Consider the following 72,089-nt stretch of genomic DNA (forward strand, 5'->3'; position numbering starts at 1 on the left):
AACGTGACCAGAGCTTTGCTTTCAAGAATTTGGGGTGCAGTTCTCCCCAACCCCTGCACTGAGCTTCTTGAAACTTGGCACACTTCATGCTCTCTGCAGAGTCTACTGCCCCTAAAAATTTCATCCAAATTGAACAAAAAACAACAAAGTTATAGATATTTTATTGTTCCCCCATTATACCCTATGGCTGGATCTCCGAGGCATCTCCAAGGTAGCTCCGAAGCGCTTCACAAGCTCCAAACCACTTTGGGAAGCGTAACGAGGCCAGCACTTTGACATAGACATGCTGCTTTGGACCCCAAAGCATCTGAAGCTTCTCCGGATCGAAAGCTCTGTCTGAAGCCTCGCACAGCCCTAATATTAACACCTGACACTAGTTTTAAGCTCTCATTAGGTAGCTCAAAGTTATGCCACTCCAGGGCAGGATTATCTCTGATCCATATTACCCAACCAAGGTATCACATTTAACCCTCATCCATTCTCATGAACCATAACCGTTGTTGTTCTCACAGGGTAACTTGTTACCCCCACCCTCATGAACAAAATGGAACTAGTGACATTAGTATAAATGTATCAAAAACTATTTATTAAACATACAGGTTGTTTAAAAAAGTATTTATGATGATTTGAACCCAAAATATTATTTAACTAGAACTATGAACAAAATGTAAACTTTTTTTACAGTTTCAAAATGTGAATGAACAATTTGCTAAGTCTGCAGTTCACACTGTTTTCAAACTAACAATTACTTCCAAAAACATTTCCTGTTTTAACTAAGTATTGCATTCCTCACAAACCAGCAGTGATGTACTGTGGTGCACACAAGCAAATTGCTTACTATCTTTGCATCATTTGTGGGTTTTGAGGTCATCTGTCCTTGGACGAAAAGCACAACGTCCACTCATGCTTGTAGAAGGTTCTACTGGGGTGTGTTGTGGCAATTTGTAATTTAGGGCAGTCATACCAGACTTGACACATTTAGACAGATTGTGTGTCCATCCTTCTTTGTTTTATTTGTCCATTGATCAACTGTTCTCCAAGCTCCTGCAAAAGCACTGTCTTTTTAAATGTGATCTTTGCTTCCAGTTTGTGTTGTGGCCTAGCCAAATGATGAGGATAGCAATGGCAGCCATATCCAGCATATTGAAAAACAGTGTCATTGGCCACCTGTTGATTTTCTGTCTGCAGGTGGTCATACGGACAAAGTGGTCAAGGTTATTTACCCCACCCTTGTTTTTATTGTAGTCATTAATGATGTCCGGCTTTCTTTGCTCTCCACCCACTGACAGGTCATGGTGCATGTTTGACAGCAACAGCACAACTTTGGACTTCTTTGGAACATAGGAAAGTAGGCTGAGTTCCCCAACAAAAGCAAAAATGGATGAAAAAGTTTCCCTTCTTCGATCTGCTTGCATTTCATTTGGGATATCAGCCTTGTGTTTCCAAATCATACCCACACAGATTAAGTCCTGCTGCAGCAATCTTTCTGCCAGGTCAGTACTTGTGAGGAAATTGTCACCCAAAACATTCCTTCCTGTCTCGTACTGGGGATGAACCAGTTTTTCTATAACCTGGGTACCAAGATTACCTTGGCATGAAGCTTCTGGTTGCTTGCCCAGATAGATGTCTGCAGACAGGGGGAATGATGTTGCTGCATCACAGCACCACCAAGTTTTCAAGCCACATTTGGCAGGTTTGCTGGCCTTATACTTTCTGAAGGGACAGAGACTCCTGAATGTAATGAGCTGCACATCAACCATCAGGTGTATTCCTGGAATATATCATTTCCTGAGCAGCTCCACAAATTGTGTCCGAATATGTCTGAAGGCAGCAAGCTTGTCCACAGCTCTCCTTTCCTCACATGTCAATTTGTTGTTATATCTCAGGTAGTTGGTGATTTGACAGAATAGTTTTAAACTCATGGTGGTACTGAAGCAAGGACGCCTGGTACGTTGCTCCCACAGCTCCTCCAGTGCCTCATAACCATTGTGTTGTAGACCACTCAGCAGTAAGAGGCCAATATAGGCTTTCAGCTCTGTTTCATCCAAATTTTTCCACTCCTTTCTATTTTCAGGATGGCTATCATTCCACTCCCTGAATCTTCTTTCTGCCTCTCTGTTTATTTCTCTTATGATACCAGTCAGGACATCTTGTGAAAGAAACAGGTGGACTGTTTCCACTAATGTATCTTTATTACTTTCTCATTTGCCCAGCATGTTCTTGGACTATGTCCTTGACTGTTCTCCAATGATGCATTAGCTGTGGAGTTTTTTCCCCACACTCTGTCATTCCTTCCTCTAAAGGTGTCATCATCTGCAATGTTTTCTGGGGTGGTGGCAGAAGTTCTGCTCCATGTCCTGCTGTAACTCTCCTCGGTCTTCCACAGCAGCCCTGGGCTGGTCCTGTTCCCTTTCCTACTGGAAGTGTTGACATAACTTCTGCTTGAGGCACCAAATCCTCCTCATCTGAGCTTGATAAAGCTTCCATGGATGCATGGTCTTCTTGCTCTGAACAATCTCCCATGTCTGGAACAAAGCCAACATCCTCACTGCCTTGGGATAAGTTTTCATCAGTGAATGTGTCACTGTCATCCCCGGTTACCTGTGCAAGACAGGCTTCAGCACTGAATGTGTGCTGCCTTCTCATCCTGGACTGCAGAAAAAAAAAGACAAAAAAGATTACTTCTGAATGCATATAAATAACAATCAAAGGCAAACCTGTGCACCTATGCTGTCACAGAAGCAATTCTGCCCTGCCCTATAGCAGTGCATGTAGCACCCTTTCCTTCTGGGCACAGAAGCCATAGACCAGCATCCACCCTTTTCAAGCAAGCCAAATATGGGTGGATGCTGTTTGGAAACCACACATTTAGGTGCTTATTGAGAGCAGGTAAAAGGGGAATGGGGGGTGTCAAGCCCTCACCGTTGAAGGGGACTCCATAGTGTACACTGTATTTCAGTATGACGCTATTCTATTTCTTCTCTGCTGTCCCTTTGCTCCTTGTCCTCACTTCCAACAAAGGCAGGGCAAACTAGCTTGCATGTTAGGAAAGGGGCAGGTGAGGTGGAGTTTTGCCATGAAAAAAGAGAGCAGGGGTGGATTCAGTTGTGACAAAGGGTTTGTTTGGGGTTTTTTTTTTGGGGGGGGGGTTGGCAAAGGGCAGGGTGTTTGGATGACCTTGCAGCCTGCAAACAAAGTGGTTAGCAAAAGGGATTACCACATCTTCTGCAAAAGCAGAGTGGAGGATGGCCATCCATTAGTTATCATGGATACCTGAAGTGGACATGAATGAGGTATAAATGAATGCTAAGCTTTCAGATGCATCTGCCCAAGGGGCCAAACAAGTCTAGGCCTGTCATTTATACAGAAATTGAATTGGGGTAACAAGTTACCCTGGAAAAACACATTCACGCCTGGGGTAATGTTACCCTGAGCAGTTTTTCATCACAGAGAGAAAACCATTCATGTAAGCTGGCTGTTCTCTGGAGGTATTGTGCACTGTGACATTATGCCAGTAACAATGTCCTAAAAATATTTTTTTTAAGAATTAATTAACTTTAAGATCCTGTACAACATATGCATCCGGGGTACGAAATTACCCCATGGGAACATATGAAGGTTAAAGAAAGTGAATGTTGCCATGTAGAGCTGGATTTAATTCCTCTTTCTGACACAGAATTCCTATGTGATGCTGGGCAATTCACTTAAACCAAACTGTTTAGATGTCCATTATGTAGTCCTTATTTCCTAGGTGACTAGTATGAAACAGATGAAAACAGATTTGCCAAAATAGTAAGTGCTCAGAACAGCAACTGGAAATCAATTGGAGATGTGCTTCAAACTTATAATGCATAAAAAAAGTTAAATGCTCCTGAAAATAAGGGGACTGGCTCTCAAATTGGGAGCCAAAACTAGGAAACACTTTTAGGTATTTCAGCCAGGACACCATATAAATATCTATGAGGAAAATCATAATTTGATCTTCACTAGGTATATGTGTAAATTACATGAACTATTTGAGGCAGGAATCCTGTGAAGAAAAATATCATGTGATCATGTAATTAAAGACTTTATCATAAAGCATGCACACAAAAGTGGTGCATCTCAAATCTGTCATTTATGTTGCATAGTAGATACTCTTCAGGGTTTCAACCCGTAAATCATTATTCTAAAACATGACCTCTTTTAATTTATTGTAGACCTTAGGAACAAAGGATAACTTTAACCCATTCTCCCTTATATTAAAATGAGATCTAGAATAATTATATAGCTCTAAGAACTGAACTTCTACTTACACTGAGTAATATACTACTCCATGGGTATTCCTATTTGAATGAATCGGACTGTTTATTGAATAAAGAATCACTCAATGTAAATAATATTATAATTTGGTCCATAAAATATATCTTGTAATGCTAAGTATTTTATATAACACAATATTATCTTATACAATACCTGCACAATATATTTCTTAATATAGGTATAAAATGCTCCCAAACTAATTCTACATAGACATGTTCTAAAATTCTCTCTAGATGGGAATTTTTTTCCCCAAGTCCTTCTTAAATAGTAAGACTCAAACATATGCATATTGGAAAATGAGGTAAAAATACCTAAAGAAAATGCAGTTTGCCTTTATTTGTCTTAGTACAATTATACTGAACAACTGGGAACAACAGAATATTGTCCTTTCTGAAATCTGCGTCTGCACACCTAATGCTAGATGTTCCTCGTTCCACTTCTCCATCTCCCCTATCTTTTCTTTTGTGCATCTCCTCAGTCACACTTGGCAATCCACAATCATATTCAATGAAATGTATTTTACTATATGAACAAAAATAAAATCTTACTGGGTTCTTTGGTTTTATTATTAACATTATTATTGTTTTTCGTAGTGTCTAGAGGCTTCAAGTAAAACTAAGGCCCTATCGTCTCAGTCACTACACAAACACTTTGACCCAAAAAGACTGCAGTCCTTACAATCGAAATGGTCAAGTTGCGGGGAGGTGAGAACCCAACCTTTTTCTTTAAAAAAAAAGGAAATATTTGTAATTTATAATCCTCAGTTTACAGATCAGTAATTAAATGATGTGCTCAAGTATATGGTAGAGTCAAGCATTTTAAATCACCCCAGGAACCTGGTCTATTTAAGTTTGATTGGGACTCCTACTTGTGAGAGGAGTAGGAAGCCTTGGTTACCTTGGGAGAGGGTTTGAAAGTGCTGTTGAGTGGAAGACCTGCCTAGCTTGGGCTTGGTGGTGAAGGTTCCCTCCAGATGCCATTTTGCAGGGTTCACAAAAAAAAAAAAAGCCCAGCAGCTGACAGAAGTATAAATTAGGAGGCAGGGCTTGCCTAGTCTGAGAGTCAGAACTCAGTGACACAGGAGCCGAAGACACCAGGAGAAGTAAGCAAGCCACCAGAGAGGGGAGTTTTACTGGGAAGTTCACTGGGGGAGTTTACCTAGTCACTTCCTTACTCTTCCTTGAAGATAAGCTTGTAAAGTGGAAGACAATCCTGTGTGGGAGTGTTTGTAGTGTGAGAGGTGTCTACTGGTGGATTTTGTAAGAATCAGTAAGGGAGCTGCAGAAGGGTGGTGAGGCTCCTACTCTGAACCTGCATCTGTTCAGAAGCTGTGTACTTGTGAAGAATGGGTACAAAGTGGTAGCATTAAAAAAGAAGGAACTACTCCAGTGGCAAGAGAGACCAAGCCATATACCACAAGGGGTGGCAGATCAAGACTACTGCCACCAAGAGGAAGGGGTACATGGTGATGGTTGGCAACTCTCTCATGCAGGGCAGAGAGGCATCCATGTACCAGCCTGACTTGATGGCTCAGGAAGTCTGCTGCTTGCTAGAAGTTGACATCTGATCTGACACAACAGAAAAGTTGCTGAGACTCATCCAGCCCTCTGACTACTATTCTATGCTACTCATCCATGCAGACACTAATGATACTGCCAGGGGAAAACCTTGAGCAGAACAAAGTTGGCTATATAACTGATGCAATGGTGAAAGGGACAGGGTCCCAGGTAGTGTCCTCATTGATCCTTCCACTCAAAGGTAAAGACCTGGGTAGGAGCTGAGGCATCCTGAAGCTCAACATGTGGCTGCATAGATGGTGTTGCCAGCAGGACTATTGGGTAGTGTTCCAAGAAGTGGGACTCCTGGGAAGATATGGGGTTCATCTGACAAATAGGGGGAAGACAGTCTGTGTGTATAGTCTTGCAAATCTAGTGAGGAGGGCTTTAAACTAGGTTCACTGGGGGATGGACACAGAAACCCATGGATAAGTAAAGAGCCAAGGGACCTGGATAGAAGCCTAGTAAAGAGGAAACAGTGGAAGAAAGTAGGACAATCAATTTGTTACCTGAAATGTTTATATATTAATGGGAGAAGCAGGGGAATCTGCAGGGGAATTAAGAGGAAAAACTAGAGATTGTAGTACAATCACTGAATTATGATGCTATTATTAGATAATTTACATGACTGGGTAGTCATGGATGAGTATAACTTGTTCAGGAAGGACAAGCAAGGGAAAAAAGGAAGAGGTGTTGCCATACATACAAAAGGACGTACACATGCTCTGAGACACAGTACAAAGGGAGAAGTAGGTCTATTGAAAGCCTCTGGGTTAAAGGGCAGAGGGGAGAGCAGCAGGGGGGATATCACAGTGGTCACCTGCTATAGCCAACCAAACCAGGAGAAAGAGGTAGATGCAGCCTTCTTTAAACACAACTTTCCAAAAATGCAGGATCTTGTTCTCATAGGGGACTCTAATTACTATTATATCTGCTGGAAGGAAACTTGGCAGTCCAACAAATTTTTGGGGTGTGTTAGAGGTAAAATTTTGGTACAGGTGGTGGAAAAGCCAACTAGGGAAGAAGCTCACCTCAACTTGCTGCTCACAAACAGGAGGATATGCTTGAGCATAGAGGTAACTTTGATGATAGCGCCCATGAAATGACTGGGCTCAAGATCCTAAGGGAAATATGAAAGAAGAGCAGCAAAATAAAGAACCTAGACTTCATGAAAGTGGACTTTAACAAACCCAGGGGACTGGTGGGCAGGATCCCCTGAGAAGCAATTCTGAGAGGAAAAGGAGTCCAGAAGAACTGGCTTTGTTTGAAGCCAGGAGGTGAGATTAAGGACATGGGAACAAGTTATCCCAATGTATTGAAAGAATGTTTAGTGCAACAGGATACCAGCCTGGCAAAATAGAGATCTCTTCAATGAGACTAAACTCAGAAAGGAAATACCCACAAAATAATGCAAAGTTGAGTGAGAATTTCACAGGCATTCAGGGGAAAAAAATCAGGAAGTCCAGGATGTGATTTGAGATATGCCTGGCAAAGGTCATAAAAGGAAACAAAAATGGGATTCTACAAGTATGTCAGAAGTAAGGGAAACATCAAAGAAAGTGTAGGTCACTTACTGAATGAAGAAGGCAATCAAATTATAGATGATGCAGAGAAGGCTAAAGCATGAAATTACTTTTTACTTCCATCTTCATGAATCAAGTCAGCTATCAAATAAAGAGTGCAAAGATAAAGAAGATGACAAACAACCTAGCTTCTCTAAACTAGTGAGAGAAACTAGATGCTTTCAAGTTAACAGAGCTGAATGGTGGAAACCCTAGGGTACTGAAGGAACTGGCTCAGGTAATTTCAAAGCCATTGGCCAGCATCTTTGGAGACTTGTTGAGGTCAGTTATAAGCAGGGATCCTGGTTTTCCGTGACAAAAAAATCACAAATTCTTTGATAAAAATCTCAAAATCTGTGGTTAAAATTAAATGCCCCCCACAGCCCTGCTGGTGTCCCTCACTCTCTCTGCACATCCCCCCCCAGCCTTGCTTGTGCCCCTTGCCCCCCACCTATAGCCCCTGCCCCCCAGCTGCCAGAGCTATAGGGCCAGGGACCCAGGTCCACAGCCCCCTGCAACCAATGAAAGGCAGCGGCTGCTATAGCGGGAGCATGAGCCAGCTCCCTGCTGCAGGCTCAGGCAGAGCCATCTCCCAGTGGCAGCATGCACTCCTGGGGGTCAGGGGGGACCTGTGTCCCCCAGATCTGTGTGGAGGGTGGGGGAAGGGTGGGTGTCCTCGTGCTGCCCTCCCTCAGGCCACAGCATGTACAACCCAGTGCAGCAGCGCACGGGGACCATGCACGAAAGCTGCCTGCTGCTGCAAGCTCTGCGCTGCCCTGGCTATACTTCCTTTGCAGGCGGGGGCAGCTGTGAGGGGCACAACTCTGCACTGCCCCTGTGCACACAGAGGAATTGTGGCCAGGGCAGCGTGGAGCTTACAGTGGCAGGCAGCTTTTGTGTGTGACCCCAGTGTCCCCTGCCGCACTAGTCGTACACACTGCATGCCAGAGGATCCAGGGGAGGGCAGCAGAGCTGGGAGTGCAGCATCTGTGACCCAGGGTTTGCAGCTGGCTGGACGCTCTAGCCAGGGGAGGTGGGGTTTGCAGTCTCCCTGCTCCTGGCTGGAGTGCCTGGCCGGCTGCAAACCTCCCCCTCCCAGCCAGAGAGTGCCCAAGCTGGCTGGGGACTGAGGAAGCATGAGAGGCTGCAACCCCACTCCCCCATGCTTCCAGCTGGAGTGCCTAGCCTGCTGCAAACCTCACCACACCTCAGTCCCCAGCCAGCTTGGGCACTCCAGCCAGGAGCGGGGAGGCTGCAAATCCCCTCCTGGCCACAGTGCATGGCCAGCTGCAAACCTTCCTACTCCCTCAGCCCCTAGCCAGATTCCCCCCAGCCCTGCCCCACAACCCCCAAGCCCCATTTACCTCCAGCAAGAAGAGTGATCCTGAAGCAGCCTCTGGTAAGTGTGAGTGTCAGGCCTTGCCCTTCCCCCTTTCCCTTCCCCTCTGGGCAGGGTTGGGGGTTTCCCTGCCCCTTTTTCCAAACAGCTCTTGCAGGCTGGAACTCAGCCATCCTGCAGAGCACTTTGCAAAAGGGGGAAATCCACTGTTTTCTCTTCTAAAAGGGAAAGTCCACATTTTATCTGATAAAAATGGGAAATCCACAGTTTTCTCCGTTTTTCCGTGAGAAACGGAAAACACGGATCCCTGGTTAAAAGGTACTGAACAGGAATAGATTCAGTGGGGGTGCAGTTGTGTAGTCACACCCTGTTTTAGTTCCTGGTCCATTCAAAGTTTAAAACAAACCACAGCAGTGGCAGCAGGATTTTTATTAAGGCAGCACTTTATGGCTCATTATGATGTACCCAATTCCTTCTAAACTCTTTGTTCTACAGGTGTTAATGACCTTTTCTCCTTTTTAATGGTCTTAATTTTCCACTAATCAAGCTATTTTTTCTTTTGCAATTCTACTGCCTCATCACTGCTCCTGGTAATGTAGTTCCTATATCACAGCCCAGCAAATTGTTTTTAACTCTAATTAAAAACATTAGCTCAGGTGTGGCAATAACTTTGAGTGAAGCATTGGATGTACTGTCAAGATTCTCAAGAAGACTTGACTTTGTTTTATGAGTCTGAAAAAGATGTATATTTTAGGGCTGTGTGAAGCTTCAGGTGGTGATTCGATTCGGAGGAGATTTGGCCTGATTCGGTGGCCAAATCTCCAAATCTGAATCAAATTAGGGGGCCAATTTAAAGGCCCAAATCAATTCAAAGCTCTCCAAATCTTTGGAAAAGATTCAGAGAGCCACTAGAAGCTGGTAAGTACTAGGGGCAGGGAAGGTGTGGCTGGGGGAAGGGACCATGGGGGGACACCTGCCAGCCCCAGAGCCCCTCGCCATGGCTGCCCCACCAACCCCAACTCCATACTTTAAAAAAAAGCCCCAGTGCTCACTGGGTGCTGCTGGGCAGGGGAGAGGGGATCCTTCCTGCCCCTCACTGCCCCAAGCTGCATGGGGAGATCTTCATGAGCTCCCTGACAACACCTGGCTCCTCCAGCCCCTCCATGGGTGCCCTGCCCAGGCCAGATCCAGCCCTTTAAGAAAAAAAAAAAACAAGAAAAGCCCCAGGACTCACCACTCCTCCAGTGGCCTTGGGGCTTTGGGGGGGCTGTGGAAGAGCCCCCCCACATGGTGGGGGGGGGGCAGCAGGGATGGCCCCCACTGGCATGGGGTTTTTTAATTTTTTTTTTAAAGGGCTGGAGCTGGCCTGGGCAGGGCACCCATAGCGGGGCTGGGGAAGCAAGGGGTTGGTTGGGGGGCTCAGGCAGAGGATCGACCCCCCCCCAGCAGCATCCTTTGAGTCAGGGCTTTTTTTTTAACATGAACTGGGAGCTGGGGCGGGTGAGGCAGCAACTGCTGGACTGGGAGAGGGCAAGGGATGGGCCTGGCCTGGCTGATTCGGAGATTCGGCAGCAACTTCCACAGCCTATACACCTCTTTTTTTTTTGCCCCTAGGCTTTCCTGGATTTCCCTGTTTAGCCAAGAGGGTTTCCCTGTTCAGCCAAGAGTCCCCCAACTTTAACTCCTATCTATGGCTTCTCCTGGCTCCATAGCACTCTGCAGCTGACCCTTGTTCAGCTGCCTGCCTGATTGCAACTCTTTGATGCTGGCTTCCTATTTTCCAAGTAGAAGGGGTTAGGGGACCTTGCCACACTGCACCCCTACCCCCTGCCCTCCTTTCAAAATTCTAGATATGCCTATGGCACTGAATAACTGGAACTGAGAAAATATAGTGCATATCTGTAAGAGAGGGAAGACACGCTGCTGCCCATACCTCAGCAGGGGTGCCTATATGCACAAGTGGATGTTGCCATTGGTGCTGTCCATAAGCTCTTGGGGCTCCAGCCTTACTGTGTGTGGGCCCACCTGGCCAACCAGAACTGGTGGCTGCACATTGTCCAGCACACCTGGGATGATGAGCAGTGGCTGGAGTGATTTTGGATTACCTGAACCACCTTCCAGGAGCTCCTCGAGCAGCTCTGCCTGCGCCTGGAGTGAGAGGCCACTACCGTGCTCCTGGTGCATGACCCCCTGGAGGTGGTGGAGGGGTTCCACACCCTGGGCTGCCCCCAGTCCATCAGGGCCCTGGATGAGACTCATATCACCATGACCTGCCCACCCTGTGGTGACCACCCCTACTATAGCCAGTGGGGCTTTCACTCCATCATGCTGTAGGCCATGATTGACCACTGCAGCACCTTCATCAATGAGTCCTGGCTGGGTTGGCAGTGCCCATGATGCCAGCATCTTCTGGAGTTCCAACCTGCCAGCCCTGGTGGTGAGCAGGTCCTTGTGCTGGGGTGCCAGACCTCCAGCTGGGCTCACTGGTGGTCCCGCCCCTCCTCATCAGGGACCCTGACTACCCACTCCTCCCCTAGCTCATGTGGCCCTACACCAGCCAGCTGGATCCCTGCCAGGCATACTTTGACAGGTGCCTGCTGCCTGAAGGGATGCTGGTGCATCCCCACCACCTGCCTCAAGGTCACAGAGGCTAATATTCCCTGGGTTATCATCACAGCCTGTGTGCTGCATAACATCTGTGAGGCCTGGGGGGAGCTCTTGTATGAGGTCTGGGCAAAGGAAGAGCAGTGGGCGGAGAACACCTGGCACTAGGAGTGCCAGCTGCAGTAGGAGCAATGGCCCACCCCTCCACCAAGGCCCTGGGCAAGATGCACACCCACCAGTGGGAGCCAGGGCACTGGGTGTGAGAGGTGCTGTTGGACCACCACCGCCTGCACTCTCCACTGTAGGCCACCTGGACATCTGGCCTTGGGCTCCAGCCCCACTGTGCACCCCCATCACTGTGATCATTGTGGACAGTTTTCAGAAAATGACTTTATTCCTCTCCACAAACACAGACCCTCTCCCTACTCCCTCCCTGACAACAGAGCTCCTTCCTCCAGAACAACAGAGCCCTTCCCTTTTCCCTCCTCAAGAGCAGGCCCCATCTCTCACCCCCTCCTGAACTACAGAGCCACTCCCCTGTTCCCCCTGACCTACAGAGCCCATCCACCATCCACCCCACCCACCACCAATAAAGCACCCTCTTCACTGTTCAGTTTATGTACAGTGCGCTCTGTATGCCTCTTGGGATAGGGGACAGTGGGGTGAGGGCACTTAGGGGGCAGAGCCCGGGGACAGGGCTCTGCACGCCAGCCTCTGGCTGCACCACTGTGGGTGCACACTCCACAGTGAGACCAGTGGGTAAAGGGTGGCTCCCCCTCCTGCAGCCAGTGGGCTGGACCAGCAGGGCCCATACATGGTGCTGACCTGCTGCAGCCAGCTCCTGCTCCAGGCCTGCATGGAGCTGGGATGAGCAGCAGGGCAGGGCCCAGACAAGGGAACTGGCTGATGGAAGACCTGGGGTGGGTGCTCGAGCAGAGGGATGTGGCCAGTGGAAACACTGCTGCACCTCAGCCCAACCCCCCTGCTCACTCTTCAGGTTCGGCCACCGGGTTCGGCCACTAGGTGCTTGCCCCTTTCCCAAGCTGAGACAGGCCTGGCTCCTGTTAGCACCTGCTGCTGCCGTTCCAAACCCATTCCCACCATCATTCTCCTCCTGCAGGCTAGATGGTCTCCTCCATTGCTGCCAGGCCTATGGTGTCTAGGCTTAGGGAGCAAGGGGCTCCCAGCTGACTGGGACAGGGATCTGGACCCCCCAGGGGATCTCTCCAGAGAGGTGCCCTGAGGCCAGACTCCCCACCCCCGTGTCTGCCCCGCATTCCATGTGTGCCCCTTCTGAGAGTGTCCTGGGCATGCCTTGAGGACCTGTTTGTAGAGCTGTGAGAAGCTTCGGTCACTGATTCGATTCAGTGGAGATTTGGCCCAATTTGGTGGCCAAATCTCCGAATCCGAATCGAATCAGGAGACCCTTTAATGTCTCTGAATTGAATCAGAGAGATTCAGAAAGATTCAATGATTTGGACATAGACACAGCTTTAAATGTTTTTCTACATACTTCAAGGTACCAAGCTGCTCATGAATGCTGCGATGGTGTGGCAGATGGAGCGCCCATAGAAGCAAGGCAGGGGCCCACTGTGCACTCAGCGGCGGACTTGGAAATGAACCAGAAGTACTTCTGGTCCACTTCCAGGTTTGCCACTGAGCATGCGGGGGGCCCCCCTGCGCTCCTGTGGGACGCTCCATCCACCCCACCATCGCACAATTCACAAGCCATGCCTGGTACCTCAAGGTAAGTAGAAAAAAAATTTAAAGTTGTGTCTATGGCCAAATTGCTGATTCTCCAAATCAGCATCAAATCTTCAGATTCAGCTGAATCGAATTGGGACGGTGATCCGACTCAATGAATCAAATCACTGTCCTCAATTCAGGCCAAATCCGAATCAAAAGCAGCCCATTTCGCACACCCCTAGCTGTTTGCATGGGCTGAGGGTTGCCTGACCCACTCTCCAGAAGCCTCTGATCCCCCATGCCAGGCAGCCAAACTTGCTGTGGGGTACTAGGTTTAAAATCCCTGGTGAAGGAAGCTTTTTGAGTCCTCCCTCCAAGAGCATCATTCCCCATGCAGGGAAGTTTGGGTGCAGGGGGTTAAACTCCTCAGTTTAACTTGGTAGGGCAGGGCATCCACAGGTCCAGTTGGAGAGCCAGGGCTGCCCTGGGAGCTTGTGTCAACAATCAGCTGATTGTTGGCCCCAGCCCTGGGGCAGTCACAGATATACCACACCTGCAATTTAAGGTGCCATGCAACCCCACCATAACAATGTTCTACATTATATGTATAACACTTTTAATGGTTGGTTTACCATTTTATGGCACCTTAAATTGGGTACATATGTAACATCCGTGCCATTTATGCTGTGATTAACATGTTAATCTTGACATAAATGTAATGTGTAGAGACAGTGCTTGCAGGTGTACTGGTGACAGCTGATTTTCAGTAATGAGAATAATCTACTAGTAAGTAAACCACTCTTTGAAATACTTGAGGTCATAAGGAATATAAATTATTTTCCTGACTGTGATTCATTGGGCAAAAATTAGTTCTAAGCCCAGAGGAAGTAGCCTAGAGAACAGTGTCATTTCTATGCAGAGGGATCATTCCAGTGGGGTAGAGTTGCCACAGGGGCTCCTTCACAGTTGTCTCTCATTACTTCCAGCATTGGCAGCCTGACTTAGGATCTCTAAAGACCCAAAGATCCCTTGCTGTCAAAAACTCTCTTAGAGGTGTTGCAAGTGGTCTTCAGGCTGCCTTAACTTGCACTAAGGGGCACTATGATGAACAATGGCCACAAGGAGTAGGGAATATAAAGGACACCTATGAAACATCCTCCTCAGCCTTCCCTGCACATCCTAATTTCTTGGATGTAATACTGAATAATAAAAAATAGAGCAGAGGAAAGCATGGCTTCTAAATATGATGAATAATCAAACTATGTAAGCACATGAGACTTTGGGAAAATTACCAAGTTAAAACTTCTGTGTATATCTAAAGGCGTGCATGTTTTTCTTTCTAAAGCCTGGTGAGGGAAGTCAGGAGCTACAGAGACTATAAGCATAATTACAAGCTTGTTGGTGCATGTTAGGCTGTGATGTGTCAGCCTTTATGCATCTTCATATAGTGAGGGCTTTCCACATGTAATGAGCCGTACTTGAATGACTTGGAACAACTGAATTCCATTATTATTATCAGGAAGAGTCCAAGGCATTTAATGAATGTACAATTATTCTCGTTACCTGCAGCAATGGAACAGGGTCTTAGTGCTTCAGCGTGGAGAAACATAATGCAGAGTAAGTTCCTCTTTTCTTTGCTAGCTCTTCTGGAAACAGTGGTTTTATATATTTCTAAATTGGTACTGAATAATATTTTTTATCCTTTTATTTTCCTGAAGATTATCATCTCATAGTGGTTAGGGTGAAAAACACCCAAATTCTAGTATTTCATAAAGTCACATTGCAGTATTTTTTTGATGTTTTGCTGAACACATGGCTCTACCTTTTTGTCCTTTCATAAAAACGATTTCCTTAACTGCACCTGATTATGAAATGTTTTCACTGAGGTTATTTTCTTTCTTTGAATTTGTTATTATATAGAATGTGTAGCCTGATAATTCTAAAGCATAGAGGCTAGTGATATCTTACAATCAATTACTTTCTTGTTTGCCATATTTCTAATGACTCTTAATAAGCAGCTGCACTCCAGAAAGTGAACAACTATACATGTGCCAGTTCTCAGGGTACATACCAACTTACTTCATATCCACAGACTGGAAAGCTAGCTCAGAAAATGATATAAAGCAGTTATATTGCATATCAGTATTGCAAAATAATTTAAGAATTTAGGTTTTTATATCTTTATCAATTAATAGTAATAAAAGTCAACAGCAACTAGGCACGTAAGTGCCATGTGTGCCTTTGAAAACTATAACATAATAATATTTAAGTCCTGTGACAGTCCACAACCACAACAATAATGATTCTGTGAAGATTCAATATTTGATTCCTGAGTAATGATAGTTTCAATAAGCAGCAAATGTAATTAAGGGGGGGGGGGGGGAACAATTAACCTTTTTGCATAATACTCAGTATGTTATGGGAAGCCAACTTGCAGTTATTTTCTTTCAAAGGTGCCTAAGTTTGAAATAAATATTTTTGCAAGTGAGCAGGAAATAACCACACAGTGGTGCCAAAGCCCTAGGAGCAGGATAAGTGGCTACATTTAATTTAGTCAGATGCAGTTTTCTGCTTACCTGTATTTAAAACTCTTTGTTTGTTTGTTTTTGAGTGGGGTTAGTTCACAGGATTTATTTTAATGATGATTATTTCAGAAAATGATTAGGTAATAAAAGATGTGCTCCCCACCCCCAAATAAATGTTGGTGAACATTGTAAAAGACACACTTAGCTGTTGCTTCTTTACTGACCCACCATTGTGTTGGGATGTGCTCTTTGCCCATCCTTTATTATTTCTATCATTGTTAGCATACACTTTTTCTCTGTGTCCAGTCATCATTGTTGGTTTTGTATAGTATAAGAAGTCCAGGGGCCAAGAGGACCTGATGGATGGAGGAATGATCACCCTGGAATACCAGGCAGATGTAGACCCAGAGATTTCACTAGGGGAAGGGTTGGAGTAGGTTCCTAAGTCCAGAACTAAACATGACATGATGGACAAAAGTTTCCTTAGCACAGCACTCCCTAACATCACAGGTATATTTGAGGAAGGAGTAGGCCAAGTATCCCCAACAGGTGCCGAGTGATGAGGACCTACATGGTCTGGGAGAAATGGATGCCTCATTTGGTCCCATGTGACTTATGGTACATGGTCTAGAAGGATTGGATGACCCATATGATCTGGGAAGACTAGGGAGACTAGGATGTCCATAACCAGGGACCAAGAGAACTGAAAGGTCATGGTAGAAAAAAGACCACTATAGCTTGGAAGGACTAGGATGTCCTGAAAGGACTGAAACAATAGATATCTTGCCCAAACCTTTGAAGGAAACCTGTGTAATACCTTTAAAAGACAGACCTTGGAGCAAAAATTCATAACTTTACTGAATATTGAAAACCATGGACTTGATACAGACAGTGGTTTTATGGCTCATTACAATTTATCTTCCACATGTGTAGGTGGACTGTACAGCTCAAAGGGAAAATGAGATAGGCAGAGAAAATGGTGTTTAAGTCTTCCTAGTTTATAAAGGATAATATATAAATGAGAAAGTTGAACTCCAGCCTTTGAAAATCCTTTCTGACCTCCAAGAAATTGTGTAGCCTATTGGGATCAACAGACTGCACCAAATAGATTTGGTTTGCTAGCATATACCACTTTAGCCTTATAAAATGTAGGATATGAGCATGTTTTGAAACATTTGTAGACTTGAAATCAGTGTGAAGAATGGGTTTGTAAGGGAAGCTTTTACACTGAGATGAAAACAGGTATACCTTTGTATGTACCAGTAAATCTCTAATCCTTTCAAGCAATAACCCTGGCCCCTGTTTTTTACAGATCCTTTAATTTTTCTGAGCACATTACTACTGGTATTTCAGGAGTGATGCTCCAGATCTAGTTGGGTTTTTACAGAAAGAACACTTTCTGTCTGGTTCCAATGTCTGTTTTAATTCAAGTTACCTTAAGGCTAAAATACTAGTTTATTTCAGTACTAAACTTATATGCCATGAGGCGACAGGACTAGAAGCAATGGCCTCAGGCTGCAGCAGGGATAATTTAGGTTGGAGATCAGGATAAAGTTTCTATGTGCATGGTCAAGCATTAGAACAGGCTACCTAGAGAAGCTGTGCAATCTCCAACCCTGGAAATCTTCAAAAGCAATGATGGAAAAATAATAGCACAATTCTTCTGTTGCAAAGAACTCAGAAAGGTCATAACAAGTCAAAATGTTTTTAACTCTATCGATTCATATCTTTATATTATGAATCATTCTTTACCTTGTGAATCACATTAGCCCTGTTAAGTGGGAAAACATTGTATGGCACTCTGTGGCACACTTGAGAGTATCTCATGTTGCCCCAGGGTGCTTTGGCACCCTGGTTGAAAAACACTGGAATAGAACTACCCTGCAAGAGACAGACAGCTGCATTAAACTTACAGAAACCAAGACTGTTATTTATTGTTAATAGAAATTACATATCGTAAGAATGAAAAATATTATATACTACATTGTATGATTATTTCCCACAAATGTAACATCAATTTTTAAATTCATTCTAGGTCTCTGCTGGGGGGGAAGGATAGTATGTTTCTTCATATATTATGGCAATAATATATTAATAGAAAATCAAAAGCTAAAGCTATCATTCCTTTTGAGTGAACGATGTGGGGTTTCCCTCTCAGAAGCATGTAACCCAAGAACCAATCAGGTGTAATATGCTGACTGCTATATGTGTAGATCATTGTTCTCTCCTGGCTAGATGGAATCTGAAGTGTGCCATTAGTTACAGCTAAGAGTCTCCCTTAGTTCAGGTAGTGCCTAGGATTGTGGTTCTGGGGAAGGATGGTGCAAGTTTGATCCCTGCTGACAGGGGTGCTGTCCTGAGGGCTCTGAATCTGTTACACTGGCCATTTTGGACAGAAATGATTCAACCCCATTTATTGATCAGACACCATGTTTGAGCTAGCAACTCTTTTCTCTCTCTAACAAAAGTCAGGGAGACAGACTGCAACCTTTGGATTCACTTTTTAGGCTATACCATGTGAACAATCACAGGAGCACAGGATCAAGGTGTCAGGGACATCTGTCTACTCTTGACCTTCTGATAGAATAAGAATGGAATTGCAATGGTATAAATTTGCTTCTGAATTTTGTAAGTCTTCTCCTAAACAAAATATGTAGGGGCATTTTAACTGTTACAATAATGGAACTGGAACTCCCTGTGGATAAAGTATATTCCCACAAGCCCAAAAAATATCAGTAATTTTTTTCATTAACTTTTTCATTCAACTGGATTTGCCTACAGGCAAAGCAAAAGCAAACTCTTTAGTCATCCTTTGCATTTTCCAGTATAATCTGAGATCCAGGTGCTTACACATGTTTTACATACATGATCACAAAAGTACACTCATAAATGGCTCGCTAGATGTGACAATAGCTCTAATCTTATATAATCCTATCTGGTCCCATGACTAATAATGCTTGCATGTTGGCTAATACTAGAGTTTGACCATTACGACTTAGCATCTGAATTTATCCAGTGTGGCCTCTCTAGCTTCATGTCCACACCATATGATCTTGCACCCACCTTTGGGTTTGTATATTTAGTATACAGTTGTCAGGTTAAAACTATAGCCTTAAAAAGCTCCTCTTCATCTTTCTCAATGCCTGCTTTTTTCTCTGTCTCTCCAGTTTCTACCTCTTCCTGATCCAATTATCTCTTTTCCCATAAAATGTCTTGTTGTACTTACTTTCTTAACTGCTTTATACAGGGTATAACTAAATATGTCTCACTCCTATGCATACAACATAGAAATGTCAGCAGAGATACACTGCTATTGCCATTGCTAAAGTATGATTTACCATGGAATGATAGACACCCAGTGGATTCATACACTCATACCACCCTTGTACCCAAGACCTTGATAGGTAAAATACCTTACACTCACACTGGAATTAAGCTCACCATATCCACCACCTGAAAAAGAGGCCCACATATCAGCCTAAATCTGCTTCTCCTCTACTGACTTCTCATATTCATAGCAATCAAATATGGTTTCTCCGTAGAAGTTACTTTTTCTTATCCATGTGAATAGGCATTGAGCCAGAGTTCCCCTGAATCCTTCAGGGAGCTGCAGAAAGGAAATAGTGGGAGCTTGATTAGTCAGAAGTGATAACAGAACATAAATCAGAGGAAAATTATTAGACAGAAAGCCCTTTTCTGTGAGTCCTTCTTTCCACTCTTCAGCTCTGGCAGGATAAGGGTTCATGGGCTAAGAACATCATTCTTCCTCCAAAGTGGTGCTTGCACCATAGTGCCCAAAGAAGACAAGGCAGAAGTGAGTGCCCTTTCACTTCAGAATCAGAGGGGCAGAAGCAAATGAAGGAATAACAGTTCACTGTTCCCTAAAAATACTACCCCCTCCCCATCCCAAAATAAATATGGAATATAAGGCAATAAAAATTAATCTCCCAACGTTTTGCACTCTGGGCAGAAATTCTGGCAAACAGAAGAAAGGACATGTCTTAGTCTTGGAATTTCTGAGCACCTAGGTCCCCTAGGTTTACTTCTGAGTTGGACCATTTGTGATGGAATTATGTTTCCCTTTGTATGCCAAGATCAGTTTTTGAGCTGTGCAACTGACCATTTCTGGCCTTCCTTCTGCACTACAGATGTATAAGCATGTGGAGACTGAGCATGTACAGTAGGTTCTACACTGATGGGGCACATATGCAATTACATACCGGCATACCTTAGTGCTTCCCAAACTTTTCCTCAGCCTGACTCCATTTATGACCCCAATTCCTTAGCATGACCCCTGACTCCCAACCCTCACCCCCCACCCCCCGCAGTACTCCCAGGTGCCCATCATTCCCCACCCACATCCGCCACCCCTGTTGGTGCCCATCACTCATAACACGCAGCCCCCTGGCCCTCCCCACATCTCTGCCTGCAGGGGCCCCCAGCTGCCAGTTCTATAGGACCAGGGGCTGGGCCTGCAGCCCCCGTAAACCTTAAGTCTAGAAAAAGGCACAAGGGAAGCTCTCCCATGTTTTAGCCCAGTAGCTAAGTAGTTAGGACATTCAAACCAGGAGACTCAGGTTTCCATCTGTCTGGGATGAAAATGCAGGTCTCCCACTTGGTGGGTGAGTGCTCTAACCACTACCACTAGATTACTATGCAAAAGCTGGGCACTGCTGCCACTACTCCATTATATGCTGAACTCAATACTATTGAATGGGTTAGACAAGTTCAGAGCACTTTGGATCCCGCCAGGGACCTGGATAGACTAGAGAAGCCACCCCAGCTCATTCTGGGTCACTTAAGAGCTTAGGTGGGAGTTGGGTACCTAGGTCTCAGACTCAGGCACTTTTGGTTATGCACAGAAGCCTAACTTTAGGCATCTACAGATGTCTTCAGTACAAAATGGAAGCATTGAATTAATTTAGGTGCCAACTGAGTTTATTTGACTTCTGATAAGATTCAGCTTATGGACTTAAATCACTTAATACATGCCAAAGCAGCATTTAGGTACCTAGCAGCCAATTTATTCTATCTTGCTTGAGTCCATGACAAGGAGGTCCAAGGAGGTGATACTTCCCCTCTATCGGGCACTGGTCAGACTGCAGTTGGAGTACTGCATGCAATTCTGGGTGCCGCAATTCAAGAGGGATGCGGATAACCTGGAGAGGGTCCAGAGAAGGGCCACTCGTATGGTTAAGAGCCTGCAGACCAAGCCCTACGAGGAGAGACTAGAGAAACTGGACCTTTTCAGCCTCCGCAAGAGAAGGTTGAGAGGCGACCTTGTGGCTGCCTATAAGTTCATCACGGGGGCACAGAAGGGAATTGGTGAGTATTTATTCACCAAGGCGCCCCCGGGGGTTACAAGAAATAATGGCCACAAGCTAGCAGAGAGCAGGTTTAGATTGGACATTAGGAAGAACTTCTTCACAGTTCGAGTGGCCAAGGTCTGGAATGGGCTCCCAAGGGAGGTGGTGCTCTCCCCTACCCTGGGGGTCTATAAGAGGAGGTTAGATAACCATCTAGCTGGGGTCATCTAGACCCAGCACTCTTTCCTGCCTATGCAGGGGGTCGGACTCGATGATCTATTGAGGTCCCTTCCGACCCTAACATCTATGGATCTATGAATCTATGAATAAGTCATTAAAGCAAAAGATGATGCGTCTTCCTCCTCAGTGTATTTTGTTATAAATCTCAAGGCTAAGATGCAGATATGTCATAAAAGCAGACACCTTGATGATTTCCCACTAGAGTGGAATAGAACAGAATCATTTGAAGATGCTTATCTGGCCCCTAGGATCTGGCCCCTAGTTTACCTATCTGGATCTGTCCTTTTATGGCACTAGAATAAAAGCTATGATTTAGAAGTAAAAATATCTTGCCAAGTAATGCATTCATAGGCCTGAGTAACCTAGTCAAAATTCATTTTCATTCCTAATTCTGCCTGCTTTCTTACATTCCTCATTCCCAATAAATGTCCCTGTTTTGTTGGTAATGAAGGGGATAATTTGCTTGATGATACTTACTGTAAAATATCTGCAAAGCTAGAGAGCAGGGGCTTGCTCTTGTACTCAATACCATGTTTGGCACACAAAGACTTCACTAACGGAGCCACCTTCCAATAGTTGTGTCGAGGCATTGTGGGGAAAAGACTACAAGGCAAGAGACAATTTTAGTAAGACCATTCTTCCCCCTTTTTTGCCAGGTACATTGTCTCTACTGCCCCCTAAGAATTTCCTCTTCTCCCGTGGGGCATTTTTATAGGTGTTTCTGGCATGGCGCGGGGCACTTTAATTAGCAAGCCACACTAATTAAAAGCGCCTGTGCATCATGTGGGTTAGCATCACTGCATGTCCCTGCACGGAGAAAGTGGCAGTGGGGCACGTTGACCTAAAGCTCATTGGATGTTGTCGCAGGGCACCTTAGTGCCTGCTCCTAAGAGAGGAGAAACTGCCAGGGAGAGCGCCCTGGCAGAACCAAGTGAGCACAGCTGTGGGTTGCCGGAGCAACCAAGCGGAGCCAGCTGCCTGTAGGGGGCAGGGCCTGGCCCTTATAAAGCTCAGGGCTGAGGCCAGGCTGGCAGTTCTCTGCCAGCAGCCAGAGAGGCAGGGGCTCCTTCAGCCGAGATATGGGAAGGAGCCTAAGTTGCAAGTACAGCTCATGATAGCCCTGGAGGCTTGAGCTATGATGAGGAGTTATGGCCAGGTGGCTTGCATTTGTGTTACAGCCTAGGGGCTTGTGGTTTTGCTTTGTGTTTGTGTTATTACACCCGGAGGCTTGGGCAAGGCTGTAGGGGTTGGAGGAGGCCTCAATCACAGGGACCCCAGAGAGTGTGGGGTGCCCTAGCGCCAGGAGGGCGCATTATTGTTCATAGCGCCAGGGAAGGCGCAGCTCGCATGCCAGTGTATGAGCAGCTGGTGGTGAGGAGCGCGGCCAGTGGGTCGCGGGTGCAACCCGTAGGTTGCAGACGGGGACTCAGACCCCGGATTGCGTGTGGGGGAACATAGACCCCAAAGGCGCAGCTCGCACGCCACTGCGCAAGCAGCTGGAGGCGAGGAGCGCGGCCAGTGGGTCGCGGGTGCAACCCGTAGGTTGCGGACGGGGACCGAGACCCCGGATTGCGTGTGGGGGGACATAGCCCCCCGGCCCCAGGAAAGGGGTGGTATTACTGAGTAGCCCAGTGTGGGCACGGCGAGCCCCAGAGAAGGGGGGAGCGCCATACTGAGCAGCCCTAGAGAGTGGGGCCATACTGAGTAGCCCAGCGTGGGCGCGGTGAGCCCCCAGAGAGGGGGAATGCCCTTGTACGTTATTGAGTAGCCCAGTGTGGGCGCGGCGAGCCCCAGAGAGGGGGAACGCCATTGTGTTTTATTGAGTAGCCCAGTGTGGGTGCACGGGCATAGCGAGCCCGGCCGCAGGCTAGTGCGGCAATCCCCCTCAGACCAAGGCAGGGCGCTGCGGTTGCCCCTGAGAAGACAGGGAGTAGCAGCGTGGGGAGCCAGAGTCAGGGAGGGTATCCGTGTAGTTGGCCCATAGGACCGGAGGCCCGCTAGAGAGTCCCGGAGCGGAACCACACTGGCAGGGGAGGCCCAGAGTGGGCCAGACGAGAGTCCCAGCAAGAGGCCGGGCATAAGAGAGGGAGCCCAGGGTGGGCCACAGTAGAGAGACAGACCGGACAACGTCCTTTACATCTGCGAGGCTTGGGGCGTGGTATTAGGGGCTAGTAGGAGCCACGCATAGCCCACAAGGCTAGGGCGCTTGGGTAGCGCCCATTGTACGGGGAGACCCACGAGGGGTCCAGGAGCTGACAGGCCCGAGGAAACACAAGGCAGCTTCCCTATTACATATTACACCAAGACGTGGCGGGCGAGAATGGAGGGTGCCCTCGGGCCGGAGTAGCGCGGTGAGAGGGCCTCAAGGAGATCACGGCCCTCCGTGAGGACCCCGCTGTGACAGATGTGCTTTATTTCAAAGTGCGCTCCTGCCATTTTGTCAGTGTGGAGACACACGGCAACACTGATACACGTGACCTGTGAGGCTGCTGGAGTGCATCAATTTCTGTGCCCCAGCAGACTCGATTAGTCGAGTCTGCTCTGACATGCTGGATTTCCCATGCATCAGAGCAGGCTCCCCACATGTGTGTAGGAGACCTTCGCAACTGTACTCACTGGTGCTCTATTTGGAAGTTCAAGTGTCCAGTTAACCAGTCATTGAACAGAGACTGGTCCACGTTGCATGTTGCCTGGAGCTGGGACAAGAAAATGCAGAGAGATAAATATGGCATTGTGGATGCTTAATTTCTAACCTATTTTGTATATGGGAGAATTTGTGCCATTCCCTCAACCCCATTTTCCTCTAAGCTGAGCATGGTTGCCTGCAGGTCATATACTCTCATGTAGTTTCCTCAGAACAGTAAGACTATCTATGAATGAGAATGGCATGCTTTAATATGGAATAGCTAATGTTTTAATCAGTTCTTCATTCAGCTATGGTAAGTTATATGGCCTTCTCAGCTAGACTGGCATAGATTTGCTCTCCCACTTTTCAATACAGGACTCCCCTCACACCTCCCATTGGTAAGAAATAGCCACAGGGTCAAAGAAGTTGGAAGGGAGGATAGTATAAGAGCCCCCTTTGCAGAGACAATGTCATGAGGTGTGACTATATCAGCCACACCTTGTTCTCACATCAATTTTTTCTGATTCTGATATTTACAATGCAGTCTCAATGTCAACTCCAGGCAGTAAAGGATTTATTCCCTACCTTCCATATAATAGGTCAAAAAACTGCTCTCTAAATAGCATCCCCTGCCCCCAGTGGATTCCCTGTTGGCCTTCATGCCCACTTTAAAATTTCAGTAAGTATAATTCACACCCAAAGCCTACAGCTCCTGTTAGGAGAGATTACGTTACCTGTGTAGAAAACCAATCCATGTTGTTATCATAATCTATGTGCATTGCGATATGGTTCGACTGGGAAATCCAGGTAAACAAGGTACTCTCCAAGAGCCTGTAAAAACAAAGACAGAGCAGTCATTGTCTAGCTTGAGATCCACCAAGTCAAACTACTGCCAATAAAATGCACCCAAACAAGGCCTTAGAGGTATCTGGCCAATTTGCCTAAACCAATCATTCTTCAGTCAAACAGACCTGCAATCCCTAAACCAAATGATTGGTAGAATGCTTCTGTTTATCCTAGCAATTTTTCAGTAAAAGTCCCTCAGACCAACTAAAGTCAATGAGCATATAAAATTTCCTCCCCATGTTCCAAGCAATGAGTAGTCAGTGAGAAAGTTCCTATAAAAATGGGGGCAACATTTGAAAAACAACATTTTTACTCTTAACATGCAAGAAACAATGATGGGTATGGGTGGGAAAGGGTGGCCAGAGGCAACAGGGAGGGCTGGAATCAGGGAAGAAAAAGCAGTTTAATTGGTCATGTGTGACTATCAATAGGCAAGGAGAATGGTGGATGGGATAAAGTTTACTTGAATAGCAGGAAGAAACCCAAGAGACCCTTAATTCCCAGCAACGGCTCAAAGGCAAAAAAGAGTCGGATATAATAGGCCAGAGTCCAAGCTAGCTCCTGGAGAAAGAAAGAAAAATAATATTAATCAGAAAAGCAGCTTATAACCCCACAGTGCTCCTCCATCATCCAACAATGGAAGAAGTAAAATCTCAAATTCTAGTATGTAATGTTCACTTGGTATCCATCCCTTGAATATTTGCTCCATCTCCCCATCGGCAAGGATTCAGTCTGAGAAATTTCCCTGACTGGCATGAATAGTTAATATACTGTAGCTTCCCTAGCTCACATAACAGAGCACAGCCTGAGAAATCTCATACCAGAAGGTTCACAAAAGTTCATTCCCCTGGTTTCCCTCCACTACCCTGGGCTATCAGGATTCAGACGCAGAAATTCTTTGTATAACCCCACTATACACTTTGCGCTATAGTTCTCTTACAACACCTCACAGCAATGTGAATTTAAGTTCTGAGAATACATTACTATCCATGTTCCGTAATTCTCATTTGCCATTATAAACTAGTAAGTGTCCTACCCTAAAAACCTGTGCAATTAGGAGAGTACCACAGCTTCCTGTTTGCAACTGTCTATGAGTAATGAATGCTGAGTATACTTACCCTCCAAATTTTGCGTTGGACTATGAAGTACAAAGAGTATCCTTGAAATAGTACAGCCACCAAAACTGGAAAAACTGGAAAAGGAAACAAAAAATATTGAAACATGAAATACAGTGTGTCATAGAATGTTGTTACACATTACCTTTAGGAAATACAAAATCTATAGAATACTATACAATATTAAAGTTAAAATGTACTGTGAGCAGTTGCACATTAAGGGTGAATATAGCTTCTGACCTACACAGCTCTGCCTTACTGCTAAAGGGCTGGTGAGCAAGGATATGACTAAGAACCCAGGTGTCCTTGCTTCAACCCTCCTCTGAGTGGGGCAGGGAGGGAGAGGGGGGTTGCTGCCCCAGGAACATGCAGTCAGGAGCTGGAGAAACATGGGGACTGAGGCTTCCTCCTACAGGCTCCCCCCCCCCCCCCCATTCCTGTCCTGTGTTGGGGTTTTGGGAGGGAGGGCTGTATTGTGGGAAACCCTCTTCCAAACCCTGTCAACCCAATCGTACCCCCTCTGGTCTTCCCTGGAGAGGACTGTGCCTTTCACTCTGAGCTGGGTGACAGCCACAGAAATGTTCAATTAACCACAGTTACTCAAAGTAAATTGAAATTTTCCCATGCTGCCTAGCCCCATTCCCCACAAGTGCTGCTGACTCTCCCCTAGTCTGGCAGCTTGATGGGAACTGTGGCTTCCCTCTGCACCTCCCCTGTTCTTATCCTGGGATGCGGGGAGGGAAGAGGGCTCTCGATAGGCTACAAGTCAAAGCACAGAGTGGCTGGGGCTTAACATGGCAGGAGCACAGAGCCATGGGGAGCATGGGAACTTGAATACCAGCAGCTTGTTAAAGCACCAGAAATTTTAAGTCTCACATGCCTAGGTGAGCCTGTCTGGCTCATTGACAGGCTCCCTGGAGGCAACGGGAAGCTACAAATCAGCCCAATATTGCCCTATGGCTAGAGTGCCTGCCTTTGTCAGGTTCAAGCCAGGGAGGTTTGAGAATGTGGCTATCCATACCACTTAATCTACCTGTGCATCCTCAAGTAATCAGAGATCATGGTGTGCTTTTCCTGCAACTGCTGCTTCATTTTAGGAGAAGAATCCAAATTCCTGCAGTCTACACTTTCAATTTGCTAAAGAACCCCCAATTTCCACAATTGTTTTGTTTCACCACAAAAAACACCCCCTACTTTTGCAAAACAAAGTAACAGAGCCCTTTAAGCAACCCTATGTCTCACCATGAAAACATTCTACAAAATAAAATAAGAGGAGCTATAGATATTTTAAATTCTAAAGGCAGACAAGGATTCACACACACGCATATATATATATATATATATATATATATATATATATATATATATATATTGCAAGTTCAGCTATACTGGGCATGACTACATATGCGCATTTACTGCACAGTAACCAAAATTACTGCATAGTACAGGCACACATCTACACATGCACACCCGTCCTGCACAGTAAATATGGCAACTTATGCCAACTTGAGTGTAAATTTGATACCTGTATCATGCAGATATCAGATTTATGCTCGATTAGGTAATGTGCAATAATACACATGTAGATGACTTACTGCGCAGTAACACAGTGTTTGTGGACTACCTTGGGACTATCTTTAGTCCCAAGGCAGTCCACACACAGCATTAATGCACATTAGTGCCTGCCCATGTAGACACCGGCCTATTTCCACTTACTGTGCAGTAACTGCGCAGTAAATTTAAGCCGGTGTAAATGCACATGTAGACACACCCACTGAATTGCTTTTAAAAGTTTAGCTTAGGCACAGGCTTTGGCCTACAAGAAGGCCCTCTGTCCCTTGTGAGAATCTGATGTAAATGATTGTGCTGATGACTAGATTAAAGACCTTATGGGAAGACAGACATACTTACTAATAAAGAAGTATTTGTGCTGGTGATTATAAGGCATATATTTCTTCTTCTGCATGCCAAGCTGTAAAAGAGAAGGTGCTATGAAAGGTCAGCAGAACTAGAGAAAAGTCCCCTCAGGCTCCTCCCATTTCTTCCTCCTTGAGTGCGTCTACACAAGAAGCTACATTGCTGTAGCAATGCACTACCGTGACACAGTATCAGAAGGCACAAACCGTAACACCACAGCTACATCACCAAAGCACTGCGCTCCCTCACTATAGCACATGACTATAGCAATGTAGCAGCTGCTAATAACCATGCACCACTAGCACGGTGCAGTAAAAACAGTGCCGTAAGGGCATGTGTAGATTTAAAAATTCCAAAATCCATGTTTTTCCATGTTTAAAAGGAAATGCCACTATATATAGGTATCAGTTGAACACAATGTTTTATTGATATATTTACAACTTTAGAGAAGCCTGGAAGCCTACCAGTGCCTCAATCTTTATAATAAAATACATTTAAAAAACCTATATATTTTTGCATTTGATTTTTTTTTTTATCATGGAAAAAATCAGAGCTCTCGCTGCCCTCTTTGTTCACCAGGGTGTGGATCCAGCTATGGCTGTCCCCCACTATTTTGTGGTGCTGAGCAACCCTGATACGCCAGTGTCCTGCCCCTGCCCATGCCATTGCCCCTCACTACCAAGACAGTTCCCCTATCTCCCTCAGCTCTGCTGTTCCCCTCACTTCTGAGCCATAGCCCCCTGCCCCTGCCAGTGCCTCTCACTCCCAACCCACATCCCTCCACCTCCCAGCCCTGTTGGTGCCCCTTGCTCCTGACCCACTGCCCCCAACCCCAAGCCCCAGATTCAGGGTCTAAAATCTAGTTTAGCTCCCTGAGCTAATAACCCAGCTATTCACTGGGCTATTAAGCTAAAAACTGAAAGGACTCTTTTCACTTCCATCAGGCATGTGTACAGGGTGATCCTGTTCTGCCACAGATGGAAAAAGGATCCCAATTTTGTGCAACTGCAAAAAATAACTGTTGCATGGCTACATAAGGTGACAAAAGATTAGGCCACAAGTGAACTGAAGTAATCAAAACTAGAGTCCACAAATATGAGGATTACTTTGGACCACTTGTTCTCAACATTTCTAGATTTGAGGTACCCCACTGTAACTTTACAGAATTTAGTAGCACCTTAATTTAAAAACAAATATACTGTATTTACTTAAATAAAATACAAGGCTCCCCCCTGCCATCCAAGTAGCATGAAGGGAAAAAAATCTTCTCATCTTACACTCACGTACTATGAAATCTTATTAAATGCTTTGTTTATTATGAAGCTACTGACAAAAGCAGCACATGCTCAGGAATGGAAATCAACTCTGGATGTGATTAAATACAACCAACACTGATCACGACTATAAAACACGTAACCCATATTGGGCAAGCACACTGGTGAGAAACTTTTTTTTTAAGGATTTTTTTTTTGTGTTCCAAGCCAAATCAGCCAAATCAATTCCATATTTGTGAGTCATTCAAGAACCATATGTGGCCCTACCACCAGCAAACATCCTTGACCCCCACCTCAGGCTTCAGATGCTTCAAAATTATTTGGCAGGCATCCTATGTGCAAGCCCACGCCCAGAGGCTTAGGGTTCAGATGCTCCAGAGTTTCGCTTCCCCTCCGTCATATGGCCACAGGAACAAACACAAGCTACGATACTGTCACTGTGCAAACTAATGAGAACCTACCAACAGAATAGATCAGTGTAGCCTCTTTAATTAAAATACATGGCACTGCCCATTGAGCACAGTTTCCCTCATCACTGACTCTTTTGAAGTCATGGTGCGACACTATATTACATACATTTTGACTTTCTCTTAACCCCCACATCTGAGGTCAGCTAGTTCCAATTATTCCTGTTTTTTCACCAGCCTCAAATATCTAGCAAACATCACCAAGCAGGACCCCAAACTGTCTACCCAGAATCCCCTTGTCAGAGTCTCTCTCAGCCTGTCACATGTTATTAGTATGTCCCCACCAGAGCCATCCCTTGGGTAGGGTGAATCGGGGTGACCGCCCTGGGCCCTGTGTTTTGGGGGGCCCTGCAGAGCCAAGCAGAGCAGCCATGGCACCTCCTACAGGGCCCACCTAGAGCTGGTGGCTCAGCCCCGCACCGCAAAATTATCATCCGGTCGCTCACCAACCATCTATCCCCCAATCCCGCTGCGCGCCGCCGATTTCACATCTGCTGAAGAGCAGCTTGTCCAGGGTACATGGGATCTGCTTGGCCTCAGGCACCAAATTTTATTGCTCCTGGGCCCCGCACATGGATCTGTTGTGGGGGATATCTAGAGTACGCACATGTACCGAGCAGTGCTGAGCTGTGGGGTCACCATGAACTCAGCCCAGTGACCTATATGATAGACTTTTGGCTTTGAACTGATATCATGCATAGTTTGTTGTATTCTTGTGTGCTAAGATCAAGTGTAGTTTCTGCACTGTTCTGATACTTGAGCTTGTGGACTGGACTCCCAGTGACAGCCTCATAGTTAGCTTCCCACTGGCCAGCTCCCAGTAGGAGGATCTTGGCTACACACTAACTTGAAGGGAATGGGTGACTCCTCCCTAGCTTACTCCTGTGGCCATATGGTGAACCCCAAGGCTCTGGGCTTGGGCCTGCATGTAGGATGCCTGCCAAAGGATTTAGAGGGATTTGAAGCCCCACACTGAAAAGTCAGGGCGGGAGAATACTTGCTGGTAGTAGGGCCACATAAGGCTTTTGAATGATTCAAAGGATTCAGAACTGATCTAGCTAATTTGACCTGGTACACAAACATTTTGCCAAAATATATTTTTTTTAAAAGTTTGTTCTATGCGCGCAAACACCTTGCTTTGACCAGTTCATCTTCTGCTTCAGGTATGCCCTGTGGAAAGCCAGAAACCTGTTCACAAGTAGGCACTCAAACCCCACAATCGAGGACTATATTAAAATAGGGCTGAGTAAAATATACTGGTATTACAGTAAAATGGAAGAGGAAGATGGGAAAGACATGGTGGACCTTATATGGTGGAGTCATAGACTTTTCAGAGGCAAGCCCCCAAAGAGAATGAGGACAATGGTGAGGACAGCGATGTCGATAAGGACAAATATAAAAACATGGCAGAATGCCATCCCTGTCTCTCCCCAAACTCTGCTATCAGGTGGATGCCTAATCTGACAATTTGGTTGCCATGGTCACTGCAGAGGGCAGACACCTCTGGTCTCATTGGCTTCAGGTAACCCTGAGTTGTAACCTGAGCTGGATAAATTCCAGAGGGAGAGGAAAACCTGCTCCCTCTGCCTACATGACTGGCCTCACACACTTGGGTCGGGGCTTAAACTCCCTATTGTTTTAAGCAATGCCATCATGACTGGGAGGGGGCTAGAGACCTTGCCAGTCTGCCCGGCAACCAGTGATGCATTTCAAATTGACTGGTTGGCAGCCAACAGTTGCTGGCCTCCATTGGACCAGGTAAGTGAGGTCATAAGGTCTATATAAGTTAAGGACTGCCTAGAAGGCGGGGCAGCAGTCATGATGAGAACTCTCAGAGAAGCTGGATCATCTGAAACACTCTCTCTCTTGAAGCTCATGGTCAATGAACTGCCTGCCTCCAGAGGAAATCTCCTCCTGCCTCTGGACGATACTTGTAAGATACTTGAGATTTACCTAGATATATAGCTTGCAGTAACACAGATGCAGAATCAAAGGCTACCATGCCACTGTTTGCTTTAACGGATTTCTCTGATTAGTGCTCTACTCTGTACCCTATTCCAAACCTACTCCTTGTAACCAATAAAGTTCTCCTTTGTACCTAGTGTGGGAGACTCATTGGGAGAGGGTCTAGATTATGCCTTGGGGTCCCCTTGGTTCAGCTGACTAAGGAAGACCATTATCTGTGCTTCAGACTGAAGGAAGAACCCCAGGTTCTTGTAGTGGGTCAAGTACTCTCAAGGACTACTAGGCCGGTGTTTCCCAGAGGACATGGGCCTGAGATCTGTCCAGACTCTTGGTGGTGGTGGCGTTACCCCCAGGCTTGGGGTTGTGCTCCAGAAAGGGGGTCAACCAGATGTGAGGCACCCACAGGGAGGCACTCAGAGCCTGGAAGGTGGTCAGATACAGTGAGGCAGGTGGCTCAATGCAAGACCACCCCCTTAAAATGGGTCTGAGTGAAATGTATTGGTACTACAGGAAAACAGAAAAGGAAGATGGGAAAGAGATGGTGGACCTCATATGGTGGAGAGGGAACTAGCATAGACTTTTCAGAGGCAAGCCCTCTGAAGAGAACAACAATGACAACAGTGAGGACAGCGATGATGATGAGGACAAATATAATGATGACAAGTGAAAGCACTGGAATGGTGATGGGTGTGGGCATGCAGGTGAGCAGGTGTGCGATGCGAACTTTGTAACGGAACTAAAATAGTTTAACTGGTAAAGTGTGTTTTGATCTGTCAGGTGAACCACTGTGGTCACTTGATGGGTTGGTAGAGGTACATATAGATAAATAGATAGATATAGATATATATCTATATACATAGATATAAATAAATAGTTCTGCAAAAAAAGAAATTTGTTCTATAGCCAAATAGTTACAAAAGCACTGCTTAAAAGTGTCTTTATGGAATACATATGCCAAAAGTTGAGACAATTTAAAAAAAAGGTAAAATGCATCAATGCTGTCAATTCTGGGTGAGATATATGTAAAGTACTATATTCAAATGACTACAGAAATGTTTAGTTCAATATCAAAGTTTTTAAATTCACTTCTCACTTTCATGTGCTTGGAGAGAGCAAAGTCTGACAATAAGGAGACAGGGAAAGGGATGCTCAGGAAAAAGTTTGAGGGGAAGCAGAGAGCAAGGGGGCTACCTGATCCTCCAGATTTCTTTTCCTTGCTCTAGCAGTGGGAGGAGGAAAAATTCAAGGCAAACTTCTAATAATTAATTCTATACCTGGAAGATTATAACAAATTTATACATTTTCTATATATAGATGTAACAGGGAGCCAGAGGCTTCCTTTATTTTAAGGGAAGAAGCAGCAGCATGGAGGGCCCTCAGGTGGGGAAAATGCCATTCATTATGGGCTGGCTTCAGGGAGTAGGTGGCCAGGGATCAACAGGCTATGCATGTCTATTGCAGGGCTAGTAACCCAGCAACAGGACAGTAGGTCAAAACCCTGCTAGGGTAGCAAGGCCACTGCTAAGGAAGAAAGCATAGCAGTTGTAAACTGCCCTTACAACTGCTGTGGGTGGCTGGGGAGCCACCTAACTGGAAGGGGCAGGGCTTGAGAAGCATATAAGCCCAGGGGCTGAGCAAGGATAGGCTATCTGGTCCTGCAGGTAGCAGGGAGAAGAGCTCTGAAGCAAGATGCCTGAAATTAGGGGGAGGGCAACTGACTGATCCCTGAGCTGCCTTGGGAAGTACAAGTAAGGAACTGATCGCTTGCCAGCATTGGCAACACGTAGGGGGTGCACCCAGGTGCACATGCACCCCCCAATATTGGCGGTGCACCCCCTGAGAGAAGCGCCACCAATGCTGCTGGCAGTGCCTGCAGGTGGTCGCCACTTACCACCGCTCACCACTCCTCCCTCCCTCGCTGTCGACACTGCCAGCTGCATCTGCGGGTGGTCACCTTTCACTGCTGGCAACTGCTGATGCTGCTGGCAGTATCTGTGGGTGGTTGCCTGCCACTAGTCGGTGCTTGCCACCCCCACCACTGACACTGTTGCAGCCACCTGTGGGAGCTCTCTGCTCACCGCTGCCACCTCTACCACCACCTGTGGGCAGTCGCCGTACCCCTCCAGCCTCCGGGATCACACGTCATTCATGTTGCAGGAAAGTAGGACCCAGCATGTGGAGGGTTTGTTACACAGCCAGTGGGCTTACAGGTGTAGTTATAGCCAGTTTGCTGGTATTTTGACTTAAGGTTTAAACCAGGGGACTGAGTATGGCTACCAGGAGAGGACATGGAAGGTGCCAGAGGGCACATGAGGGGTTGAGCCTGTTGGGGCAGGGTATAAGCCATAGTGCTGCCCAAAGGAAATGTGGTGTTTTAAGCCCTGCCAGGTTCTGGGATCAAGACACAGGCAGGCAGCAGCCAAGAGGGCCAAAGCCTGGGCTAGAAAGTCAACAGAAGTGCCCTGAAGCTAGGGTGGCCAGGGGCCCAGAGGCCAAGAGGGGCAGAAACTGGGGCCTGGGGCCCAAAGCCTGAGAGGGGCAAAACAGGTGCTGAAGCACAGAAGCCGAGGTCCAGCGCAGTGGACCTAGGCTGAGAGGGGCACAGCCAGAGGAAAGGGCTCAAGACTGGGAAGGTTGAAGCCCTGACAAGGGTGTAGAGACCTGCAGAGGCCTAACATCTGCAATAACTTGTAACATCTGCAAGACATGGGTGTGGCTTTAGGGATGGAAGGAATCCACAAGTAGCTTTTAAGGCAACAGATGCACTGGGGGGCATGGACAGGCCAGGAGGGCTTACTTAGCATTTGAGGGGCAAGATTAGAATCGGCAAAGTCCAAAATGGGGTCTGCTGGCCAAAAGATAAATGAGAGCTCACCCTAGGACCTTTGAAAAATCATCAAAGTACAGGAAGGCATGGCAGGGAAGAGGAAAGGGAGGGTACCCTTGAACTGAAGCAGGGCAGGAGGCAAAAGGCCACCAGGGGTCATCACAGCTGCCCCTGGAGGGCCTGATACTGTTAGACTAGAATGTAATTATTGGGGGAATCATATTATATTCAGGGTCATTATATATTTGAATAAATACAGTGTAAATGTAATCATTTTAAATAATAAATATGATTAATTATATATTTATATTACAATACAATATTAAAAATATGGTATAATATTTACCCCTTCATGCTGCTGGCAGGGATCCCACTCCCAGATCTGCCTGGACCCACACATATGTGTTCCTAATACAACACCTGAACTCCCCACACATAGCTCCAGGTCACCACTTGGTACTGGGAACGAGCGAGCCAATTTCTACCCTTTGTTTTCCAAGGGTAATCCCCCACTAAACTCAAGCCCTGGAGCCATAATGGACAGAGTCCGGTGATGCCCAAGTGCAGGATGTGGCACCAGGTCTTTCTGGCTGGTAGGGATAAGATACCAGGCTGCACACACAACACAACTGGGGCACTGAGGTTGTCCAAGGCACAAAAGGGTAGGCAACACCCCTATGCATTGCCCACGGCCATAGGCATCTACTCAGGGAAGAGAAAGGGAAAGTAGGTTATATTGGGGGGAGGAGAGATCAACCCTGCAGATGCAGGAAGAGGCAGGTACTGAACTCAGAACTTGGCAATCCCTGACTCACCCAGGTCTAACTGCCACAGTGGCCCTGATAGAGCTGATGCAGAGTCAGTCAGCTATGTGCTTCAGGACCTGGGCCAGGCTGGGCCAGGCTGGCCTGGGCAGGGCTGGGCAGCACTTTCATGAAGCTCTGGGCAGCAGTGGCCACCTCAGCACAAGGCAGAGTGAGAGAGGAATCCATGCTGCCTTTCTGCTGCATGGCACAAGATACCCATAAACCCATTCCTGGGCCACAGAGAGGCAAGCACAGACTAAGATCACCCGAAAAAGGGCACTCCACAGCAACCTTAAAAGGATCTTGCAGCACCTCAAGGTGTCAGAGCACTCTAGTTAAGAATAATTGTTTTGGACATATCAGAGCATGATCGGACTAGTTAAACACTCAGCCAGAAATAGATCCTGAACAGACAACTCAGTTACACTGGTGTAACGTACATTGGTTTTATACACTGATATAATTCACACCAGGATCTAGAGAAGACAGACATGCAGTTATTCCAGAGGAATTTAGACACCCATTACAGGAATACAATGGTGGAGTTTTACCCCTATGCCTTTCAGGATAATTGTACACAGAATGAAGTTATCCTGGTGTAGGGGTTCGCATCATTTGTCCATCTTTTTTTTGCTGATGTAAGAATGATTACACTGATATAACTCTGTTGCCTGTTAAGACTCATAGGGATGAAGAAGGGCATTTTAGTGTACAGTAATTTACATAGCTTGAAGTGATGAGGAAACCTTAAGATATCCAGAATGTAGACTATCTTGGCAATTGGAAGAAGTATGTTTTTAAAGGAATGTGGTATAATGGATCAGGAGAATTCATCTAAGCCCTTCCAACTGCCCACCACTATTTTGCTTTGGTTCTGTTTCAGCAAATTATTCTTCAGCTCAGTGGTGACAGCTTTCCAGGCACTGAAAGTTCTGTTAGTATCTGACATCAGTTTTGTAACCTAGGTCAGGATTCTGATAGTTTCCAAACTCTTTTTTGATCAGCTAACAAAACAAACAAACAAACAAACAAACAAAAACAAAAAAGAAAAGTAAAGCTCTTTTCTGCTTCATCCCTTTTCAGCTGTTTCTTTGGTGTAAGCGCTGTCATGATACACTCTATAGACCAGTGGAAGGGTAAACCTTTTTGACAGACATGCCACAAATTAGCCCCAGAACCTCCCCGAGTGCCACTTGAACCCTGTTCTCTTACTCAATCTTCAGCTCAGCTTTTTATCTGACCCAGCCTCTACTCTCCTTTCTGCTTTCTGCCCTTTGCTCCATGCCTGATCTGATGTTCTGCATTCTGCTCCCTGCCATATCTGCCATTGTGTTGCTTGTCCCCTCCCCAAAATGCCATGTGTCACACACAGAGGTTGCCTGTGCCACTTATCTGTGCCACAGGTTAGCCACCCCTTCCATAGATGATACCTAGGGTGGCATTTCTGTACCCTGTGCCTCTCTTACCTTTTTTTAGCATAAACTAGGGAAACTTGAGGCAGCAGTTCTGTGTCCAATCCTTCTCCTTTCACAGCTCTGAGTATTAGTTTGTTTCCAGTCCTACAGCTCCATGATTTCAGATCCTTTTAGTATTATCTTTTTTCCAGTAGCCTAAACAATTCCTAGCCAATCCCTACTATCGCCACTCACCTCCACTGAGAGTTTCTTCCCCAAAGCAAATACTAAGGGATGCATAGAAATATCAGGGTCTTTATTGAAGCAGTTGGGCTTGGCATGGTGCTGAGAATGATGGAGAGTCCACCAGGATGCTGAAAGCCCCTGCAAAAAAAGAGGAGCCAACAAGACTCAAGACAACACTGCCAAATATCGATCACTTCATTTGCAAGTTATTGAACCCTCCCCTTCCCAGTGCCTCACCATGTTCCAAGGACATCCTAATGCTATCTGAAGGGCCAGGGGCCCTCCTAATTGCTGAGTTCAAAGATGAACACACTCATACCAGGCACTTACCTTCAAATGACACATCACAAATTCATGAACCAAATGATTCCACTTGGTATTGCTGAAAACAGAAAGGTGTCCCAAATCATGCTGCAGAAAACCAGCTTGGGACTAGAAAAGAAAAGAGATTACTTATTTAAGGGTGCATCTACATGTGACTATATGTCACCGTAGCAACACGCTACAGCGATGTAGTGTCAGCAGGCAAAAATCGTGATGCAGCTATGTTGCCATAGCAACATACTCCCTTGTTATAACAGGTTGCTGTAGTAACATAGCATCAAAAAATAACTGCAGCACTGGCACAGTGCAGTACAAACTGTTACTGTGCCATCATTTATCACTTCCAAGAGGAAGTACTAAATGATGGTGCCATGACCATGGTGCCATAGGGACATACATAGACATGCCCTAATAGGGCCAGGTTTTAGGTCATGTCAATGCCAGGATCAGAGAAATACTGTATCCACTTTATAAACTTCCGTCCTAGGCAATTCACTCAAACTAAGCAATCAGTTCACTCAAAACTGTTGAGGGATTCTTCTGCTAGATCCAGGGACATGTTCATTTTCCTTGTGCAAAGTTTTAGATAAATTCTATTTCCTCGTACTGTCCAGTTGAGTCAATCAGGTAAGACTGCTTCTCACTGGTAGGAAGGAACTTTCTGCATCCTCAATATGTTCAAGATATACAGTATTTCTCTGTAAACAATGCTTCATACCAGCTGAGAACCCATATTCTTAACTCTAGTAGACTTCCTGTTTTCAGCACATTCAACCTCAAATTCATTAAAAACAAAACAAACAAACAAACAAAAATTACCTTGCTAATATTAGAAACACATTTTAATTTGTACATAACCAGCTAATTTTTTTGGAGGAGAAAAGTGGTTTAAAGGAGATTTAAGGAACTAAGAACTGGGGCTGAACACCATAAAACAGATTCAGTTCTTTAAAGGAGTTCTACTGAAGCATGAATAAGTTCCACTTCTCCTTTGAGACTAAGCCTGCTGCCATCTCCTTTGAACACAGTGGGTGCATCTACATGAGACACTTAATGCTCATTGGACTAATTTTTTTGCGCATTAGCATGACTGACAAAAACCATACTAATGCACTAATGCACAATAGATTAGCCCAATGGGCATTAAGCATCACAAAAAAAGCACTCATTTGCAGTAATGTGCAGTAGGACTGATTGCAGCACGTTAAGTTAGTACCTGTTGTTACAGGTACTAAACTTAATGTACCATGATTACAGCACATTAATGAACATGTAGATGTGCCCAGTAATTCTAAAAAGAACCAAGAAGACATGAAGAATATATATGCCTTTCACTGCTTTTGTGTCCTCAGCTCCAAGACACTGCATGCTTTCATGGGAAAGAAGAAGGTTCAGTTCCGAAGATCTGTCCTAACATTCAAAAGGTTAATGATCCACAGCAACATGTTTATATGGGAAGAAGAAGGTAATCTAGAAGACCGTGGGCATGTCTACATGAGGCACTTAATGCCCATTGGACTAATTCTATTGTGCATTAGCGCAACTGGCAAAAAGCATTCATCTGTGCTAATGCACAATAGAATTAGTTCAATGGGCATTGTCACCTAAAAGGCATTCATCTGCATTAATATGCAGTAGCACCGATTATGGCTCATTAAGTTAGTACTTGTTATTACAGGTACTTACCTGTAGATATGCCCTATGGGTGCTTCAACACATATGCTTTACTGTGGCATTGCCTAATTAGTCCCACAGCAAAGCATCGCTGGGCGCGTCTATACATTCATTAATGCACCATGATTATGGTGCATTAAGTTTAGTACCTATAATAACAGGTACTAACTTAAAGCGCCGTGGCACTACTGCACATTAGCACAAATGAATGCTTTTTTATTACACTTAATGCTCATGGGACTATTCTATTGCGCATTAGCATGGTTTTTGCCAGCTGTGCCAACATGCGGTAGAATTAATCCAATTAATCATCTCATGTAGATGTGCCCATTGTTTATATGTGCAACAGTATTAGGGTGCAGTAAATTAAATAAGTCTACTGTAAGATAGTTCTATTGGGGACAGTACTCTCTTGTGGCAGAGTAATTAAGCGCAATAAAACAAACGTATAGATGGTGACAGGGGCTGGCTAGGGCACAGGGGTGCTAAAGTGCAAGGGCTGCCCGCTGCATGCCTCCACATTTTTTATCACTCTTGTGCTCCAGCCAGCCCCTCTGCTGCCTAGTGCAGCTACCTGGATCCCAGGGCTGACCCCCCACAAGCCTGCTACCAGCTTGCGGCTGCTCCAGCCTGGCTCAAACTGCTGCTGCTCCAGGCACACATGTAGACCCTGTGCCCAGGAGCAGCTGACTCTGGCTCGAACAGCTCCAGAGTTTATGATGTCATGTTGATTTCATGGGTAGATGAACCATATAGCAGGGAAATGCGTGCTGCCAGTTTCAGTTCTACTTCATTCACTTACCTGAGCAATCGTCATCAGTACTGCAGAAATGAGGAAAGGCACTAAAGATGTTCCAAAATACCAGAGAACAAACCAGGAAGCAACATCCAACAGGAGAATGTGCAGGAAAAGCAGGAAAAAGAAGAGATGATTTGTCTTGAGGAGTCCCGTCCTCTCAATGGTGGCACGCAACTCATGGAAGTCTTTTACCAGCAATTTCTGAGAGGACAACCAACATTAATCACTCCCTGTTCTGGGGGACAACACAAAAGTCTTAAGAAACAGAGGGCCTGCCCTGCAGAGGGGTCAGGATGCCAGTGAAGAACATCTGACAAACAGGCTTTGTTCCTGCTTACAGGAGACATTGTGACACCAAGAGGGTTAAGTAGCTATAGGTTCTGCTGTTCCTGGTGAGACTTTATAATACTGGGGAGATGGGGAAATCTCATGACTGATGGGATCCCATCTGTCATTGTTGTGTGGGAATTACTATAGGGAATGTGTCAGAAGTAGTGAGAATTATAACAGACTGGATGACTGTACTCTTTGTCCTGGTATGGATCAAGACACCAGGAGATTCCCACAGCTCATGGTTATTGATTCTCCCTCCTCCAGGGGCTGGGATCCAAGATGCAACACAGTGTACAGGGGTGCAAGGTTCTGACTGAATTTAAATCAATTTGGCCTTGTATTTTTGCATAATAATTTTCCAATACCAGACTCACATTTTTTTTAGGCTCAAAACTTGGTTGATCTGGTGCCAGCTCCCCAATCAGTAGCGAGCTCATGTACTTTCTCACCAGCTCCTTATTGGTGTGAAAAGCTATAAAGGGTTCCTGATAAAATACATGTAAATGGAATAAGAAAAGTCCCATAATATACCAAGCTAACATCTCTGTACCTTGATATAGGAGAACTGTGTGTCTCAACACAGTGGTAAACAACTCTAGATTCGAATATAGTACAATACTGTAAATTACCTATTCTGCTATGCATCTGAAATGAACATATTAAAAACCTCATAAAAAAGCTTTAAGAAGTTACATTAAATGACACGATTGTAAAAAATGACATACAACTATAACATTTAACTGTAAATACGTATTTTCATATAATACGCAATTCATTAAAAACATTCCATGACATTAGATTAATTTGAAGGATAAAAAAAGAATTCAGAGAGAGATGTCAAAGCTGTTCTCATTTCTTAAGTTTCAAAGCATTAAAAAGATACTTTCAGGATGACTGGTGTTAACAGTAGAAGCATGCTGGTTAAACACAGTTCAGTGCTAGAGATCCTGGATCCTTATAAAACAGCTGAAACAGCTGAAGGGATTCATTGGTACTGGGTAATGGAGGTGGCTGTAGGGGACATTCATCTCCCAACTGCTGGGGTTTGTGCTCAGGGTACAAATTCAGCCATATACATCTCTACATTGCACAGCATCTTATTATGAGTAAGGGTAACTGATTCAAGTACTAAATAATGAAATAGGATTTTTTTAGAACCACTTCTAGCCTGTCCTTGGCACTTAAACCACTGTTGTTTAAAAAAAACCCTTTCAGTTCAGTTCACTTTCACCCATGGAATTCTTTTGCCAGTGTTGCTGTTGTAACATAGCAGGCTTTATTTAGAGAGGGTGAAGTATTCCTTTCAAACTTGTAAATGGACTATGAGCAGAATCCTTCACCAAAGAGTACATAATCATTTTGTGACTCATAGCTCTTCTTCCTCAGTTCTATGCTTTCCAAAATATTTATTAAAGAGCTTCCTTTAAATACCAGATTTACTCAAACTGGACGCAAGATTATTACCTCTGCCCAACAGCAGTAGTCTTATTTCAGAATTAAAGAGTTTCCTTTAAATACCAGATTTACTCAAACTGGATGCAGGATTATTACCTCTGCTGAATAGCAGTAGTCTTATTTCAGAATAACTGTGCTATTAAGCAAGTGCATTCAGAACCAGCAATCACAGGTTAGGAAGAGAGAGATATTTTGCTTCTGTGGGTGAAAACAAATATTATCTTTCAAGGACTTTATCTGGAAAGAGAAAGTGATGATTGTAACCATGGGTAGAATAGTTTATTTTTTTCCTGATTCTTTCCCTAAAAACAAATCACTTCAGTAGCACAATGGACTTCCTCATGTTGATTCTTCTTAGTGTCTGAGGTATTCTAACCAACAGTCTTCTTAAAAATATCCTTTTCCTCTCACCCGGGTTCACAACCTTGCATCCTTCTCTGATTCCACCTTCAACTTACCTTAAAATAGTGGTCCATGGCAAATTCAGTCAGTCATTTCTTTACAACAAACTCAGCTATCAGTAAAAAACTACAATAGGAAGAAAAAAGCTGGAGGGGTGAGACATCACCTCATAGGAATTAACCTGTGACAATGAAAGACCAGTGCCTGGTACTTGTCTCAAAATATCTTTGCCTGTAAAATAAGGGATAATCATCTTTAGCCACCTTTGTAAAACATTGCAAAATACTCAGATGAAACCTAATGTGTAAAATCAAAGCATCATAATTACCCTATGGGCTAGATTTTGACTTTAGGCACATCTCTAGGCAAAGTGTGGTGCAGAAGTTGCATCACTCCAAGTATAACCTGGGGGAGACTGTAACTCTAAGGCAATTACCTCTGTATTGCAATTCTTTCCTCCTTCCACCTCAGACTAAATATGTATTTCTTGATTATACTGGCAATAATTATTTGCTCTTCATGCTAGCTCAGTTACTGTAGTCCACAGATTGCTTGGCCCAAAAGGAAGTGGTGCTACCCCCTGCTTTAATTATGAACCAAGGGTCCAGGCAACTCACTCAATGACAAAAAAAATGTTTTACTCCCTTGCATAGGCATAGAATCCAACTCTCTTTTTGTAAAGTTGGACCATGCTCCTAGGACTGTTTATCCGTGTTGTTTTACTAGTTACTGGTTAAAATGCATAGGCAACATTAGTCACTGGAAAAAGAATACACTAGACTAGACTACACTCCAGGGCTTCCTGTCTCCCAAGGGAGTGCTCCTCTCACTGGGCTATAGGGTCACACCCCTCTTCTTCTAGTGCCATGACTTACAGTCTTGGCTGCAAAGGGGCTCATCTTCAACAGGAGAGGTAGAGGATACTCTCAGCACAACTCAAAGCCTTGGAATACTTTCTAAGGAACAGGAAGATGTAGGCTTATAGCCCCCCAGACTGAGAAGGACATATAATACATGTCTCCCTGGACAAGTGTTCTAACCATCAGGCTATAAAAGTTGACTCCTCCTAATAGTAATTGTTTGGGATATGTTCAATAGCTATATCTGAGGTATAAAAGCTTGCTTGGGGTGGGGCAGAAACTTGGGAGACACAGGACTTTTCATGCACATAGGTATTTAGGTTTTCATGCACATAGGTTTTCCTGAATTCCTTTTTGAATCAGTGGGTGCATCTACATGAGACACTGAGTGTGCAGCAGCCTGATACTACTGCACAATGCACTGCATGGCAAAAACTGTGCTGAGACGTTACTGTGCAGTAATATCAGGCTACTGCACAGTAGCTTACTTAAAAAGCGTTTGTTGGTGCTACTGCATAGTAACTGCAGTTACTGCATTTATTTAGTACTTGCTTATTAGGGTTGTACAAAGTTTTGGTTACTGATTTGATTTGGCGGAGATTCAGCCCGATTCAGTGGCCAAGTCTCTGAATCTGAATCGAATCAGGAGACCCTTTAATTTCTCTGAATCAAATCGGAACCCTCTGAATCAATTCAGAGAGATTTGGAAAGATTCAATGATTTGGACATTGACACAGCTTTAAATGTTTTTTCTACATACCTCAAGGTACCAGGTGACTTGTGAATGCTGAGATGGTGGGACGGATGGAGCATCCCACGGGAGCGTGGCGGGGGATCCCCAGCACACTTGGCAGCAGACCCAGAAATGGACCACAAGCACTTCCGGTCCACTTCTGGGTCCACTGCAGAGTGTGTGGGGGACCCCCACCCCCCCGCTCAGTGACTGATGCCTCCTGGGTCTGGGGGAGTACCCAGGGTCCCCCCGCAGCCGATCATCAAGCTGGGGTGCTGCACGGGGGGGGTGCCCCACATGCTTCCACGTGTGCCACCGAGCATGCGTAGGGCCCACCTGTGTTCCTGTGGGACACTCCATCTGCCCCACCATCTCAGCGTTCACAAGCTGTGCCTGGTACCTCAAGGTATAAAGAAAAAATATTTAAAACTTTCTATGGCCGAATTGCTGATTCTCCGAATCAGTATCGAATCTTCAGATTCAGATTCTACTGAATCAAAACAGGACAATGATCTGAATCAACGAATCGAATCACTGTCCCTGATTCAGGCCGAATCTGAATCGAATATGGCCCTTTTTGCACACCCCTATTGCTCATACAAGTAGTAAATAAATGAGCAGTAACCACCCTGAAGTAGTGTCTCATGTAGCTGCACTCTGTAAATATGAATTTGACATATCCAAAGTCACATAGGAAGTCTGTGGTGGGGTAGGGATTTAAATCAGGGTTTCTCACATACCAAGAAACCACCTTAGGCACTGGGCTACATTCAGTTGATGATTCTAACCCTGATTATAATCCCAAATCCAACATAACTTCAAATTTAAGACTGCCACCCAATAATTAGATTCTATGCATGAAAATGTATAAATCTTTTATAATGTACATATCTGAATATAAGATGAGCTTTTTTTCACCCAGTCAGTATGGCAAAAAAAATCCTTCATTTTATTTGCATACCAGCAAACTCTTCCAACCCTCATCACCATCACATACATTGTCATTCATTAAATTGCTGCTAGAAAAAGTATATACTTAGGAAAACAAACTATGACGTTAGCAGAATGCAGTCCACACTAAGCATGCCTATAAAACACATGGCCCACAATGAGCAAACACAGTGATGGGAAACTTTTTTCAGCCTCTCCCCCAGGAGAAAACAACCACTGGGCCCAAAGGCATTTTCACACCAAGTCAGCACTGAGAGAGACCAGAGTAAGACCCAACCCCCCATGCCAAATGCCCATGGGAACCCACCACGAGGACAGACTAGCACAGCCCATCAGAATAAGATACTATTCCCATTGTGCTCTGTCCCCTTCTGGACCAACTCTTTTACAAGTCAGGGTGAACCACTACATCAAACACATTTCACCTTCCTTTTTACTCCTATACCTGAGCAATGCCTTTCTTTCCCATTTCCAATTATTCCTGTTTCTTCAAGCTTTAAATGTCTGGCAAACATCACCAAATTCCTATGTACCTAAGCAACTCTGTTACCTTTCTCTCAGCCTGTTGAATGTGATTAGTGTGACCTGCTCTCTAGGGGCATTTATACACATGCCCTGGGATTGGGTAGGGGAACATTTTAATTAGAGCGGCTCCAAGATCCGATCTAATTAAACCGCCCAGAGTGTCACGTGCATCAGCATCCCCATGCTGAAAAATGGCAGCTGGGATGCTTTAACTAAAGCTTGTTGAATGAGCTTGAGTTAAAGTGCCCCGGCCACCATTTTTCAGAGCAGGGACACTGATACATGTGATGCTCCAGCAGGCTCCAGCACAGTAATTACCATGCTCCAGCAGACTCAATTGATTGACCCTGCTCTGATGCACTGTAACTACAGTGCATCAGAGCAGCCTCACTGTACATGCATAGGGACCCAACGGCAGTGCTTCCCAAACTTTCCCACAGCATGACCCCATTTATTACCCCATTTCCTCGACATGATCCCATTTCCTCAGCATGACCCCTTACTCCCAACTCGCAGCTGTCCACCCCCGCAGGTGCCCCTCACACTCAAGCCACAGCCACCTGGTCCTGCTGGTACCCCTCATTCACAATCCATAGCCCCCCCTCTCCTCAGGTGCCCCAAGACCAGGGCCTGGAGCCCCCTTCCCCATCCTGCCCAGCAGTGCCTGAACCCTGGCTGCCACTTGCAGGGAGGCCGCAATGCAGGGCCCAGCTCCCTGCCCCCCTGCCCCTGTCCCCTCCCCTGTAGGCAACATGGCCAAAGCGGAGCTTATTGTTGGAGGGGGATGTGGGTCGCCTGCTATGGGCTTGGGGCTCCCTGTCCTGCTGCCCTTCCTCCAGGCCTCTGCAGCCCTGGAGGCAGGACCTGGCACCAGAGAGAGCACTGTGCCATGACCACTTCCGCTGGTGTTGTGACCCCATTTGGGGTCGGAACCTACAGTTTGGGAACTGCTGCTCTATGGGGTGGAGACAGACCTGGCAGGTCTGCATCTTATCTGCATATACATTTCTGGAGGGTCCCAGGACTTGTGAGAAGACCACCTGAGTCCAGTCATGAGCAGGGGCTAATTAGCAAATGAATCCTTTGTGAGGGGTATCTGAATTACAGACCCATGCTGAGCAGTGTGTCTGGGCTGCAGGGTCATCATGACTTGAAATGCTGTTGGCTCTGCTGGGGCCCAGCTCAGTGAACTATTATAGTAAGTCATGACCCTTTGGTTCTGAGCAAATATCATGGGCTGCTTGCAGATGTTAAAAGAAAAAACAAAAAAAAACGCTTTACCAAAAGAAGCAGCACATTACTTTGACCCAGCTTCACAGCATCTGATTTCAATGATTTCTATGATTCTATGATCTGTATAGATTGGGCACTTTAGTGGGGCTTTTTGGTGCTTTTATCTAAAGCTGAGTCAATTAGCTATTTAAATAAAAGCATAAAAAAAGCCCCAGTAAAACACCCAATCTATAGATGTCAAGTGAGCCAGGTCCAATGAAGGTGCTGCTTTTTCTGGGAATGCACTGGACTTGACATGAGCACACACTGAATTTAAAGTGCCATTTTGTTTTGTTTTTTCACATCTGCAAGCAATCACGATGCCTAGTTTGTACTATGTATAAGTAGGCACAAAAATGGTGTTTACAAATGTGTTTATGGAGTACATGTGCAGAAACTTGTAGCAGTTTGTGACAAGTTAAAATGCACCATCTCAGGATGAACTTACCCATAGTAATTTGTACATGCAAATTACTGTTAGTATGCTGATTGTAGTCAGTGTTTTTTTGGTCCTTTGCATTTCAAATTAAGTAGGGGGGAAGGGAGGGACAAGCAACTGCTGTGGTTCTGACTTTGGCCCTGACCCAGAATCAAGGCTAAAGTCAGTCCTACAGGAGTCTCCTGTTCCCCTCTGCTTGTCCCCGGCAGCTTCTGCCTTACCCTCTGCTCCTTTCCCCACCTTACTGTTAGATTTCATAGATTTCATACACATTAGGGCTGGAAGGGACCTCAGAAGATCATCAAGTCCAGCCCCCTGCCCCAGGGACAGGAAGTCAGCTGGGGTCATAGGATCCCAGCAAGATAAACATCCAAATTTCTCTTGAAGGCATTCAAAGTAGGTGCTTGAACCACCTCCGGCGGCAGGCTATTCCAGACCTTGGGGGCTCGGACAGTAGAGAAGTTCTTTCTTATGTCCACACTGAAATAGTCATGAAGGGGTTTGTGACCGTTTGACCTTGTCATCCCTTGGGGTGCTCTAGTGAACAGACATTCCCCCAGATTCTGGTGAGCACCCCTGATAAGCTTATAGGCAGCCATCAGATCACACCTAAGACTGTGCTTTTCCAGGCTGAAGAGTCCCATGGCTTTCAGCCTCTCATCATAAAATCTGTTTTCCTGACCTCTTATCATGCACGTGGTTCTTCTCTGGACTCTCTCAAGCTTCTCCACATCCTGCTTGAATTGTGGAGCCCAAAACTGGACGCAGTACTCCAGCTGCAGCCTCACCAAGGCTGAGTACAAGGGGAGAATGACGTCCTGGAATTTGCTTGAGAAGCATCTATGGATGCAAGCCAGCGTTTTGCTTGCATTACTAGCCGCAGTATCACACTGAAGGCTCATGTTCATCTTGTTGTCAATCATGACCCCCGAGTCCTTTCTGTCCGTAGTGCTAGCCAGCTTACCACTGCCAAACCTATAAGCATGCTGCGGGTTATATTTCCCAAGGTGGAGAACCTTGCATTTTTTGGTGTTAAACACCATCAGGTTCTCATCTGCCCATTTCCTGAGCCTGTCAAGGTCAGCCTGGATCGCCTTCCTGTCCTCAGGTGTGGACGCTTTACCCCAGAGTTTAGTGTCGTCGGCAAACTGGGCCAGTCCGCTTCTGATACCAATGTCCACATCATTAATGAAGATGTTGAATAGTGATGGCCCAAGGACAGAGCCTTGAGGGATCCCACTGGTCACAGCACACCACAACAATTGGCTTCCATCAACCACCACCCTCTGAGTCCTACCACGGAGCCAATTCCCAAGCCAGCGGATTGTGGTGAAGCCGAGACCACAGTTGGCCAGTTTTGCTAGGAGGTGATCATGGGATACCAGGTTGAAGGCTTTTTTAAAGTCAAGATATATGACATCAATCTCTTCCCCCTTGTCCAGGTGATAGGTGACCTGCTCATAAAAGGAAATAAGATTGGTTAAGCAAGACCTACTTGCAACAAACCTGTGCTGGCTATCCCTCAGGATGCTGCCGTTGGCCAGTCCGTTAAGGATAGCCTCTTTGATAATCTTTTCTAAGACCTTCCCCAGGATAGAGGTCAGGCTGATGGGCCTGTAGTTTACTGGATCCACTTTCCTCCCCTTCTTGAAGATAGGCATCACATCGGCCTTCTTCCAGTCTTCGGGCACTTCACCAGAGCACCAGGAGTTCTCAAAGATCTGTGCCAGGGGCTAAGCTATGATGCTAGCCAGCTCCTTGAGTACCCTGGGGTGTAAACCATCAGGGCCAGCTGACTTGAAGGTGTCCAGCCTCTCAAAGTGTTCCTTCACAAGGTCAGCATTGATGGAGGGTAAGGAATCACCCTCACCCAGGTGTTCCCGTCTTGTAATGGGCAGGGGTGCTCCTTCCATGTTGTGGTCAGGGGGAGAACAGCCAGAGCAGGGTTTGACATTAAGTCAAAGGAAGGAAGGCTGAAAAGGGAAGAAATCCGGAGGGGAAGAGAAGGCAAGGGAGCTATCTGACCTACCTCCAGCCAGCTGATCCCCACCCCCAGCCACTAGTTTATTTTCTGTAGCAATGTGAGGAGGAAGATTTCAAGATGACCTTCCAATAATTAGATACTACACATGGAAAATTATAACAAATTTATATTTTTTTCATATATAGGATCTAATTATTGGGAGTCATCTTATAGTCAGGCTGTTCTTATATCTAGGTAAATATGGTAATTTTCCATGTATAGAACCTAATTATTGGAAGGTCACTGTCAATTCATCCCCACATCTCTGCAGTGGATCAAGCAGCTGTAGCAGGGTAAGTGGTAGGGGGTGGATTCAAGTGGCCTGACCCCTGCCCCTTGCACCCTGCCACCTGTCCCCCCAGTACTTGCTCCTTCTGCTGCTTGCCATCCTGTTCCTGTGCACCATAGCCCCCCACTCCCCTGCACCTTGGTACCTGCCCCACTCCTTTTCCCTTCTGCCTGCTCCTCCATGTCTGTACTCCTTGGCACCTGCCCACCACTTATCCCTCCTTCCCACTCCTGGTTCTGCAATTTCCCCTATGCATGGGCCACACCTGTCCCACCTGCCTTTTCTCCCCAGGCACTAGAGCAGGATCCAGAGTCAGAGCTATCACTACAGTGTGTCCAGGTCGGGGCTGAAGCAATGATGTGTCCCACGCCCCTGGCCAGAGAAGGGCTAGAGATACAAAAGGTAACTGGTGGCAGGGAGGGAAGTGGGGGCAGGCAGCAGGGAAGTCCGGCAGGGGAGCAGGCATGGGAGTGCAAGCGGCAGGCAGTGGCTGTGACTCCAACTCTGACCCTGAATTGGGGCCAAAACTGGAATCACAGCAGCCCCTTCCCTCTCCCCTCCAGCTCGTAGCTTGTACTTAAATCCAAGAGAAAGGGTTTTTTTCTCTATTTTAAATGGAAAAAACAAATCTAATCTTGGATTTGAGTAAATACAGTATTTAAAAGAAGCAAGTTCTCTAATAAAAGTTTTGGAAGTCAAAGAATTTAGGAATTTGGGAAGGAAATCTATGAGTCATATTCTTAAAATGATAATGCGCTTGTTTCGCTGATTAATAACTCTGTCCATTGGCAGTAGTGTTATTTCAGAATAATTGTGTTATTAGGCAAGTTCATTCACATTACATTCTCATTTTGGGAAATCCCTGATTAAAATAAGAGAAAAACAACATTCTTCTGACATCCAAACACCACTAAACCTATTACATTAATAAAAACCATATCCACCCCCTTCCCAGAATGTAAAATGGTGAGGGGATGGAAGGATCCAGTGGAACCAGATTTGAACCATATGAGCGCTTCTGGTGTTCTGAATTTCATCAGCTTTCTAAGGAATATTACTTTAAATCAAATCCCCTCTGTATAGATACTTCTCATACTGCCCTTAAAGTGATTCCTGCTCATCCTATTACTACTTTTGCAGTGCAATGGAAAAACACATAGCTAATAAGAATGAGCTACAGGTTAAAGTATGAGCAGGTACAAGTTGGTAATTTATAGGCTGACATCTATCAACCAAAAACTGTAACTCAATCCATAATGGGCTGGTTAACATACCCCAGATATAAAGATGAACTGACATAAGGAAGTCCATTTTGTTACTGGAGTGATTTATTTTTTAGGGAAGCTAGGAAAGGAATCAGAAAAAAAATCTATTTTTACCCATTGATTTCATTGAGGTTTGATAGCAGTTCTGGACTTTTGTCCCCAGCGTACAATCAAGAGGCAGGAGAAGCAGTAAAACATTTTTTCTTTAGCACTATCTTTTTTTCTAAGAAGGTCCTCTGTGTTTGATGCCATACCACTCAGCTGTATAAATTAGTTTTAGCCCTTTAAGGAGAGGGTGAGAAAGGAGGGCTCTACTTTATTGTACTGAAAAGAGAAAGCAGTATATTTAGAAATTTCTGTCTTCCATTAGGGAAGCAAACAGACTAGAGAACCTCCTAATGTCCCCACCAGCCCTGTTTTCTGTAATCTCCGTAAATAAAAGGAATGACATTCTGTCCAAAGCTGAACAATAGACAATTTTATTTTTTATATGAAGAAAACTGAGCAGGATGGCAAAGATAACTCTAAATGTGATTCAGCTATAGAGTGGCTCCTTGTTTCCAGGGAGGCTGGAAGGTGTGAGATGAAGATACAATATCGGGCAGTGATCAACCCCCATAAAAACATCATGGTGAAATAACTGAGCCAAATATCACCTGCAGGTAAAATGTGTCTTCTGTTTGGTTCAGGTTGGCCCTGCTTACTAGGATCTAGCCATCTGCTCAAGTCCCAAAGCATGACATAGAATTATAGGCTAAGTCTACATGAGACATTGACTGCACAGTAGCCTGTGACTACTGCACAGTAGTATTGCGTGGCAGAAAGTGTGATGCGCTGCTACTGCGCAGTAGTCACAAGCTCCTGCGCAGTCATCATCACAAACAAGCTGTTCTTCGGTGTGACTGTGCAGTAACTCTGGTTACTTCACAGTCATTTAGTACTTGCTTATAGAAGTACTAAATGACTGCACAGCAACAACTGTGCAGTCAGCATCTCATGTAGATGTGACCATAGGGAAGTAGGGCTGGAAGGGACCTCGAGGTCATCAAATGCAACCCCCTGCCTAAGGCAGGATCATCCCTATCTAAACCATCCCATACAATCCATAAACTCTACATTAGGCTACCCTGAAACAACATAGACCTAACACCCTCATCCACCACACACAGAGCAGGGGAACCATGGCAGCCAGCATCCTGCCTCTATGAAACATTGACTGCAGAGGCCTGAAACCTTGGAAATAAAGAGGGTATGTTTGTAGGGCGCCAGTACATCATGATGTGGAACTGAGTGTCTGTCTGGTGCTGGTGTCAAGGCATGTATAGAAGAATAAGCTGCACGTAGGCAAAACCTAACACACCCTGGGCTCAGGCTTTGCTCAGCTGCTCACTGATTTCTCTCTGCTTCTAGATAATGTCCCTGAAAGACACGAGATGCATTTCCACCTCCGGAGACAAGCGCTCCCTCTCTTGATGATCTGTGGCTGCTGTTGTGGGAATCCTGCCAGCCTGGATCTTGCCATCTCCCCCACCAAGACTCTCCCTCCCAGGGAACGGGGGTGGGAAGTCATCACCTTCAGGGTCCACCCATGGGCCCTGGAGAGGGACCACCTTGCTCTCCGCATGAGCTCCTGAAAGGGACCCGCAAGGGCGGACACGGCCCAGTGACACCAAGTGAATGGGGGAGCAGACAGAAGAGCTTCCCGAAAGCACCTCTGGGGGCACTTGCTGAGAAGACCCCTGTTGCTCCGTGGGGCGAGGATGGGCACTGCTCTCTCTCTCTTTCTCTCTCAGCCAGCCATGTCTCTGGCGGCAGCTTGGAGACCTCGCTGCTTCCTCTGCCCCCTGGGTCCCACGACAGCATCCTGCCCTGCATGGCACGGAAACACCACGTATCTGGGTCCAAGGAGGCTGTTCACCTTAAGCCCTGCCGGGGATAACTGCTCTTCTGGCGCTGTTTAATACCCACCGAGAGGTTAGGACTTCAAGCCCACTTGATGGAAACAGGAGGCCCCTCCCTAGCTCGCTCCTGTGGCCACACGGCTGCGGGCAGGCGAAACCCGGGGGCATCCGAACCCCGAGCCTGCCTACGCTTGGGCCTGCGCGTAGGGTGCCTGCCAAAGCAGTTGGGAAATATCTGAAGGCCCTGGCGGGGGTGCCGGCTGTAGGGCCACCTATGGTTCTGGCCTGACTGACAGATTTGGACGTGGTTTGGCCTGGAAAACGAACCCTTTCTTGCTGATGATCCATCCTCCCCCCCCCCCCGAGAAGAAACGAGGTTGCCCTGCAGCCTCCCCGCCGTGCCCGCCGCCTCTCACCGTGGCGTCCTGCCCGGCGTAGTGGCTGATGACGCGGGCGCCGCCCGGGTGCCGCCGGTGGAAGTGGCTAATGTCGTAGACCTTCCTGTGGATGACCAGCCAGCGCGGCTGCGGCGGCTGCCCCCGGCCCGTGCGCGCCGCGATCTGCTCCCACGTGAAGCGCCGCCCGGCGGAGCCCGCCTCCGCGCCCGGCCCCGGCTGCGGCTCCGGCTTGGGACCCCTGAGCGGAGCCATGTCCTCTGTCACCCCAGCGCCGAGGCTCGGAGCCGCCTCTGCCGGTCCAGACCCACGTGCCGGGCTGGGGGATGGCTCCGCACCGCTCCCTAATCGCCCCTCCGCCGGGCCGCGCTGCCCGGGCACGCCCCGTCGTCAGCGCTTGCCTCTGGCCCTTGCAACACCCGGCTCAGACCTCGCCCCTAGTCGGGGCGTGCGCCGCTGCCCCCGGGCAAGGGCCGTCCAGTGCTCCGCGGAGCGAGATCCTCCCCGTGCAGCCTCCTGGCTCCTGGCCAGTCAGCCGAGACGTTTGAGACCGAAGGTTTCCAAGTGGCAGCGCTTCATACTCATATTCATACCCGCTTTCGCTCGGGGGAGAGGTTGCTCCCTTCTCCCCCCTGAAACTGAAGGTGCATGCAGTGGGGTTTGGGTACAGCAAAGGGGCACCTGGTGCCAGTCGAGGTCCCTTCCTGAGGAACACGGTGCCCAAAACTTGTTCTGGTTGTGTTTTTTTTTCCTCCCCCACCCCCATCTCTTGCAAATCCAGCTCTGCAGGAGTTAATGCCCTGTTTGCACCTGGAGCTATACTGTCTGGCTGCCAAGCCCCAGGGCCACTCCTAAGAAAGAAGCAGCTTGCCTGGTCCTTCTCTGTCTGGCAATCAGGCCAAGTCAAGCAACCTGCTAGACTTCTGAGAGCATGGCTCAGTGCCACCGCGAGCCTTTCCTGAGACACTCTGAAAATGGCACTGAGGCAGGCGCTCAGGGCCTCTTTGTTCTGTCTACACTACCTACCAGCTGAGCATGTGCACAGATGGGGAAGAGTACTCAGGACTGGCTTCTCAAAGTAGTCCTGGGTTCAGCTGGGAGGTGGTATAGGCATGGTTTAAACCATTAGGGTGGGCATCTAAATGGCATTTTTGGCACTTATTCACAGATAGGAAATGCTATTCCTGGACATGTAAGCACTCACATACAGACAGCTACATGTACACACAGACTGGGCATATGCTTCCCACTCTGTGTACACACCCATTATGGATGAGTAGCACTAGCAGCATCTATGGCCTGAAAGGCATAACTATCAGGTGTTAGACTCTGAAAGAGGAAGAGGAGGAAGAGTCCCATTTTGCCCCCAGGAATTGATTAGGGCCCTCCCCTGGGAAGTGGGATTGAGGCTTGCCTAGAAAGGGTTTGAACCTGGGTTTCAGCTACCTCCTTAGTACTGTGCTTTAGCCACCACACCACATTAGCCAGTCCTAAACAGTTGGTACTCCTTTTGAAACTGAGCCTTTGCCCCTTGAATTTAATATAGTCACTGGAAAAAAGTGGGAAAGATTCTACCTTACTAGGAACAAGGCTCCAGCAGAAAACCCAGGGCCCCTTGTCTTCCAGGACAGGACCTACTACACTAAGGTGAACACACCCTCTGCTTTGCTCCCTTCCCCCTGGCCTCACACTCATTGCTGCCAACTTCAAAAGAAACACTGGACACAGGCAGTGGCGACATGTCGAGGGTGCACGGGGGTGCACATGCACCCCCTGAGAGCACTGGTGCACCCCCTCGCAGCCAGCACTCTCTGCTTAGGCAATGGGAGGGGGACAGGCAGGAGCTCCGGTGCCTCCCATGTGAGTGATGGCCAGGAAGTGGGGGCACCAGGAGAAACTCTGCTGGCACTTCCAGGTGCCTTGCTCACGCTTCCCCCCCTGGCCGCTGACTGGCCGCTGGGGAGGTGGGGTACATGCCTCCCCTGACTCAGGAGGTACCAGTCACCCATGGAGACATCTCTGCATAATCCCTGACCAGTGGTGTGGAGGTTTATGTGTTACACTAGAAAATCAAAAATACTCAGGCTCTCCACTCCTCTGAGCCAGAAGTACAGTCTTTGACCTCATAAACAAGTGCCTTAAACTCTCAGATTCTGGGGCTAAAACATCAGAGGGCCTTCTTTCAATTGTCTACATGTCCAGGAATGGAATTCCTTCCTGTATGTGAATGCCAAAAGTGTCATGTAGATGATTTAAAAACTGGAACTTCATTGATGAGAAAGAAATAGAATTCTATCTTTACTCTTTGAAGATCCCATCTATAAGCCTTAACTGTTAAAATCAAGACCTTAAATTAAACTCTTGAAACAAATCAGGAGGGAATGAAGGCCAAAGAACACAGGTGCAGTGTCCTCTCTAAGTGAAAAGTTGTTCAATAATTAGGAAGTCACAGTCTGTCATAGACAAAGTTTTCTGAATGGTTTTAAATACTAGCACACTGCTCCTACCCAGTGGGCACTACAGCAAAGAAGTGAAAAAGGTACTGTGTGGCAAGGTCCTCATAGTAAGATAATATTAGAAGGGACCTCAAGATGTCATGTGTCCAAAGCCCTGTCCAAGGGAAAATTACCCCCATCTAAACCATCCTATCTGAGAAAAGTTCACAAATGTATGGCAGTATACAAGCAGGAACAACAAGAACAAGAACAATAATAATAATAATAGTAATTACCTATTGGTAACACCAGGTCATTCAGCAGCAGCTAACAAAATCTATAGTTTTAAACCAAAGTCAAGTCCACGTAGTGCCAGAATTGCTTTATTACCTCTTCCTCATTAATTTTCTTCTCAAAAGCAAGGTTATATACTGGGTTATAATAATAGCAATGTTGATGTCATCTGGTGAACCCTCAAGCAGAAGCCTAACATTGTCTTTTTTTATTTTTCCCCACAAGCTGCTGTCATCAGATTTGGTGTCTGTGAGCATGAGCATGCATGAATTCTGCAGTGAAGATTCTACTTCCAAATTGGGTCATCAAAGAGTTTAGTTAAACACAATTAATAAGTGTAAAAGCAGACTGCAGCTGAATTTACTGAGTCAAAAATCATATTATTAGATGAACACCACCAGAAGAAAATAGTAAGATTGCAGAGCATAGTGTGGGAAAGGAACCATGGCATTGATTAATTGATAATGACCTTAAACTTTATTCTCAGCATTAGATTGACTTCTGCTTCCTGTTTCTATACTGAAGCCCTCTATTTGGTTCAGCTCTTAGTAGATCAAGGCAAGCATCAAAGAATGTCCTTAAGAAACAGATAGTCAAGGTAGCTGCCACTGGAGAGTCTTCAGAGGATGAAGAATTAAGCCTGGCAGGTATTGTGAAAGTTTCCAAAATGCCACGTCTGTGTTGGATTATATAGCATCCAAGGACAGTCTCATCAGATCTTGAATGAAATTGTTGTGAAATGGGGGCTTGTTTAGAAATGAATACTTTCCATGTATAAGTGCAACTGAAAGGGAATGAACCCCCTCCTGTCTGTCAATGATTAATGGGAGAAATAGAATGTTTATTATTGAGATGTAATTTGCTAATCTAGTCATAAGCAGGGAGACTATGAATTATTAGCAGAATGTGTAAACTAGAAAATGGAGTGATTAATTCAAAATACATTTAGAACTGGATCCTCAGGTAGTGTAAATTGATGTAGGTCATTTGATTTATCAGTTGAGTAACCTGGCTGTTTTCTATTTTTCAATAAACGTCACTTTTATCAAAAATTTCCAACCAGCCCTCACTCTTCGGTGATACATGCAAAGAAAACTGATTTGTGTATTAAGGAAAGCAGAGTTCTGTAACATATTGCATAAATCAAGAAAACAATGATGGAAAGTAGACACAATCGGGCTCAGAAGCAAGAGGATATTTAAGGTGGTGCAATGAGGCTGAGACAATAATTGACATGTCTCCAGACTGAGACTGTTGGTAAAATGCAGCTCTGCAAAGAAGGAAATGGTGATGGCTCTATTGACTTTTATAAAGTTGCACTCGCTCACTTCAGCAAAGAATGTGAGCCTATATAAATCTATTTTATCTTAGTTCAGAGTTTTAGAAAAAAGAACACTTGATCAAAATCTGAGCTTAAGGACCATAAATAATAGAAAGGCAAATAATTAAAACATTTATTTTACTAACAGGCTATCTTCTGGTGAGCTGAAAGTATGTAACTTTTAAAGTGATATAAAGGAAGCCTAAAACAAGAAAGCAGAAGTATAAAATATTCAGCAACTGCTGAAATGACCCATATTTAGATGTCTTCTGACTGATTAGCAATTTTAATGCACATATTCACTATGGGGGGACTGATATTTCCCACATATTTTCTTGGTCAGATAAAAAAAAATATTACAGTCAAACTTTCTAAGACTATTACAATGTTATTACTATTTTTTTCTTTTTTTTCGCTCTTGACTATGAAGTTAAGACACTTCCATAATTTAAATGAAAGTATAACATCGAGAGTGGCTAAAGTATTTGGATGTCACAATACTTATTTTGAAACTTCCATGTAACTTTCTAAACAACAGAATCTTCTTCTTTTTTTAATCTCTGTCCTTCCCTCCCTCCTACACACTCCCAATTTGGAAAAAAAACCCTGCAAAAAATCTAAATAAAAAGAGAACCCCACCCAATTCCTAACCATCTTAGGCTAAGCATTCACACCAGTATTATATATTTATTTATTAGATTTTTCTGCTGCTCTCTCCAAAAATATTAAGAGCATGCATTCAGATGAACACGCACATGTGGTATATGACACTGGAGACCCATCTATGGTGCTGCACACTGTACATGCCATACAGGCAGATGTTCCCCACACTGCTAATTTATAGTGCGGAGGGGTGAGGGGGAGGGGGAAGGGGGTTTGACACCAGGAAATCCCAGTATCAAAAAAACCCCATGTTGGCAGTGTGCGCTGCCTGAAACCAGAGCCTGGCCAGCCAGAGCCATGCTCCATCTGCTGGCCAGGCTCCCTGCTGCCCGATAACCACCTCTGTGGCTACTATGTGCCATGGCTATTTGTCCCCAGGGAAACATACATGCACATTTGTTCGGATGCTCCCAGAGCGACTTACAATAAAAAACAGATACAATAATAAAACAATGTCCTAAAAACCAACCAGAAATTAACCCCACCTGCTAAAAGCCTGCTGAAATAAAAAGGTCTTATACTACTTCTGAAAGATAGCCAGGCTTGGGTTCTGGCAGACCCCAAGAGTGAGGAAGTTCCAGAGCTGAGGAACAAAATGATTTTCCACATGTTTTTGGCTAAGAAAACTTAGTGCACAGAGGGTACAGATGCAAGAGGTCCCTCTCAGCTGTCCTTAAAGATCATGATAGAGAATATGGAGGGAGGAAGTCCAGCATTTCTCAACCCGTGGGTCACGACCCAAAACTGGGTCACAAGAATATATGAAAGCGTTGCAAACAAACTTTAAAAATGGATTCCCTTTTAAAGGAGAAAAATGTGGGTAACTGTGGTTATTCCCTTATTATACTGGCAGAGTTCCAGCCTGAAAGGGCTTGCTTGCAGTTCCCCATACCCCATACACTGCCCCTGCTGCCCCACAGACCTACCTCACACACTGCGGGGCTGGGTCCTGGGGCCACTGGGTCAGGAGTGAGGGGCACTGGGTTGGGACTGGCCATCAATGTTTACAAATGGGTCCTGGTACAAAAAAGGTTGAGAACCACTGCTTTAGATGCATAGGACTTGGGTAGAAAAAAAATGCAGCTTTGATCTTTGACACGGGACATCTTAAGTTAACACTGATCTTTGAAATATGGCTCAGAAAATGAATCAGGAATGGATTTCAGGAAGGGCCTTCAGACCTCAAAGAACATGCTTCTTTTCAAAAGAGTTTTATTTCCTTTTTACAGTGATTCTCAACCAGGGTGTCATAACACACTGGAGTGCCTTGAGATCCTTTCAAGAGTCTTGTGGGGTGCCACACAATGTTAGCACTGTTAGCTAGGCACACATGATTCACAAGATGAACCTAGAGGCTGTGTCCAGATGAGCGTGGCTGTGTAGCATGTGGTGATCTGATCTCCATGCTGCAAGATAGCAGCCCAGGAGAGGGGGTTGACCCCTGGATAACCAGGGGTCAAAAAAACCCACGCAAAAAAAAAGTGGAGCCACGAATGCAGGGGCAGCATGCACTGCTCAAAACAGGAGCCTGGTATTTCTTCATACATTAAATGTATTGGTGTTCCAGAGATACATCAAGATAATATTTTGAAAATTGATTAAGAATAGGGAAAAACTATGGGTGGATTTACATGTGCACTTTACTGCAGAGTTGACTAATTAGTTCTGCACTAAAACATCACTGTCTACACATGCACTGGTTTTAGGCTGCAGTAAATTAATTAACTGTGTCATACGACAATACTATCCTATGACAGAGTAAATTACACCTCTGAAACTCATGTGTAGATGGTGACAGGGACTGGCTGGGCCATGAGGGTGCTTAAGTGCGAGGTCTGCCTGCTGCCTAGCCCCACACTTTAGCACCCTCATGCTCCAGCCAGATCCTCCACTGCCCAGAGCCTGGGGCTGATCCCCTGGGTCTCCTTCAAGCCCTGGGCTGCTCCACCACAGCTCAAAGGGCATTTGTACACATACTTGCACCTCAATGCTGGGTGCTTTTAAAAGTACCTGGAGCTGCAGCGCATACAATTGTATAAGAGGTGAAATATGCATCAGCACTGAGAAAATTGTGGTGGCACTCTTTTGAACTAAAACACATCAGAGGTGTTTTAGTTCAAAAGTGCACTGCTATCTTCTTCTGCATGCTGATGCATATTTTGCCACTTATATAACTGCACACGGTGCAGCACAGTGCGCATCAGCTTGCATACGAAGCAGACTCAGTTAATAGAGTCTGTTTCGACCCATCAGATCTCTAGCATGTCGCAGGACAAAAAGGTATGTGTATAAATGCCCAAAGTGCTGCGGTCCCGGGCACACCTGCAAATATTGCACCAAGAAGCAGTTGACTCCATTGCAAGCTGTGCCAGAGTTTATCATATCGTCTTAATGCCATGTGTAGATGCACCCTATGGCCTATCTACATGAGATGCTGACTGTGCAGTAGCCTTATACTCAGTAGTGTTGTGTGGTAAAAACTGTGATATAATGCTACTGCGCAGTAGCATTACAAAAAAGTGTTCACTGGAGCTACTGTGCAGTATCTTGAGTTATTGTGCATTCATTTAGTAAACAAGTACCAAATAACTGTGCAGTAAGAACTGAATAGTCAGTCTCTCGTGTAGATGCAGCCTATGAGTAGTATCCAGAAAAGCACTTACTTTCTGAAAGGTAAATTTGATTTATTGTAAAAATAGTTTTAGAGATAAATCTGAAAGTTCATCTGAAAATATGGAGACCAAAGAACCCAGTCACCAACAGTGAACCAGGCTGTTAAACTCCTTATAAAATTAAAGAAGTTCTGGTAGTGCCAGGCTCTGGTATATAAATGTGCCTCTGAAAAGTTGGAGACTTTTTGGCTTTCATGGATAAAATAAGTTTCAGAGATTTTATGAGCTTTTGTTTTTCTTTCAGAATACCTGATTAGTTCTAGTGAGCCTTCCCTCACACACAAGTCTGCTCACAACCTCTCAAGTTCTCTAATAAAACATTACCATTTTCCCTTAATAAATTGAAATTAGGGACTATGGTCTAGAGAAAAGGTGTGTACTTAAGCATTGCGATGCCTAATGTTTATGGTATGGAGAAACAAACAAGTTGCCATGAGGAAAGTTAGGAAAGACTCTTGGGGCACATTCCCATGAGTGGGCATGCATGTTCCCCGGGGACAAATAGCAGCAGTACATAGTTGTGCCACTACTAGTTGTTCCAAGGAACGCGCCTGCATATATGCTCTGGTACATGGCAAGTTGCCCTGGGTGGGGTAGGGGAGGCTGAGGCCAGGAAGCTGAACTGGCCCCCAGCAGATTTACCTAGGGTCCTGGGGACTTTCCAAGGCTCCAGCAGTGGTGATCCAGGCATGTGGAGCCTGGCCAGCAGCCAGAGCATGGTTCTGGCTGGCCAGGCTGTGGTTTCTTATGGCACATGCTGCTGCCACGTGTGCCACACTGCTTTTTTCTGGCATAGCCTTTTTGACACTAGGATCTCTTGGTGTCAAAACCCCCCCACCACGCTGCAAATTAGCAGCATGATGAACACCTGTGTGTGCAGCACATGCAGCTCATGGCACTGCAGACAGGTTTGTGGCACTGCGAACCATATGTGTGTCCTCATGGGGACATGCCCTTGCTGTGCATCAGCTATTCTGTGGTGACTGCCCAATATGCAAACCCTTTTCTGGAGCAGAGACTAGAACTCAGAGAAGAACCAAGGCTTCCTAAGCAGTGCCTGATGAAAGTTTGACTTCAAAACAGTAGGAATCAACCTAATGTCAGCACCCCAGCATGTAGAGCCAGCCAATAGGAAAACTCAGAGGACAAGATAAGATCTTAAATCCTGCATCTTATTCAGGGCTGTGGAAAGGCATCTTTTCCACTCTTATTTGTGGGTGTTGATTGTAGCTGTGTTGGTCTAAGGACACAGGTAGACAAAGTCCTTTGGGTAAATGTGCTATCTTTTATTAGACGAACTAAAAGGTTGAAATAATTGTTCTTTGCATGCTTTCAGGTGCAAATGCCCTTCTTCAGGCAGAGGGAGAGTCTGCAGTTGTTTTATGTCCTGAATCAGATAGAAGCCAGTATGAACAGAAGTCAAAATGTCATCGACCTGTATTCTTGCATACCGGCTTCTATCTTATGCAGGAGAGCACAAAACAACTGCAGACACTCCCTCTGCCTGAAGAAGGGTGTCTGTACCTTAAAGCTTGCAGAGAACAATTTTTCCAACTATTTAGTTGGTCTAATAAAAGATATCACATTTACCAAAATAACCGTGTCCACTCTTATTCCCCATTCCTGAATCCTCTGCTGCAGATAAGGGCTTATGCCCTTTCTTTTAAAGAACTTACTCTTTTTTCTCTCACTCTCTCTTTTAAAATGCAGCTTCCAGGTGAAACGTGTTGTAGTGCTTCCCTTCTTATGTAAAATAGCCAGGTTTGACAACATTTGCCCAGGAACAAGGAGACCCAGGTTCAGTTACCTCTGACTGAGGGAACTCCAATCCATATCTCCAACCTCCCAGGAAAGTTTGCTAACAACCAAGCTTAGGGTTGCCAACCCCCCTGAAAAAATTGTGGACAATCTGCAAGCTTTACTGATATATGTTTACAAAATGTAAATTTAACTCTTCTGCCAGGCCCTGTCCTGCTAGAAGGCCCCCTTAGAAGAGTTGCATTCAATTTAGGGGTTTAACATCAGCCATAGTAAAAAACTAGACAGCTTTGGCTGTCAGTAAAAAAAAAATATTGGGTTGTCAACCCCCCTTGGATAGGGGAGGCACTCTGTACCCCTCCTGTTAAAGCTATACCACTGTACAAAAAAGAATTCAAGATACATTGGGTCAGGGAATGAGAGCACCAGAGAAAGAGCAATGTTTTCTTTAGTAGCATAATGAAGGGTGGGCAAAAGGGGACCAGTCCCAGGCACTCACTTACAGGGGTCACAAGAAGAGAAGCTACAACCATTTTTGACCCAACCCCTGCCTCTGCTGCTAGCAGCCAAATCACCGATGTCACTGACATTTGCCACCCAGGGCACAGAACCTTATAGTTTCACCTCTAGTTATCTGCCATTGCATTTCCTGAGAGAAGAGCCCTTCTCAACTTTTATCTTTCTAAACTAAACATGCAGGATCTTTTAGTCTCCTTTACATAATTGGCTTTCTATTTATTTGATTATCCTACTAGGTTTTCTCTACATTTTCTCCCCGTTTTAATTAATCTCTTTTTTTAACATGGTTGACCAGAATTGTATCTAGATTCCAAATGTGATCTTCATAGTGCCCTGTACAACAGTATTAATTTACTTGATTACTTTTTTTCTGGAAATATCTTGCATTATACACCCTAAGATAGCCATGTAAAGGAGACTTCAGTATCACATTAGTGGCTCATAAGTCATACTGGGTGCATCTACGCGTTCATTAATGTGTTGTAGTTACGGCGCATTAAGTTTAGTACTTGGATAACCAAGTACTAAATCAATGTACAGTAACTGATGCTAATGTGCAGTAGTGCTGCTGCATGGGTTTTTACAGATGTTACTGTGTGGTAGCCTAATACTACTGTGCAGTAGCATATTAGCATGGGTTTTGCCCAGCACACTACTGATCAGTGTTATTTGGCTATTGCGCAGTTAGTGTCTGGGGTAGAAGCACCCACTGTTACATACCCAGTTCTTGATGCCAAGAAACAAAAAGTTTTGTTGAATCCAGGAGTTCAAAGGCACTCAAGGGAGCTTAAAAAAGGACACGCTAACTAAAGAGGGCTGTTGTTCTGAAGTCATAATAAAAATAAATATAAAATTATAAATAGTAAAGATGCAGAACTGCAAACTTATTTGTGTAACTTATGCATAACCCTTGCTTTCAGCCACATTAAGGTTGATTGCATAATGAGAAAAACATGTCTGATTTTGCTCTCCAAGATAATCCTCTGTAAGCCCTAACTTGCCAGTGATGCTGTAGAATTTAAACTGCTTGGACCTGAAACATTTCAAGTTTTACAATCATATTTGATGAAGTATGTCGTATCATGTGAACAGAGAACAGTTTTGCCAGATGCTTTCAATCATGTTGTGAAGAACCATAGATTACATCTGCAATGCATACAAAACCCAGGGAAATCTAACTAATTGTATCATTTTGATTCTGCTGAATAAGGAGGCTTGTAAAGATCAGTGTAGCTATCATCTAGGAACTTTTCCATTTTGTTAAGTAATGGTAGTATTTTATTTTCTGTTGGGAGTAGACCATAGTCCTCTAACTACCGAATGTGTAGGTTTTATTGAACAAGTTTTAAAATGATTCAAATTGAAAGTTTCTTTATAAGGTCATTAAACCAAGTAAATGGAGGGGTTTCAATTTTTTTGAGACAATTACTAGAAATAAGTCAAGCATTTCCAGTATAGAAAATAAAGTTTGGAAAGAAGAAACTGCAAAAAGTCTAGATACACATCAGCAAAAAGTACTATCTTAATCGGATCATCAGAATCTACTCTGTCAGACTTTTCTGTGTTTAGCCACATCTCATAGTTAACTGGATCTAGACACCAAGCAAGATCCCTGGATAAGACTCTCATAGAGCATGATATGGGGGAATCAGCGTGAAAAAGTAAGAACCAGTTTCCCAGTGTGCTGTCCTATGAGATTTTCAAATCTCAATATGGGCAAACTTGTGGGTTTGTTTGGCTGGGGTTTTTTTTGGCGGGGTGGGGGGAGGGACGGGGTTTAAATACAAGGTAATACTGTAGGCATAGGCGGTCTAGGTCTGTAATATCTGTAGTATGGATAAGGATCACAATATCATCATTAATGACATTTTTGGTACTTCCATGCAAGTAGAGATTCTACTTCTCTGCAGTATGTATACTCGTGTAAAATAAGCATGTGCAGTAGGCTAGGTATGTATGCAGATATATATTCATGCCCATTCTGAGTGCATACCTCTGTCCAAGTAAAAAAACATAGCCAGAAAGAAACCCTTGACTAATGGGTTTTAGATGAAGGAGAACAAAAATCCTCTCATGGTTTGCCCCCAAAACTTGAGTAGCTAGCAAAGCAAACCAGGAAGCTAGAAACCTTAATTCTAGGCCCCTCGCACCCAGAGAAGTTTGAATCTACATCTCTGACCCCAGGATTGTGCTATAATCACTACACCACAAGGGATGCATCTACACAAGAAGTTTACTGCAGAGTAGATTAGCTCCACAGTAAAATCTCAGTGTCTACACATGTGGCCCTATTAGGCCACAGTAAACTGATAAACACCATTGTAGATTAGTACTTGCAAACACAAATACTATCCTGTGGTGGCATTATCTAGTGAGCCACAATGCACATGTAGACTCTGTCAGGGCTGGTTGGGGCACAGCGGTGCTTCAGTGTGGAGGCTGCCTGCTGGCTAGACCCACAATGGAGCACCCTTGTGCCCCAGCCAGCCCCTATGCATCATGGTGAGCAAGGTTGGAGCAGCCTGGGCTGTCAACCTGACTCCCCCATGTCCCATGCCAGCCAGGGCTGCTCCAACCTGACTCAACATGCTATGGTTCCAGATGCATATGTAAACACTGTGCTTGGGAGCAATAAACTCCAGCACAAACTGTGCTGGAGCTTATTCAATTACATTAATAGCATATGCAGATGTGCCCAGGTAGGCATTATCAAGATGACTTTCTAATACTCTTTTAAAGGCTAAGCTACTGACCTTTTTTTATTTAATAGTCATTGGAAGAAATGATTTGGAAAGGAGTGCTATGGTGAACTTTCTGACCCATTGGGGACAAGGATCCAACTAGGACTTGTTCCTTTACAGCAGGGGTTGGCAATTATTTCAGCTGGAGGGCCACTTAATGAGTTTTGGGGACCTGCCGAGGGCCACATCCATCTCTGCCTCGTGCTCTCTTCTCTTCTCTTCTCTTCTCTTCTCTTCTCTTCTCTTCTCTTCTCTTTCCATCTCCTTCCCTCCCTCCCCTTTCCTGCCTCCAGAACCCAGCCAAAGCTGTAGTTCTCTAGTAACCCTGATGCTCAGCTGTGGACCCAGGCAGAAGCTGTTGCTATGCTGGTGGGTGGTGGCATCAGCTTCAGCCGAGTTCTGGAGGGAGACAGATGGAGACAGAAAAAAGAGACAGAGATGCTGCCATCTGCTCAGTGCAGCAGCAGCTCCTGTCTGGGTCCGTGGCTGATAACGCTATCAGGTTCCAGGTCAGGGCTTCAGGTGGGAGCTTCCACTGTGCCAGGAGGGTGGTGGGCCAGCTGCAGATGCCAGGCTTGTTTGCTTTAGCATTTCAAGTGGTGTTCCTGAACCTGCCCACAGCATACATAGATGTCACAACCTACCCACTGCAGGGGATGTCCTGCCCAGGTCCACAACTGATACTTGATGCTGCTGGGGCGAAGCAATCCCCCCTGCCCTCCCAGCACCACATGGCAGCCAGAAATGCTGGCAGGCCAGATCCACTGAGTTGCCAGCTGTCCACCCGCAGGCAACCAGTGCAAAATACTCCTCCTTAGTGGGGATTCCTGTCTTCTATCCTTTATAAGACTCTCTTTTTAGACATAGGAGGTCCATGAGTTCCCTTCTGAGCCACGGGGGTTGCTGTGCCCTTTTGCTACCTTTTGACACCAGCACCTCAGCCTTCGGTTGACTACCTCAATCTGTCTCTCCATCCTTAGCCCATGACCCATAACCAGGAAAATTGAGGAAAAGACCACCTGCACCCCCAACCGTCTATGCCCCACTCTCAGAGCCTTGTAGCCACTCATGACCCGGCTGGGATTGCTCTGAGCTGTGTCATTTGTGTCCACATGGATAAGGAGCATAGGGTAGCGGTAGGAGGGCTAGATAAGCTTTGGGATTCTCTCAGCTACATCCTGGATATGGGCCCCAGGAGGCAGCAGACCTCCCAAGCTAAGGGGTCACGGCAGCAGATTGCTCCATCAGTCCTCCTCAGGAGGGAGTCTCCCACAATGACCATTCTCTGTTTCATCTTAGGGAGAGTAGGGATGGTAGTTGTTAATGTTCCTCCCTTGCCTGTAGGAGCTGGCAGCTCTGCAGGCTCTACTGGGGCTGCAAGAGGTTCATACCTATTGCAGAGCTCCAGAGGGGAGGGGAGCCTGGTGCAGTGGGCCTTGGGGCCGTTGACCACCTTGGTCCAACCCCCTGGCTGGACAGTGTGGATGATCCTCAAGTCCTCCCTTGTCCTGGAAGGTGACCTTGGTCTATCCTTGGCCTTCATGGGCCTGGCAGTAGGAGTCAATCTCCTGCTCACAATCCCTGATGGCACGTAGTTTCTGAACCATGATCTGGAGCTCCGCTATCTGGCACCTCAGAGACACCAAAGTGGAGCAAACCTCACAAGGGGAAGTGGCTCCCAGTCCCATGTGGATCCCATTCCCATGCTCCCAGTCCCATGTGCCTGGAATTTGGCCAGGCAGCCCCCACAGCTGAGAGCCAGAGGGTCTGTCTGTGTGGAGCCCAGAACGATAGGAGACATCAGAAGTACCAAAGGGGGCGGTCTCAGACTCCAAGGTGATCCTCAGGGTGTAGCGTGTGCCCATCTGCATTGCACTGGTGGTAGTCGGGCTACTACTGTGCCAACCTTCCCTCATGCCCTCCTGCTTGCCCTCCCATGCTAACTCACATGCCGGGCCTAGAAGCATGCCTGTTTGTGCATCCTGTTCGCAAGGCTCTGGTCATGTGGCTTCCTGGGGGGTTGGGCAAAGTAGGAGCCGGGGGGGGGGGCATTACCCCCCTTGGCTCCTCTCAGCTGCCTCCCTGCAGCTGGGATAAGTCCCTCCCACCATGGGCCCCTGCTTACCTCTGGCTAGCTTGGGGGTTGTCAGGGGTCCTGGGGGTTTTGTTGGGGGTCCTGGAGGTCCTGGGGCTCACAGGGGTGCAATGGGCTTCCACCTGTGCATTTCTCTCTGGAGCTGGGGGCCAAGAAACTAGATGACTGTGCTACATCATGGGAGAACTGTTCTCTTCCTCCTGTCTGTCCCCCCAGGGAAAATATAATTCCAAACTGTACAATTGCTAAAACCTGTATTTATGCAGCTATGTACCCTGCCGCTTAAGTGGTAAAGTATAAATAAGATCTAGCCTGTAATAATCCATTTGCCTTGAGCATGACTACCTTGGAATTGTCATGCTGACACAGCATATAAACCAGTGGTAGTGTTAATGTGATGATGTAACTGTGATAGTCCAGGAAAAATGTGAGGGGCAAAGATTTCTGTGGATCAAATCTTTTATTGGACCAACTGTATAGCTAGGAGGGACATAAACAAGTTTTTAGGTACCCTGGTACTCCTCCTCATGTCTCTGGGAGAGAAGCAGACAAAGCAGAGCTAAATAGCAGATGGATCAATGGCTTGTGTATAACTCCATATATAAATAAAAAAAGAGTATAAGAGAAACTATCAAGTAGCCAACAGACAAGAGAGATGCAGTAAAACTGATAAGTGGAAGATCAAGACTACCAGCATGGTACTGCTCCAACCCAGCTCAACATGTTGTGGAGGGGCTGGTTGGGGCACAAGGGTGCTCCAGTACAGGGCTACCCAGCAGGCAGCACCTGCACTAAAGCATCCTTGTGCCCCAGCCAGCCCCATCAGTGCCTACACGTGCATTGCTTCTGAGTAAAGAAACTGCCACAGAATAGTACTCATATTTACAAGTACTAATCTGCAGCAGAGTCAATTAGTTTACTCCATCCTACTATCACTGCATGTGTAGACACTAAAATATTTAATGCAGAGCTACTCTACACCCCAGTAAACATCTCATATAGATGCACTCTGTGGGTGCATCTACATGTGCAATTAGTGCTATATTCAGTTTATTGTGCAGTAATTTACTGCTCAGTATATGAGCCCTAGGCAGGTGCCTTCATTTGCAGCCATTTGGAAACAGATTTGCTGCTAATGGCTTACTGCCCACCTCAGGGTCACAGAGGCCAACATCCCCTGCGACATCATCACAGCCTGTGCACATGGAGGAGGCACAGCAGCTGGAGGAAGCCTGGCAGCAGGAGTGGCAGCTGTGGCTACAGTGACAGCGATGGTCCCCCCTGCAATGAAGCCCCAGCCAAGCAGCAAACCCAGCAGTGGAGGCCAAGTCACCAGGCAAGATGCACTGGTGAGCCACCAGCTTCTGCACCCTGCACTGTAGTCCACCTGGCCATGAACTTCAGCCTAACCGTGCACCCCCAGCACCATGTTCACTGTGGAGTTTTATGAAAAGCACTTCATTTCCCTTCATAAACACAGAGCCTCTCCCATCGTACCTCCCGAATAGCAGAGCCCCACCAACAACCACCCCAACATTGTTAGAAGGTCAAAAGAGTTCATCTCTGCTTTACAGAATCTTTCTAGAATTTTAGGACATTTTGGTTGAGTCTAAGTCCTTTAAAAGACCTGTGACGATGAAAGGATTTATAAAATTATCTTGGGTTTGGATGGGAAATACAGTATCTACATTTACATTTAGTTTGCACATTCTCTTGTACGACTGGATTTTTCTCCCTAGAAATTTAGAATGCATCTAAGGGTAATAATCTTTAATGACTGTCTGAGGTGAAACTGGAGTTGCATTAGGAGTTCCCTTTGGCAAGAAAAGAGGTGAGCTAAAGGAGGAAGAAGGAGGTCATGGCTGTTTTTTTACTTTTTCCCCCTTTTGTTTCATGCCTTTATGACAGCTTTACTTTCCTTTGGCTCTTGGAGAGAAAGGTTCTCCCCCAAGTTTGGAGTTCAGTTCCATTCCTTGGTCTATCATCTTTTCTAATCTGAGGGTGGAATTAACAGGACCTTTTTACTTCACCTGATATGTAACTGAAAAACAAGATAAGTATATCCCTGTACAGGTTCCAACCCTCTTTTGCGGGGAGGAAAGGGAGTCAGCTGCAATGACACGGTCCTACCTGAGGGGCTTGAATTAAGCAAAGGAGAAGGAAACCTGCAGCTCTTCCTCAAAAACTGAACTAGACTGGGCATTTGAAGGTATTTTTGGCCTTGTCACAAAAGTATGCTTGAATGAGGGTGATAGTCTGTTTTGCTGAGCCCCTGATATCGGAAGAAGTGAGTTATATCTTTTACAAAGGTATTTATGATGGAGTCCTAGTTAGTGTACATGTGCTGGGGGTGGAGATATAGACACCATGACTTTCTGTAGGACTCTCACTTCCTTCCCTTGATTTCATGGGGAGCGAAGGGGTGGAGTAACTAATAGCCAAAACTTCCTTCCATAGCTTCTGAGAAGGCCTTCTCATGGATGCCACATCGCCTAACCATCAACATGATCTGTGTAGCCTAAGAAATGCAGTTGAGCACAGATGCATTTAAAAGGGACAATGAAGGAGAGAAACATAGTATTGTCTTGCTGTTGGCCCCACTTAGATTGGAAATTTATGATGGAAATATAAGGTGAGAGTGCTGATCTTTTCTATATAAAGCTGATTTGCTACATATCTGTGCAGGAACTGAGGGCCTATAACTCTGTCCTAGTACCCATGAACAAGTCTGAACTACTTCTGGAATTTGTTGGGAGGTACTGAAAGCTTAGACTCATGGATAAAGATGCAGACAGGGGAGACAATGTTGTAAGTGCCAGAGTCATTAAGTTTAATATGCATCTGATGCCCTCTCTGTTGTTATTACTGCAGACTTTGCTGTAAGTGGGATGTCTGATTAACAAATAAGATGCCTTAAACTTTCAGTGTTCGTTCATCATAGCCTCTGATTCGATTCTTGTATTTGGTTTCAAAGTGATGGGTGTGTGGTGCTTTCCAGTTAAGCAATAACACACAACAGAGAAGGTGTGGAGCAAGAATGATGCTGAGTTTGGGGGATGCAGCTTCAGTCCTAAGAATGAGGCCAAATTACCTAAGATGTGGCAACATCTCAACGTTACACAATTGCCCCCAGGAGCTCTGTCAGCAGTTATAAGGTTAAAACAACTAATTTGTCAAGGGGGATTATTTATTACAGATTGTGCTGGGAATCACTGTGACATCAGGATAATTATTTTTTCCCATTAGAAATAGCTAACATTTACATTTAAAAACATGTGGAAATAACTCTTCCTTGGTCATTTTAAATAATTAATTTTCTTTATTTTTCAAGGCTTTTAGCTTCTAGATCCTTTTTTGTTTTTTGTTTTTAATTGGTGTTTTGTTTTGCTTTTTGTAATCCTGTCTTTTTCCTTGCTTCTTCCTCAGCCCCATCTAGCCCTCTGGCTCCCAATACTTTAATTACTGACTTCCTAATTCATGCCTTTGTCTCTCCTCTCATTACTTCTTCTGTCCCTTTGCTTCCTGATGCTTCCTCACACTGGGAAGTGCTCTAGTGCAATGGTTCTCAACCTTTCCCACACACTGGGCAGGAGGGTGTGTGTGGGACAGGGTGGGATGTGTGTGGGTAATGGGGGCTCCCAAGCAGCTCCAAATAGCCCCTTGCAGACTGGAACTCTGACAGCCTGGAAGGTAAAAGCCAGCTTCCAACAAATTTTTCCTTTAAAGGAGAATTCATTTTTAAAGCTTGTTGATTTATTTTTAAAGCTTGTTCATGACCCTTTCACATATTCTTGTGATCCAGTTTTGGGTCATGAGCCACAGGTTGAGAAACACTGCTCTAGTGGCAGAAACACCATTCATCTGGCCCCTAATTTTTCTTTGCATACATTTAACTGCTTTAAAAGGGAAAGGTGAACCTCAGCTCAGGAGAGCCCAGCAGCTATTACAATTTAATTAACATCTAACTAATTCTGTAGATACAGAAATTAGTTAAATTGCCCTAAAGCCAATCCTGAATAAAGCAGGGTAAAGTTGGAGTGATTTTGTTCCTTTTGTATTACTACAGAATCATGCACATATAAGACTTGTATTGCTACAGCTTGTATTGATAACCTTAGATTTTGATATAATTGTTACATCAGTCCATAACCTGTGTTGTTTTGGTCTTCTGAATCTGAAATCTGCAGGACCTGTTCCATTGACTTCAGTAGATAATGTCTGTCAATCAGAAGCCAGAAGGCCAATAGTTGATTAGGGGACCAGAGCAAAGGAGAAGAGATCTAATTGGCTTGTAGAAAATGTCATGATGAGTCAAAGATAAAGGAGAGGAAAAGGCTGAGGAGGTCGAGAGGGAACAAGATAGTTAAAAGGGTTTGGGGAGATGTAAATTTGATGTTTCCATAAATAAATATATATATATATCTCATGTCATAGCAGTTTTGCACTACTAAGCATCACCATAGAATCTGGGAACCTTCTGCATAAAATCAATAGCAAAATACCAACTGGATTTATGAAGTCTGTGTTAAATCTCCATTTTAGGTCAATGGCGTAGTTGTCATTCTTAGGATATAAAGACCTTTCCTAAAGCAAAGAAATCAATATTAAAAAAAAATATGCAAAATGTGAATGTCGCCACTAATCCTTATATCTGATTGAGAAGTAGCAAAATAAAACCAATCCAGCTCCAGCAATAATGGATTTATTTGTGATACAGGTCAGCAAACAAAGTTAGCCCTGCCACCACATAGTCCTGGAACATCCTTACAGTGACTGGTCACTCAGCTTCCAGGAATTCCTAATCCTCTTTTTATAAGAGATGACACTGATGTAGCTGGGCAGTTCACAGACTCAGTTTTGAAAAGGCAGAGATGGCTGAAAATAGCAACCTGTTGGGGATATCATTATTAGTCCCGGTATTCTATGTTCTTTTGAAAAAAGGTGTGTCAGTTGCAGCATGATTTTCTGGTATCTACAGCAAATCTCAGCTAAGAGTGAAACTAGTATATTACAAGTGAAACTTGTTTAATATGCCAGTGGCTATGATGGTTCCTGTTTTCTGGGAATTATAAGAAGAATCATAATATTGTACTAACCACTCAGCAGTATGATAAATGCAGACAGATAGTATTGAAGGAGGTTGCTCTTGGCTGACCTTGGTGATTGTTGTCATGACCCAAAGTGTATGATTTTGTGTGTGCTTCGGCACTGCAGAATTATTTCCCGCCACAAGGAGCTTTCTTTGCACGGTGCAATTCTCAGTTGCATAGAGAAAACCCCGGTGCAAAGGAGTTCCAACCACCCGTATGTAAATTTGTTTCCCACTATTGGCTGTTTCTAAATTATTC

The 72,089-nt window shown here is 45.4% G+C and overlaps 1 protein-coding gene and 1 long non-coding RNA gene across 2 annotated transcripts; one reads left to right on the top strand and one right to left on the bottom strand.

Moving 5' to 3' along the window:
* Nucleotides 1–16,407: 16,407 nt before the first annotated feature.
* Nucleotides 16,408–52,588, bottom strand: LOC102558806 (acyl-CoA (8-3)-desaturase). The gene is made up of 12 exons (XM_059722500.1): nucleotides 52,265–52,588; nucleotides 40,108–40,218; nucleotides 39,404–39,601; nucleotides 36,934–37,035; nucleotides 36,613–36,741; nucleotides 27,619–27,679; nucleotides 25,711–25,784; nucleotides 25,056–25,153; nucleotides 24,481–24,577; nucleotides 23,737–23,816; nucleotides 21,598–21,723; nucleotides 16,408–19,181 (listed from the first exon to the last, which is right to left on the bottom strand). Exons 1-12 carry the CDS (start codon nucleotides 52,496–52,498, stop codon nucleotides 19,130–19,132), a joined length of 1,362 nt encoding a protein of 453 aa, XP_059578483.1. The 5' UTR covers nucleotides 52,499–52,588; the 3' UTR covers nucleotides 16,408–19,129.
* A 197-nt stretch (nucleotides 52,589–52,785) lies between these two features.
* On the top strand, nucleotides 52,786–56,024 carry LOC132248667 (uncharacterized). The gene is made up of 2 exons (XR_009459976.1): nucleotides 52,786–52,887; nucleotides 55,198–56,024. It is a non-coding gene; the product is annotated as an uncharacterized LOC132248667 (long non-coding RNA).
* The last annotated feature ends 16,065 nt before the right edge of the window (nucleotides 56,025–72,089 follow it).

This window comes from Alligator mississippiensis, chromosome 2 (genome assembly GCF_030867095.1).
Source record: "Alligator mississippiensis isolate rAllMis1 chromosome 2, rAllMis1, whole genome shotgun sequence".
NCBI lineage: Eukaryota > Metazoa > Chordata > Crocodylia > Alligatoridae > Alligator > Alligator mississippiensis.

Coding starts and splice junctions, on each gene's coding strand:
- LOC102558806 (XM_059722500.1), bottom strand. CDS start 52,498: ATGGCTCCGCTCAGGGGTCCCAAGCCGGAGCCGCAGCCGGGGCCGGGC. Junction 39,602..40,107: donor GTTTTGAGCCTAAAAAAAAT/GTGAGTCTGGTA, acceptor TTGTCCTCTCAG/AAATTGCTGGTAAAAGACTT. Junction 25,785..27,618: donor GCACAAATACTTCTTTATTA/GTAAGTATGTCT, acceptor TTCCTTTTCCAG/TTTTTCCAGTTTTGGTGGCT.